General features: G+C 44.1%; 3 protein-coding genes and 1 non-coding gene across 5 annotated transcripts in view; 2 read left to right on the top strand and 2 right to left on the bottom strand.

The window, feature by feature from the left end:
* ABCD3 (ATP binding cassette subfamily D member 3) overlaps positions 1-653 on the top strand; it is a 77,343-nt gene extending 76,690 nt beyond the window's left edge. For both annotated transcript variants that reach the window (XM_040627015.1, XM_040627014.1), the window contains exon 23: positions 1-653. This exon is cut by the window's left edge and continues 941 nt beyond it. The gene's annotated coding sequence lies outside the window, so the exon portion shown is untranslated.
* Positions 654-19,465: 18,812 nt separating this feature from the next.
* LOC103669401 (ATP-binding cassette sub-family D member 3-like) lies at positions 19,466-22,546 on the top strand. The gene is made up of 3 exons (XM_008697726.2): positions 19,466-20,338; positions 21,883-21,980; positions 22,285-22,546. Exons 1-3 carry the CDS (start codon positions 20,084-20,086, stop codon positions 22,466-22,468), a joined length of 537 nt encoding a protein of 178 aa, XP_008695948.1. The 5' UTR covers positions 19,466-20,083; the 3' UTR covers positions 22,469-22,546.
* Positions 22,547-28,202: 5,656 nt separating this feature from the next.
* On the bottom strand, positions 28,203-39,455 carry F3 (coagulation factor III, tissue factor). The gene is made up of 6 exons (XM_008697725.2): positions 39,228-39,455; positions 37,986-38,097; positions 33,560-33,750; positions 31,284-31,462; positions 30,577-30,724; positions 28,203-29,197 (listed from the first exon to the last, which is right to left on the bottom strand). The coding sequence occupies exons 1-6, from the start codon at positions 39,325-39,327 to the stop codon at positions 29,061-29,063; spliced, it is 867 nt and encodes a 288-aa protein (XP_008695947.2). The 5' UTR covers positions 39,328-39,455; the 3' UTR covers positions 28,203-29,060.
* A 12,773-nt stretch (positions 39,456-52,228) lies between these two features.
* LOC121102106 lies at positions 52,229-52,335 on the bottom strand. Its single transcript, XR_005834201.1, has one exon. It is a non-coding gene; the product is annotated as a U6 spliceosomal RNA (small nuclear RNA).
* Between the last annotated feature and the right edge of the window lie 18,744 nt (positions 52,336-71,079).

Raw genomic sequence — 71,079 nt, 5'->3', positions numbered from 1 at the left:
ATGGTGTTAAACTCCAAATGAGCCATAGGAATGCACTACATGAAGTAATGCACTGAGTATGCAATGTTATCACTGTCTTTGACCATGATTTTATGTTTAAAAAATGTTATAATTACGCACATGGGTGAATTATGTTTCCTAGGTACTGGTTTATCTCTGTGAATCTTGAATAACTTTTTTATATTTGGGTTATTATGTTGAACTATCCGAAGAGAAATTGATTTCACCTCACCAAACCACCATTAATGACTTACATGTATTATTTACACAGGGAAAACTGAAACTGAATTTTATCAATAAGCTAGATATGAAATCAGTTTTATCAGACTAGGGTTCAGAAATGGGCATTTTATAATCTTGTTGCTGTATAACTGATTTTGGGTTTTTTTGCAGAATTAACTATAAGAATCACCGGCTACCAAAGTAAAACTTGATGTACTGATTCCATAATACATAACATTCAGTTTTTACCACTCTCTTTGGCAAACTTGTCTACTTACTTATTTTCTGTTCAGATTAAAGAGAATCAGATATCCTGTACAACCTTTGCTTGTTCTTTTTATTCGGATATCTAAAAACTGGGTAGGTAGTTCATGCATAGTTTGGACAGTCTTGACTTGAAAAACACAAAAATAAATTGACATTCAGAAATCCCTTTTAGCACCCTATGCTTCTTTTTCAAAAAGCTATGTCAAATGTGATTTTTAACAGAATGAATTTCTCTTTTAGATAAGTCACAGAAAACCTTCAGTGTACTGGGGCACCTGGCTGACTCAGTTGATAGAGCATGTGATTCTTGATCTTAAGGTCATGAGTTTGAGCCCCACGTCGGGTATAGAGATTACAAAAAAAAAGTTAAACCCCACAAACTTCAGTGTACCTCACAACCCTGAACCTACTAATAGCTGCCTCCTAATTCCTTCCATCATGGATTTTTATCATCAAAAAACCAGTTGGGGTTTCTTTTTTTATTTTTTTCTTCCTTTTAAAATTTAACAAACATTAAAGTGTTTCACTGTTTGAGTCGTAGAGGAATATCCTTTTCCTGGAGAATCACCATATACACTAACGTAATGATGGTTCTACGAAGACCTACAATAAGGAAATCCAGCATTTCTAAAACATGATTGACCACGAAACATCTTTTTCCTCACAGTTCCTCTTAGCATCTTCTATAGGCTGCAATGGGAAATGGCAGCTTAATCTGAAAAATAAGCTAGAGAATGAATTTCATCTGTGAGCAACATATTACATCCAAGTGTATCATTCTGTGTTCTAACACCAAGCTTCTGTTTTTCCTACAACAGAAAATAGGGGTGTGAACAATTGCAGTTGTTTGCTGTGCACCAATAGAATAAAACGTATCTAGGGTTTGCCTCTGCACGGGAGGCAAAATTTTACTTCTACCCTCTTTGGGTTTTTGTCTAGGCCTGAGAATTAAGTTGACATAAGATGGGTAAACAGGAAAAAACCATACAAGTTTATTTAATAGAAGTTTTAGGTGATATGGAAGCCCTCATAAGGAGCTGGCCCAAAGAAATGGCAAAACCTAAAGGCTTTTTATACCAGGTTGAACAAAGAGAGGCAATTGTGGAAAAGTAAGTAAACTATGTGAGGGAGCCAAACGAAGGTAAGAAATAAGTAAGGTTTGGGGCGCCTGGGTGGCACAGCGGATAAGCGTCTGCCTTCGGCTCAGGGCGTGATCCTGGCGTTCTGGGATCGAGTCCCACATCAGGCTCCTCTGCTATGAGCCTGCTTCTTCCTCTCCCACTCCCCCTGCTTGTGTTCCCTCTCTCGCTGGCTGTCTCTATCTCTGTTGAATAAATAAAATCTTAAAAAAAAAAAAGTAAGGTTTGTGTACGATTCTCTCAGTCTTGACATCCCGTGCTTGGTGATGAGAATGGTACTTTCCTTCTGGTTTAGGGAGGACATCTCCATATGGGGATGACAGGTATTAGTTTGTTTTCAGGAAGAAAAGGGGGAGAGTCAGAGTGCCCTTCTTGCACCTGTTCTTTTAAGTGTTTTTAGCTCAAGAACAGTCAACGCCAGGGGCGCCTGGGTGGCACAGTCGTTAAGCGTCTGCCTTTGGCTCAGGGCGTGATCCCCGGGTTCTGGGATCGAGCCCCGCATCAGGCTCCTCCGCTAGGAGCCTGCTTCTTCCTCTCCCACTCCCCCTGCTTGTGTTCCCTCTTTAGCTGGCTGTCTCTGTCAAATAAATAAATAAAATCTTAAAAAAGAAAAAAAAGAACAGTTAATGCCAAAGTGGCATATTCTGGGGTGGCGTATTTTGCCACCCTTTGCCTTGTTCCCCTCTCATAGTAATTAGCATTTGACTTAAAACTAGTGATACTGCAGTAGTGTCTGTCATTTCCATACGTACTTTTTAAACTTTTAAACTTGATGTTTAAAACTATGATTTGCCTAAAGGTAGAGTGACTTCTATCAGATGGACTTTAGCATTGTTAGTTGTAGGAAAGTATTTACGTTTTTACCTACATCAGTCATTTTCGCTTTGTGAATAATTGAAATGTTCTGACTTACAAACATACCATATGCATGTCACTTAAAAAATCTTATCAAAAGTTACTGAAAAGCAGTTCCCTCTTCATCCCTAGGGGCAACCATTTTAAATTGTCTTGTGATGATTGCTTTTTCCCCCCTATTTTTAAAATAATATACTATACAGCCATATCTTGATATATTAATTTTAGACATTTCCTATTTCCCATTTTGTCACTGGCCTGATCCCCTGAACTCCAGGACTGACCTCCTGAACTCAAGAAACTATTAGAAGCTTCTGCCTCAAGTTTTACCTTTTAAAAACTAACTTAACTGCTGGAACACAAAAAGGAACATTTGAGGAAGACACCTGAGCAGTTGAATCAAAAAGTGCCTCAGCCTCATCGTAATGTTAATATATTTCCTCTGAATATTCATTCCAAGCCCTTCTCAAAGGAGCCTGCCTTCTTGTGTTCAGGGAGTCACTGCTTTGGAAATTACTTCCTGGGATCTCCTTTGTACAAATAGGGTGACCTTATGAGGCAACTCCATCTGGTGCATTCTCTGTCTATAGCTCACCAAGGAGCCGTCCGACTTTGGTCCAGTAACAAATTTGGCGACCCAGAGGGGACTCGTATTCTTCGGAGGTTCCATCCTCTAGTTCCCTCCTTTCCATCCCTCCTGGATGTTGGGGTGAGGTGAGGATTCCTCGGGGGGAGACGCAGTTTAACAGTAACAGCTTCAGGCGCATGTTTTTCAGTTGGGGCCCGTTCCCTTAGTCCCTGACTGTCTTACCTGTGTTGCTGGATTGGCATCGCTGCCCCTTTGGGACACCCAGCAGCTGCACTGAGCCTTTTGTTTGGAGGATCCATTCATGGATGTGAGTGGTGCTGAGCCCACAGCGTGACCATAAGAGTTACTCTTTGAGTTGTCTCACAAAATCTGGGCAGTTTGGCCGGGTGCGGGGGGAGCAGAAGCTCGCTTAGTAAAGCCTAACTCTTTCAAGTCAAGCTGGAGGATTGAATGGTCCTTCAAACCCAGCCTAAACATCCCAAGGTGCAGGATTACAGCACCGGGCCATTTAGGGACTCAGAAGCTGCAGCCTAGCAAAGCAGGAACAATCTATTGAGGGCTTAATTGAGTGGAGCCTGGGTACCTGGTTGTTTGGTCTATTTGTCAGGGAGACATGACAGTGTTGTGTTGTTTAAAAACCCATCAGCCAGGGCGCCTGGGTGGCACAGTCGTTAAGCATCTGCCTTCGCCTCAGGGCGTGATCCCGGTGCTCTGGGATGGAACCCCACATCAGGCTCCTCCGCTGAGAGCCTGCTTCTTCCTCTCCCACTCCCCCTGCTTGTGTTCCCTCTCTCGCCGGCCGTCTCTCTCTGTCAAATAAATCTTTAAAAAAAAAAACAACAACAACCCATCAGCCTTCTCAGAAAGGCTGTGGGATTGTCTGAAAAGGCATACAAATTGGGATCCCGAGGCCCATGGTAGTCAAGTGGTCCTTAATACCTATTTCATATCTCAGAGTGCTCCAGAAATCTATAGAAAACTTCAAAAATGGGCAGTAGGTCCCAACATTAACTCTGCTCAGCTGACAGAGACATCTTTTAGGGTATTCAATCACAGATGTGACAGAGGATGAAAAAAGAAGACAAGAAAATGAAAAGACAAGCTGCTCTTCTGACAGTAGCTCCAGTCCGCAGGAGGTAACCCAGGGGAAGAAAGGAAGTCCCCATGGGTAAGTGCTCCCAGCTCCAAACCTGGGACCAAGAGACCAGAGACAAAATTGGGTTACGAGCAGTGTGCATATTGTAAGCAAGAGGGAAATTGGAAATCACTTTGCCCAAACTGCCCCGGAAAGGGAAGAGGGATGGGCAAAACCAAGTCATTCCAATTGCCCCTCATAGAAAACCAGATCCTCACCTCCCATAAGGAGCCCCTGTGGTCTTAGCAGAAGATCCAGTTGAATCTTTCCTTGAGACTGGAGCCACCTTTTTTCTATGGAATACCCAGAACGGTAACCTTTCCAATAAAAATGTAACATAAGGGAGTTTCAGGAAAAGAAGAGACCAAAAGATTTCTGGAGACTTTGACCTGTGAAATGCGCCATGATTACTAAAGCACCCCTATTCAAAACCTGGCCTTCAGCTTCCATCAGGTTACTTGTCCAGGATAGGTACAAATCATAACCATAAGGTTTTTGTTTGTGTCTGACTAGGTGGTATTTACCTCTGGATGGTATCGTTAAAAGTAATTTATGAAAAAACTTTATTTGGTTTAAAGGCAAGTGCTTGTAAAAATTGGGCATTCTGAAACTCAAAGGTAGAAACTAACCCAAATGCTTTTCAAGTTCACGTGATCTGCAATAATCTCTTGCAAGTTAAAGTCCGAATTTGTTGACTATCTGCATGTCTTTTGGAATTATCAACGTGAAATATAATACAGATAATCAACTTTTATTTTACCTGAATTCACGGTGCATCTGTTGCAATTTGTCAATAAAAATGACTTTAAATGATGGTTGATTTTATCTGGGAAATTGTTAAGAACAAGTTGGTTGAATAGATAAAAAGTCCTGTAGGTAAATTTATAAATAATAGCTTCCAAAATCTATGGTAACCCAAAAGTTCAAGGCTTTGCTGGATTAGATGATAAACTGGGTTGAATTCATTGGATATCTAAGTAGGATAAAATATGGAAACATTGATTACTAAACACAGACTTATTCACTTTGGTCCTGTTACAGAGAAACTAATAATAAATTGGGTCTGTTAGTAAACATATTTTATGCTTTATCAAAAATAGTACTACGAAAAGTACTCGTTTCTAGGAATAATGAAATGTATTCAGAAATTTGCTGATCTAAGAATTCTGGTGTAACAGTTCAAAATTGCTTTACTACTTAGTTTTTCTAGAAATTAAGGTCTGTAGGGGCTCCCACGTGGCTCAGTCAGTTAATTATTGCCTTCCCCTTAGGTTGTTATCTCAGGGTCCTGGGATCAGCCCGGCTTTGGGCTCTCTGCTCAGCAGGAAGTCTGTTTCTCCCTCTGCCCCTCCCCCCCCATTCTGTCTCTCTCTCGAATAAATCAAAATCTTTTTTAAAAAAAGAAAAAAAATTAAGGTCTCTAAGCATTAAGAATTATAATAAATGTAATTAGAACTACTGGGAATAATATGGGAAACTCTGTATGCAAGGAAAGTGAGATAAGTGTTTTTGGTAAGAGAGGTATGGGGAATAGAAATATATTTTTGTTGAGGGAAAAGAAAGTAACTTTGTCCTAAAATGAGACTGGTTGTATAGGAGGAGATAGAAAACTTAGGACAAAATCTGAATGTAAAAAGAGAGTTGTAAAAAGTCTGTGAAAAAGGAATCTCTGGAAAGGAGCCTTATCCATGATGGAGACTGAGATGGGAATAAATGAGTTTTAAGAGTACACTGGTATAGGCGCCTGGCTGGCTCAGTTGGTTAAGCATCTGCCTTCAGCTCAGGTCATGATCCCAGGGTCCTAGGATTGAGTCCCTCAACCGGCTCCTTGCTCGATAGGGAGCCTGCTTCTCCCTCTGTCTGCTGCTCCCCCTGCTTATGCTCTCTCTCTCTCTCTCTAAAGAGGAAAAAAAAAAAAAAAGTGCACTGGTATAAGGGTGCCTGGCTGTCTCAGTCAGAGGACATGTAACTCGACTTGGGATCATGAGTTCGAGCCCCACCTTGGGTGTGAAGATTACTAAAAATAAACTTTAAAAAAAAGTACACTGGTATAGGTTGGAATTTGGTTTACTCTTGATAAGAAATTGTAAACAAAGTTTTTTCTTTATCTACCCAGGAAAAATAATTTCTATGCTTTGTCTTTATTGGGTCTTTGATTACTTAAGAAAGTCCAATCTTCTTAATATTAAAAGAGTTAAGTTTGGTTAACAACTATAACTCCCTGTAGAATCTCTTACTGCCAACTTGGTTAAAAGTTTTGTAATGATCTGTGATCCCACTTAGATGTGTACTTTAAAACCTTCTGATATTTTTGACAAACTTCCCCTCCAAAAGAAGACTTTTTGACTAATTAGACTTGTTTATTTGGTATGGGAAGCATTATCAACTAAGCGATGATAAATTGTCTTAGGTTATATTGTGTGAGTAAATGTTCTGACTGTTCTAGAAATTATATAAAATACCTAAAGTTCTAGTATGTCCTAGTATAATGTCATCACTTGTAATTCTGATTATGAGGTGTTATATGTCACAAAAATACTATAGCCAGCAAGGGATATATAAGGTATCAAAAGAAAAGGCCCCAATATCTAAGGAAGCTGTAAAATACTTGGAGTTTCTTATGTCTGAGGGGTAATGAGGTCTTCCTCAAGAAAGGAAAATAGCAGTATGTCAGCTCACCCCACCAAGGACCCACAAAAAGTTGTGTGGGTTTTTGGGAATGGCCGTTTTTTTTTTTCACATCTGGATTCCTAACTTTGCCAATTGCAAAACCCCTTTACAATAAGCTTAAAGGACCTGAGACAGACCCGTTTGGGATTAAAGCATGTGACCCAGTTTACTGTAGTCACAAAGATCTCGCAAGTGAACCCCTGTTCGATGCAGAAGCAGTATGGATAAATAGGTTTCCATTTTAGATGGGGGGGCAGGCGGGCCTCACTAAAAAGATAGTACTTGAGTAAAAGTTGTAAGGAAGTGCGGGACGTGGCCATATGGACATTTGGGGGAAGAACATTTTAAGCCGAAGGAAGTGGTAAATGTGAAAACCATGAGGTGGGCTGTGCCTGGCCTGTTAGAGTGTGATGGACTGCCTCTCAGATAGCCCACAAGGGTTCTCAGCCCTGGTTGTCACACCTGTGTATCATGCACCCTCACACTGAGTTAGTGCTGGCCCGGTGTGATGAAGGAACACAACAAAATCGACCATGTGCGGGGCACCTGGGTGGCTTGGTGGTTAAGTGTCTGTCTTCGGCTCAGGTGATGATCCCAGGGTCCTGGGATAGAGCCCTGCTTGGGGGCGGGGGTTCTTGGGGTTCCCACTCAGCAGAGAGCCTGCTTCTCCCTCTGCCTCTCTCCCTATATTGTGCTCTCTCTCTTTCTCTCTCTCTCAAATAAGTAAGTAAAATCTTAAAAAAAAAAAAAAGTGACCATGTGCGACATCTGAGGCTAAGGCATCAAAGGCATTGTGTCTTCACCTTGCTGCTTGGAGGGCTCACCCTGAGGGAAACCAGCCGCTGTGCTGGTCAGGAACCGCAGGCAGCTGGAAGGAAGGTCCCAGGCAGTAGCCACGGCTGACTTGCCGGCCTGTAAGTAGCCCATCTTGAACGTGGGTCCCCCAGGTCCAGGGTAGCCTTCAGAGACGCCTGCAGCTCCAGATGGTATCTTGACTGCAGACCTCTTGAAAAACCCTGAGTGAGAAGTGCATCTTGATCCCTTTCCGAAGTCTTGACCAACGGAAAGCATGGCTTTTGTTGTTTGGAGCCTCCGGATTTGGGGATGCTTAGTGATGTGGCACTGGAGTACTAACGCCTTAGGAAACATTAAAGAGGCAGAAATAGTAAGGGAGTGAGTGTGCCCGATGTAGCAGGGGGTAAATTCAGAGAAGTAGTGAGGGCCCAAATTATGAGGTTCATGTCTAATGGGAAGTCATTGGAGACATGAACGAAGGGGTGACATGACCTGACTTGGGTTTTACGGGCTCTCGGGCTGCTGTGCTGAGGCGCGGGACCGCGGAGGGGCGGGACCGCGGAGGGGCGGGACCGCGGAGGGGCGGGACCGCGGAGGGGCGGGACCGCGGAGGGGCGGGACCGCGGAGGGGCGGGACCGCGGAGGGGCGGGACCGCGGAGGGGCGGGACCGCGGAGGGGCGGGACCGCGGAGGGGCGGGACCGCGGAGGGGCGGGACCGCGGAGGGGCGGGACCGCGGAGGGGCGGGACCGCGGAGGGGCGGGACCGCGGAGGGGCGGGACCGCGGAGGGGCGGGACCGCGGAGGGGCGGGACCGCGGAGGGGCGGGACCGGCGGTGAGCGTGGTGAGAAGACGTAGAATTCTGGATGTATTTTTAAGGTAGAACTGGTAAGATTTGGTGAAAACAGTTTAAAAGATTGGACGGAACATGGAAAGCAACGTCTTAAAAGCATTCTAGAGCCCACATAGAGCGAAGAATTACCTAGCCGAGGGCAGGGACAGGCGGAGAGCTCAGAGGGAGAAGCTGGGGGCGCTCGGTCCTAGAGCTCATTGCAGACCCTAGAGCAGGCAGCTGAGAGGTGGAGGGGACTTTGAACGGGGCTGAGGGTCAGTCGGGTGTTGCCAAGAGTGGGACCCACTGCGTGCTTCGAGCAGCTCCCCTGAAAGACAGAACGGGCTCACAGAACCGTGAAAAAGGCCCAAGAACCACAGACTCTTACCAGCAGCTCTCACGAGGATACGAGCTGCCCCCAGGGGTTAAACTAGAACTTAGCTCCTTCGAGATGAACTATGGGAGGCCCTTTCCTCCAGGCTCTCCTCCCTTCCGCCAGACGCAGAGGTTTCTCTGGCCAAGAAGCAAACAAGGAACCCTCAACAGGCGGTGGGGCGCCCCACAAGTATGCACGCGCTGGCCTCCCCTCCCTACGGAAATCAGCCTTCACCCATACGAACCGGGGGTGGGGTGTACCTCAAATCTGGGCAAGCTGGGTCGCCGCAGGACCAGTTACAGCCAGTATAGACAGGAGCCCACCTCGTACGATGAGCCACACCATCTCCGTAACGAGCGGGAGTCGTGCCCTGGGTCCACCGCTGCCGAGCGGGGAAGACACCCGGAGCAGACACTCAGGAGGAGAAGGCGCTCCCGCAGCGGAGGACGGAGGACGACAAGTACTGTGAGGCGCTGACACACCTGCCACTCCTGTGCTTCTCCCGCTCCAGGTAAGTAAAGCGCCCGGGGGAGAGGGTCTCAGCTTTGCGCTCGGGTCGCCTCAGTCTGGACGATGCTGGCTCGGCTGCTCTGGCTTCTCCAGCCTCACCGCCTGCTGCCAGGCCCCCTGAGGGGGTTAACGCGTCGGCGCCTGCTCCATCCTGAACCACGCAGGTCATTGCCGGCCCCTGGGGATGGAGCGTTTCCGGCCGGCTGTGCTTTCCCCTCGGGTTCTAGACACGGGGTATGATGGTTCCAGCCTTAAGATCTTGAAATGAACACTTTCCTGGTATTAGTCTTCGCCACAGTTGTTCTAGGAATATCTAAAACTATCAGCACACTGGAGCGCCCTTGGGAATTAAATTCCCTGGTGAACAGAAGTAAGAAATAATACGCTGGCTCTGGACTACCTGTGAGTGGGAGGGGGTCCGTGCAGGAATTACTACTTCGTGCTGTGCCTGCAGTCATACGTAAATACTAAGAACATCCTTGATCAGGCAGGTTGGCTGTCTGCCCTCGGGCTCTCCCGATGAGGCCTGGCAGGCCGGCAGAAGGGCACTAGCCAGCGCCACGTGGTTCCTCCCCTTCCTGGGGCCACTCACAATCCTTTAAGGCTTGTTACTTTTTGGGGTCTGCATACTCCATGGTTTGGTACTGTTTGTGGCCGAGCATACAGAGGCTGTAAAACCTCAGATGGTTACTAACATGAGGGTAGGAACAGCAAGGGGTAGAATCTGGTGACACACAGATCTCAGACGAGCTGGGCAAACAGTTCTGCTCCTCTCTGAATCCCTGGGACAACTCGCCATGTCTGGCAGGCAGTAGCTACAGGAGATGGGCCTTTGCCCTGGGCCCCTCCAGAACGAGGGGCAAAATAAAACTGGAGGAGGGATTTTGTCAACAGCCTGGCCTCCTGAACTTGGCAAACTCCTAGAAGCTTCTGCCTGTCAACCTTACCTTTTAGAAGCTAACTAACAAACTGCTGGAACAGAAAAAAATATTTGAGGAAAACACCTGAGCAGATGAATCAAAGTGCCAGAAAGTGTCTCAGCCTCATTATACTGTTAAGATGACCCTCTGAAAATTCATCCCAAGTCCTAATAAAAAGGAGCCTGCAGTCCCTTGTTCAGGGAGTCATGGCTTTGGGAATTATTCCCTGTGGTCTCCTTTTTTGTACAAACAAGGTGACCTTGTGCGGCAGCTCTACCTGGTAGGGTCTGTCTGTCACTCACCAAGGAGTGGACCCACTTTGGTCCCGTGGCGATATTCCTGCCGCATCCTCCACATATAGTTTAATTATTTAAAATGAATTTGAAACACTTTATTGATGTATAATACATATGCAGAAAAGTCCAAAAATCTTAAGCTCGATGAGGTTTTAGAAAGTACGCATGCACATTTCCACCCTCCAAATCAAGAAACAGAACATTGTCATCTCTCAAAGGCCACCCTCATCATCTTCTAATTGTTGGCCCCTAAAAGCCACTATTCTTAATTTTATCACATAAATTTCTTTGCCTGTTTTTGAGCTTCATATATACTAGGTACCCTTTTGTGTACGGCTTCTTTCCCTCCACCTTGTGAAACGGATCCATTGTAGATGTGGAAAGAGTTCCCTCATTTTTATTGCTGTATAATATTTCATTATATGAATAGACCATACTTTCTTCATCTTACCACTGATGGGCATTGGGTTTTCTGTTCGGAGCTATTACAAATAGTCCTTATAAACATCCTTACGCACATCTTTGGGTGCACATATGTACGCGTTTTTGGAATGGAATGTGTTCAGCTTTGTTATGTGTTGCGGGCTGTTCTCCAAAGTAGTTGTACCATTTTTACACTCCCAGCATTAAGTGTATCAGAATTCCAGTTTTCCCGTCCTTGCCAATATTTGATGTTGCTGGTGGTTTTTTCTTTCTTTCTTTCTTTTTATACGTTTTTAGCCATCAACAGCAAATCATTGTGGCTTCATTCTGCATTTCCCTGGCCAGTAATGAGGCTGAACACTTGCATGTTTATCACCCATTTGGACATCCTCTTGTTTGAAGTGGCCGTGTAAATCTCTGGGCCCCCTTTTAGAAACTGTCCTAGTGATATTACAGATTTTTATGTATTCTGGGTATGAGTCCTTTATTAGATAGACGTTCTAATATCAGACAATGTAGACTTTAGGACAATGAACATTTCTAAAACTCAAGAGGCATATTTTGTAATGAGAAAAGGGTTGAACCAACAGCAACAAAAAAACAAACAAAACCTCACATCAATAATTGAACACAATTAACCAACTTGACCTAACCTATGTACCTGGCAACTGAAGAATTCTTCCAATCCCTGAATACGATAAACCTGTCCATTTATTTAAGACTCCCTTAATGTCTGTCAGTAATGTTTGGTAGCTTTCTGTGTAGAGGTCTTACACTCTCTCATGAGCTCTATGGCTAGGCATTAGATGTTTGTTGTGTCCTGGTATAAATTGTATCCATTTAACATTTCTTTTTCTAATTGTTGCTACTGAATAGAAATGCAGTTAATTTCTGCATATTGATCTTAGTGACAGATTGTATTTTCCAGGGATGGTCTCATGAATATATATCCCATCCCTCTTGACAGTGTGGTATCAGCATCTTCCTTGGAGAAGTGAGGTCTATATTCCCTCCCTTTGAAACTGGAAACCGTTGTACTTTGTTGTGGTAAGTTGACAGATTTGAGGGTTGATCAAGGGGGAGACAGGATCAGGAGAAGCAGTAATACACAGACTTCATTTGGGTGATACTAGGACAGGATTGCCTGAGAGAGAAAGTTCCTCCCAGTAGCAGGGTCAAAACGTTAAAACTGATAGAACTAAGGAAAAATTAGTTCCAGAGATGGTGGTGTAGGACCACCCTCCACAAGGGGACTAGGACAAGGGGACTCCTGGGGGAGAGGGACTCGTGCGTGTAGGTGATGGCGTTCAGCAGCACCTGCTCTGAAGGGCAGAGCAGTTGGGGCTCTTATAGCTATAGACTTGTCTTATCTGTGCTTGGCAGATGTTTGAGGCAGTTTCATGGGGTTTGTACAGTAAGCAGGCCCTAACTGGCTAAAAATAAGGGGGGGGGAGGTTGGACTATATTTAAAACAAATGGATGTGTGAGGATTTGCGTTTGGCCCTGGTGGGCTTTGGGCTAATGGTCCTAGTCTGCTGTGAAGAAGTAAACAACACAGGCCATTATAGGCTAACTTAGAGGGGCCATCTTGGGCCCGTTTATAGAATACTTCTGCAACCAACAGAATGCAGCAAAAGTTCGAGTTAAATCTTTTTAAATCAACAATCAGTGTTTGCTTTCTGATGAATGTATAATATGGTTAATTGCAGAGTCTAGTAGAGAATGGAGTTCCTTTTTTACTGTCTTTTCTCTCTAGTCTCCGATAGCCTTCATTTTTTTAGCCTTGTTTTTTCTGCCATAATTATCATAACAGATAATCCTAAATTATTTCGAGTTGTGCCACCATATCAATGTTTTATTGCTTTCCAGAGATGTTCTTCCTGGGGTCTTTGTCTTCCTCCTTCCCCCTAGTTCTGGAGGCCTGCTGAGCTGCCAGCCTGACCCTGAGCTCTCTTGCACTGAATCCCAAGTCTTCCTCTGGTTTGGATTTATTCCTTTCTTTAGTGGAACATGTCCTCCTGTGGCTTTCTGGGCAGGGTGCACGGGAGGAAAGTGCTTTGAAGTCTTGTATGTCTGAAAATACCCTTATTCTGTTCCACTGGTGGGAAGTCCAGCTGGAATGCCTAATTTAAGCTTCAGATTATTTTCCCTTAAAAATTTTGTATACTCATTGGCCTCTTATATTTGTTTTCTTAATATCCAGTTTGCTGTTGAGACTTTTTCTCCTATCCTTTCCACCCCTTTCTCTCTCAAGATTCTCCTCTGCCTTATCTGACAAGTCCTAGAGATCTCTAGAAAGGCAAATTAATCTTCTTCCTCCTCTTTCCTCTGCACATGTAGACAGAGTATGGCTCCCTTGTCCATGTACAAACATTTTCTATGCCTTTGTCCATTATGTACTGAAATCATTGCACCATTAATTTCCTCTTGTCTTTTCTCATTGTCTATAGATTTAAATCTTTTAAGTTCACTTAGTATCGTGTTAGTGGGGTCTCCGGGAGGTGAGGAGAGACACATTTTTCATCTCTAACTGGGAAAACCATGAGGACTTTCTTATGTCCCTACATTATACATTTTTTCCCCAGAAGTTTGCTTATTTTAGCAATAAAGAGAATAATATATTTAAGAAAACTCAAAGTGAATAATTGGGCCATGGTTCTAGGATGTTCTTTACAGCACCATATTCCACAGGGATCATGTGGAGCAGATTCATGATGTTTGGTGTCATAGAACTTTCTGTTGCTGCAGGTAAAGCTCCGTTGGCTTTCCATTCTTGGAATGGAAGAGCAAACTCCATGATCTGGTCATCCTGGTTTCTCTGAAAATGCCTTTTAAAAAGTTAACAGTCATCCTAAATAAAAAATACCTATAGCCAATACTTTAAAAGTTGTCTTTTCTTAAAAAGATACATTTTTAAAGATTAATTAACTCTATTTAGCTGTTTTGCCAAATGGCTTTGACTTTGGGATGTCTGAGGCAACACAAACGCCAAACACTGCCAAACACACTTTATTTTTTGGCAGTATTTGATACCCAAGATATGATTTTAATGATGCAAGCATTCCCTCTTCCTGGAGGACTCCTCCCATTTACCCCCATCCTTTCCCCCTTTGCCTGATTAGCTCTGTGTCCTTTAGCTGCAATTTTAAATAGCCCTTCCAAGTGTAAGTTAAATGACCCCACATGAATTCCCCCAAACACCCTATACTTTCCCAATCATGTTATTATCTATTATCTATTGTTCTGTTATCATTACTTGTTTGACATTTTACCTTACAAACATGTGAGCTCTGTAAATGCTGGGGTCGTGCCCAGTGTATTTCAATCAAATCCACAGTGCCTGGCACATAGTAGGTGTTTAGTATTAGAATAAATTAGTGGAAAAGTGAGTGAATTCTAATGCATAATCATGGTTTTTTTTGAAGGCAATTATGATCTAGAAAAGGAGCCAAGACAGGTTAGGAACTATTTCGTACAACATTAAGGATCCTACCAAGGAGTGTAAGAGTGCAGTGAGGTGGTGGGGAGAGTGATGGGAATCCAGGCGAGGCAAGCGCCTGGCTGAGACCCAGGGAACATTATGAGCTGCCTTGAAGGGTGGTAGGTAGAAGCAAGGCACATGAATCAGTGCCATTGAAGCAGCAGAGCTTTTGGTCTTTAGACAGCTGCAGATGAGGCAGGAGTCCTCAAAGCCGTATCTCTGGAAAATGACAGAGTACATCTTTGGAAAGTGTAATATTTGTAATAGGATCGTGGCTCTGCTTTTCCTTTGGCTTGGATTAATAGCTTGCTGATCTGTAAGTTCAATAAATGGCATCTTCTCATCAAGGCTGTGCAATCCCATCCATCGGTGAGGTGTCTGTCTTCCTTTCCCACACCGCACCCCCTACCCTGGCTCTGTGAAGTTGGGACTAGGGGGCTGAACGGTTGGGAAAGCACATAGAACAGAGCTTCTCAGACTTCCGTGAGCGTACACATCACCTGGAAAAGGCAGATTCTGATTCAGTAGGTCTGGAGTGGGGCTTGAGAATTTCCGTCTCTCACTAGTGACGCCAAAGCGGCTGAACCCCGCGTACACTTGACGTACACTCGACGTAGCCGGAGCCCGGGTGGAGCTCTGGCTCTGGACTGGAGACCACCACGGGTGGAGCTGCAGCAGGTCGGAGAAGGTGGTCTGGGTTGCTGATTCTGGCCACCCCTCCGGCCACGTGCCTTCATTCTTAACCATTTACAGGTGTTGGGTTTTAGGACTCCTTTCTTTTATAACCCAGTCCAGAAGCATTTGGGTCAAGTTGTCGACCCACCTCAGGAACTGAAGATGGCGCCACAATCTTAGTTATAAACCGCACTCTGTCTCCGGAGGTTCCGCGAAGGAAAAGCCCGTTCCCGCCCCTCCGAATGGTACATTGCTAGTTCTCTGGCTTGATACACGCTCAGGGGACAAGAGTTACTTTACAGATGGAGCATAGTTGTTTGGTGATTTTTGAAAATCACGTCGGAGAGAGGATGTTAGGTCAAGAACCTTTTCCTTAAAGCTTTTCTCTTAGAACTCTATCTAAAAGTTTATTAAATTGTGCTTGTTCAAGATAACTTGCAATGTCTCACTTTCAAAATTCCTGGATTTTTTTTTTTTTAGTATTTTTATTTCCCCACAGGAAGAGTGTTACTTTTAATTGTTCACTATTGATGCTCTAATAACGTGGAATCATGTAGCTGAGGCTAAAAGGAGCTGAAGAGCTTTAAGCCAGTTAGTGCCCTTGACTAAAGAGAAAACAGGCTTCCCAATTTCATTTAAGTTCTCTTGAAAAAGTTTCTGTTCCTTGCAACGGGAAAAATACTGACAGACACATATGTGACAAACCTTCACCTAGGCAGGGCACAGTCTGCAGGTGGAGGATCTTATCTGTACTTCATGTATTACTTTGATTTTGGCCTCACAGCTGGCTGTATTTTGACCTCTTCAAGGGCTAGGAATGCCCCGTGTGGGTCTATAGCTACTCTTACTGTAGTAAAAAATAGATTAAGTCAGTGATTCTCAAAATTCATTGGGTATTAAAATTACTTGGAGGGCTTCTCAGTACAGCACAGATGACTGGCCCCTATCTTACACCACTCACAAAAATTAACTCAGAATGGATTAAAAACTGAAATGTAAGTCCTGAAACCATAAACCTCTCAGAAGAAAACAAAAGAACAAAGCTCCTTAGCAATGAATTTTTGGAAATCATACCTAAAGCACAAGCAACAAAATAAAAAATAAACAAGTGGGACTACATCAAAATATAACGTTTCCCCACCACAGAGAAAACCATCAACAAAATGAAAAGACAACCTACAGAATGGGAAAAAAAAAAATTCGCAAACCATGTATCTGATGAGGGATTAATATTCAATATATATATAGAACAGAACTCATACAGTCCAACAGCAAAAAAACAAAACAAAACAACAAAAACCCAAAATCAAAAAACTAAAAAATGGACAAAGATCCTGTTAAGATATTTTTCCAAAGAAGACACACAGATGGCCAACAAGTACATGAAAAGATGCTCAACATGGCTAGTCATGAGGGAAATGTAAATTAAAACCACTATGAGATATCATCTCACCCCTGTTAGAATGGCCATCATCAAAAAGACAAGAGATAACAAATGCTGGCGTCCATGTAGAGAAAAGGGAGCCCTCGTGCACCGTTGGTGGAAATGTAAATTGGTGCAGCCACTGTGGAAAGCAGTATGGAGGATTCGCAAAAGATTTTAAAAAGTAAAATACCATATGATCCAGCAATTCCACTTCTGGGAATGTATCTAAAGAACATAAAAACACTACCTTGAGAAAGATGTCTGCACTCCCACGTTCAAGCAGCATTATTTACAACAGCCAGGACATGGAAACAAAAGTGTCTGTTGACCATTGACGGATAGATAAAGAGGTTGTGGCACAATGAAATATTATTCAGACACACACACACACACACACAAAACAAGAAAATTCTACCATTTGTGACATGCATGTACCTTGAAGGCATTATGCTCAGTGGAATAAGTCAGAGACACTAATACTGTATGATCTCACGTATATGTGAAATCAAACACCACCACCGCCGCCAGTATCACAGAAAAAAAAGTCATACTTGCCATTACTTGAGGGTTGTTGGTGGGGGAGGGGAAATTGGCAGAAGGTGGTCAAAAGGCACGAACTCCCAGTGAGAAGGCAGAAGCAGCACTAGGTCCCGGTGGGTTGCACGACAGGCTGACTAGCTAGCACTCCTGTGCAACTCACAGGAACCTGTTAGGAGGGTCCGTCCTAAGAGTTCTCAGCACAAGGAGAAATTCTTTTTCTTGTCCTTTTTTCTTTTCTTTTCTTTCTTTTCTTTTTTCTTTTCTTTTCTTTTCTTTCTTTTTCTTTCTCTTTCTTTCTTTCCTTTTTTTTTTTTAGATTTTATTTATTTATTTCAGAGAGAGAGAGAGAGAGAGAAAGAGAGTGCAAACATGAGCGGTGGGGAGGGGCAGAGGGAGAAGCAGACTCCCCGTTGAGCAGGGAGCCCAGTGCAGGGCTCTACCCCAGGACCCTGGGATCACGACCTGAGCCAAAGGCAGACAGACGCTTAACAAACTGAGCCACCAAGGAACCCCACTTCCATATACTCTTAACCCATATTCATCAATTGTGAAGCAGTCGTTTTAAAGTAAATTGTTAACTTTCTCCTTGATAAATATTTTTGAGCTTCTGTGTATCTTTGATATTTGGTTAAATTTAACATTTTTAAACATTGTGAATTCATAATATGGAACAGTTTTATTTGAAAAAATAACACATTGCTCTAACCTGCTACTAAACCTACATTATAAATTGATTTTTCTGTTTTTTCCTTTTTGCTTCTTCCAAAGAGGTTTAGATTCATCTGTTTCTGCTTAAAAAAAAAAGTCTGAAAGCGACTCGTTCTGGTCCTTAATGTACATTTTAATATCCTTTACATCTTTTAGGCCTATTTGTTAGCAGTGGCTAAAGACTTTGGAGTATGGGCAAATTTTAATAGGACAGACTCCTTCTTTAAGGTAGAAACTGGAAATTCCATGATACAGAGGAGAATCCTTCATACCTTGTTGCTGCTATAATGTATTTATAAAGATATGTTTTATTTTCACCCATTTGACTAAGGCATTTTAAAATCATTTAAATATCACCAAATTATCTTTTATAAAGATCCTTACATGTTTTAGAAGTAATATGATATAAACTGTAAAATTACTCTTTACTATTATTTTTCTTTTGCAGCGGAATAATAAGCAGAAATAAGGCTTTATTCAAGAAACCATTTTTTAAGTTTATAGCTGCTACTCCAATGGTAACCATTGCTGAATGGTAGCATGTGCTTTACCAAGTTCTGTAATCCTGTGTGGTTCACAGCTTGGGCAGTACTAAAGCACTTTGGTTTTATGTGAAGTTTGGTTCAAACAATTTTAATCTAAACCTCTAAACTTTTTGTACTGTCTTCATTGCTCTTGTTTTCAATATTCTTATTTCTAGAAACAACATTTTTATGTGGTTCTATTTTAGCTTTTTTCGAGTTCAACTTAAATTAAAAAAATTGTTTAGCACTTCTAATCAAAATTGGACTATTAATTTTTTTGTCATTCTATAAAGTAGTGTTTCCCAAAGTATGTTCTGTGGAATGCCAGCTGTGACAGAGGAAATAATACATGCTGCAGAACCCTTTCAGAGAGTTTTAATGCGCAAGTTTCATGTTACATTAAGAGTTTTGAGAAGGTCTTTGATAAAGACATTTGTTAGCTTTGTTTAACCCAAGTTTCCTCAAATTTATTTGACCATGCACCTTTTTTGCTCTCAAAGAGCAGTTAACATTACGTGGCATTATTCACCTACTCCCTCATAAAAATCAGATTATTTCTGCGTCACATACTGTATCATTTTTTCGTATGTGGAGCTAGGTTTCAATCATTTAGTGCAGTGTTTTCCAAATATATTTTTTCATATGTGGAGCTAGGTTTCAATCATTTAGTGCAGTGTTTTTCCAAATACATTTTACTTACATTTGGGAATATTAATAAATATTGTTTGAAAAAAGAGTATGTGAACAAGTAAGTTATATCTTTTTAGTAGATCATAGATATATGGTACTCAGAGATCCTTTACTTATATGATATAATGGTTTTCAAAAAGCAGTAGAATTCTTACTTTAAGTTCTTTTTTTTTTTTTTTTTCAAAATTTTATTTATTTATTTATTTGTCAGAAGGGGAGAGAGGGAACAGAAGCAGGGGGAGCAGAAGGCAGAGGCAGAGGGAGAAGTAGTCTCCCCTCTGAGCAGGGAGCTCGGTGCAGGACTTGATCCCAGGACCCCGGGATCATGACCTGAGCTGAAGGCAGCCGCTTAACCGACTGAGCCACCCAGGCGTCCTTTAAAGAAGTTCTTAATGAATATTTTTAGAACAGAGAAATGTGTAAAATAAATTAAAAAATGTAAAAGAGGAGTTGGTCTAGTTGAAGTGTGTTAACAGGTCTGAAGCCTCTAGAGAACCGTTCTGAGGCTCTGAGGAACCCCGCGAGTCTGCTAGAGAGGACTTAGGATTTAGTCCTGGTGTCAGCAGATAAGGCTCCACGGGTCAAATCGCACTGCCATCCGTTTGGGAAAATTGTATTAAGATGCAGCCAGTCTCATTCTTGGCTGTTTTTCCTCTGCAATAGCAGAACTGAATAATGGGAGCTGAGACCTTCTGGCCCACAGAAGCTTAAAATATTTACCCTTGACCTTTTACAGTGAGAGTTGGCTGATCTCTCATTAGGCTATCTCTGCCCTTAGTTCACACAAATGAGAATCAGGGTATTAAAGTATTTCAAAACAAATACTAGTTTATTTCGTCCATAGTAACCCATTGCTGGCTCTGTAAAGTTGTTGGTTGTTTTGCCATCTACACCCCTTTTGTGGCAGCATAGGCTTTTTTAAATTACCATTTTTACAAAGGGAAGAGCCAAGGAAATCATCGTTACTTAATTTTGCCGTTTATAGAGTGATTTTCAAGAAGCCTCTTTAAAATGATCAAATTTCAAAAGTTGGAAACATGTTTCTACATGAAAAATGTTTTTTCAGCCTCTTTTTTTCTTATTGACTCTTTTGAGTCAATAAAAACTTCCAAGAGCAATTTTAGAGCTTTACAGGTTTTCTTGGTGTTAAATATTGCTTCTTTTGCAACTAATACATTGCATGTGGTGGTTTGCAGTGGTATCATTGGTCGTAGCAGGAAAGATTTCAAGAGATACTTATTCAACTTCATCGCTGCCATGCCTCTCGTAAGTGTAATTCTTTAAAAATCTTTACATAGGGAGAAATTTGGATCTTACTAAAATCTTCTGAGATTTTTACTCCTTAAGTTTACTTTAAAGATTTACGGTACTAAGTTCCTATTTCAAGTTTAGTTTTGTAACGTAGAGCAGAATTTTTCAATGTAAGCCTTTCTCCTAGATAGTAAAAAAGGAATTAGGTTGGGTTCTATTTCATTATCTACATATGTGGATGTGTCCCTATGTGTTGTTTTGGTCTAACCTTTAGGCCAGGGTTTCTCTGAAGTTTAGTAGCATCCTACTTGATGGCAGTAGTGCCCCTCTCCCAGTTTTAACAACCCCAAATGTCTCCAGGACATTGGCAAATGTCCCGAGGAGGCTGGGGTGTGGGTAGGTGTGGTGGCAAAATCACCCTGATTGAGAACCATTGCTTTAGGCCATAAACTTATTATCATAGTAACTTGAACCACTAATGTAGTTGAAGTGAAATTGGAATTTATTATCTGAATTTATGAAAGATAAAGGTCAGTGTTTGGTTTAAATCACAAGTGATATTCTTAGCTTGGTTCTTTATTTTACTGGCACTATAAGAATTTTAATATTGTAAATATAGGAGAAAAAAAACTTGATTGTGAAATCCAGCTAATTAGAAAATATGTCAGAGGGGCGCCTGGGTGGCACAGCGGTTAAGCGTCTGCCTTTGGCTCAGGGCGTGATCCCGGCGTTATGGGATCGAGCCCCACGTCAGGCTCCTCTGCTATGAGCCTGCTTCTTCCTCTCCCACTCCCCCTGCTTGTGTTCCCTCTCTCGCTGGCTGTCTCTATCTCTGTCGAATAAATAAATAAAATCTTTTAAAAAAAAAAGAAAGAAAATATGTCAGAGATTTAATAAAGCTTGAGGATACATGTACATGACTTTTAGACCTTTAAAAAAATTTGAGATAAGCAGTGTAGATGGTGAGTAAAAGATGGAGATTCAGTGGACAACCATTGTTTTCTTGAGGAAATGTTTATGTAAATGTGAGTTTGGAACTATGGAAGAATTAATTTTAATGAAATGATGGGAAAGAGAAGATGACTCTAGAAATAATCTGGAAATGGTACTAGTTGGTAGGAAATTTATAGTTTTTTTTTAACAAATGCAAATAGAATTCATTGTCTAGGGTTGTAGTGCTTGTAGTAGGAAACAGAAGATAGAAACATAAATGTCAGCATTTCTTTACTTTGGATCCGAAGGGGACAGATTTGGCTTTTTGTTTGTTTGCAAAAGAAGTACCAAGATGCTTCTCATAATTAATGATATTAACATATTCCAAATTGAGTTTCAAGTAGAGTTTTAATATTTCAGGATAATATAGCCAATTGCATTTGGTTTAGCATGTTCTCTCTGTATCTTTGTACACTCTGAGTAAAACAGAACCAAATTGTATCAATGTGGACTCTCAGTTATAAAAACCATGGGATTTGGGGACAGAGCCAATGCTAGAGAAATAAATGATAATTTTGTAAGTAGAAATGTAGTAAACCCAGTAACATGTGGTTTGTTTGTTTCAGATCTCTGTAGTTAATAACTTCTTGAAGTTTGGGTTAAATGAGCTCAAACTGTGCTTCCGAGTAAGACTAACTAAATACCTCTATGAGGAGTATCTCCAGTAAGTGATAACCTATGCGTTATGGGATCGAGCCCCACATCAGGCTCTTCTGCTATGAGCCTGCTTCTTCCTCTCCCACTCCCCCTGCTTGTGTTCCCTCTCTCGCTGGCTGTCTCTATCTCTGTCAAATAAATAAAATCTTTAAAAAAAATAAAATAAAAAAATAAAAGTAAGGACAACCTTTAAGGTCTCTTCCAGCTCCAGACTTTTCTGTTTCTGTGAATTTGCACTGTGCGCTAGAATGTGAATTGTTTGATGTTTAACATCATTAGTTTTAATGTTGTTTTCTTACACCTGTTTTTAGAGCTTTCACATATTATAAAATGGGAAATCTGGACAACAGAATAGCCAACCCAGACCAGCTGCTTACACAAGATGTAGAAAAGTTTTGTAACAGTGTCATTGATCTGTATTCAAATCTTAGTAAGGTAGTTTCTTTCTTTTCTTCTTCAAAATTATTTGTTTACTTGTTGAGTTTCAACTCTTAGCAAATTGATATAGAATTGATGTGATGGACATAACAGCACATAACTACTAAGTGCTTTTATAAGAAAATGAGAGTTGTTACAATAGATTTACTACAGTTATTTAATTTTCTCTATTATTTTTGTGAGGTGCTTTTGCCAAGAATGAAGAATTTAGTGTCTTATAAAGATTTTGTATGAGTTTTGCAGGCTGATTTCAGTAAAACAACAAATTTGAATTTTTGTCACTTGACCTGTGGACCTGTGGCAATTGTTAGAAATTGACTGTCAGTTTATGTTTCTAGTTCCAAATCCATAACACTAGGCTGGGACTTCTTCCTGCCTATTTCTGTGCTTCAGTATCTCTAATTCTAATAGATCATTTGAGTAATGGCCAAAAAATCTTCCCAAGATACTGGCTGATTTCAGTTTTGTAATTCCTGTTTTCCCCCACCCCAGAATATTGCCAGCGCTCTTGAGACTGAGGATAGGCCTTAACCAGGTTATTTCCTGCCAGTTTCCTCAGTTCTTATTTATCTTACTACTTAACTCACCACCCTTTACAGCTTTGGCTGTAGTTTTCTTATTAGGTCGTCTTCTTTGCCATTACCTCCTGCCTGGTCTGGAACATGTATGGGGCACCGGCAAGATCATCTACCCAGCATTTCCTCCCCTCTTCATCTTAGATGCCCTATTTCCTACTCTAATCTACATGGCTGCTCTTGGTCTAGGGTGAGAGCTTGTCTCAAAGTGGACCAATTATAGTATCTTTTTTCTGGCCGCAATTGATCCAGATCTCCAGTCTTAGACAAAAGAAGTCATACAAGGGGCTGGGTCACATTGTTAAATAGGAATGCTAATGCTGTGGATGGATGTATCCTTCAGTCTTGACCCTTCTCCCCACTTAGTCAGTCCGCAGTTCCGTGATCATTGTTCCGGGGGGATATGGTAGCTGAAAGCGGAGAAGCCTGGAGTCCCCTCTGGTTCAGGACGCCTGGACAGACGGGACTAGTGCACAGCCAGCAGATGTATAGAGGACATGGCAGCAAGCAGGAGCAAGGCTCCCCACACCTCCAGCGCAACCACCCTCCGCCTATCACAGATTTCCCAGGCTGGAGGGAGACACTAGCCGGAGTGGAAGTGGAGGGACCTGGAGGCAGGAACCGTGGCAGTGGGGGTAGCAGACTGCACACAGGGGAAAAGCGGACATTCCAGGGAATCGCCAGATCACTCGGGTTGGATTCTACCAGCCGGTGGAACGGGAGCCTAAGTTAAAATTAAAGCAAGTGTTAGAAAAGTGAAGAAAGTTACAAGTGCTGCACCCATGGGCTACGTCCCACTGTTTGTAGCACTGCAGGGGCCTGGGCTCCTGGGCGGGGAACGGCTGGGCAGCTCCCCGGTATCTGAGCTGGCCTGAGCTCAGCGGCCTTTTGGGTCTTCTGCTGTCAGGGCAGCCCCCACGTAATCGCCAAGAAGGCGGATCTCAGGGGAGACCATGGAAGGAGAGACCCTTGTCAGTCCCCACCTGCCTCTTCCTTGAGGCCTTTGTGGATCCCCACAAAAGAATGTGGCCGTTCTCTCTTTGGATTCCCAGAAAGACCTGGTAGAAAAGCCTAGGGAAAATGGTTCCCTCTGCATCTGGTGCAGGGCCCGGGGCCCCTGGGCAGCAGGGGGAGAAGTCAGGAAGAAAAGCCAGTTACAGAGTAGGGGAGGGTGAGGACTGAGGGGGAGCCATGGCACCTGGCGTCTGGCTCGCACCACCTCCAACCACACCAGCCTTCGCGCCAGCCTTCACAGCCGCTGCGGCTAAAGCGCCCCGGTCACACTGTGTGCCCATTTCCCCTTGATTAACTCTTAATCGGGAATCATCCCCAACCCCCCGCCCCCCACCACTGCAGAGTCCTCTTGGAGGGTTGAGGACAGTACCCCTAAAAACAGAATTTATATGTTTAAGAGGATAGCTATGATTGCTGTGAGGAACGTGGAATATTGGGACCGAATGTGGGAACGGGGAGGCCAGCAGCGAGGAGGCTGCTGAAATAATCCCGTGGGAGATGAGAATGGCTGGAATTAGTGGGATAGCTGAGGAGGAGGAGGTAACTTTTGGAACTGGGTTTTTTTTTTTTTTTTTTTAAAGATTTATTTATTTATTCCAGAGAGAATGAAAGCTAGCATGAGCTGGGGGGTTGGGGAGCAGAGAGAGAGGGACAAGCAGACTTCCGGCTGAGCAGGGAGCCGGAGGCAGGGCTCCATCCCAAGACCCTGAAATCATGACCTGAGCTGAATGCTTAACCCACTGAGCCACCCAGCCATCCCTGGAACTGTATTTTAGAGGTAGAGCTGACCCCTTTGCCAATGGATTGAACGCGAGAAGAAAGAGAAGTCAGTGATGACACCAAGCGTTTTGGCCTGAGCCAGTGGTGGTGCCATTTCTTGAAATGGGAAAGACTGGGGAAGAAACAGGTTTTGGGGTTGAGGGAAATTACAGATTCTCTTTGGCCATATTAAGATTGAGATGCCAATTTGACATCCAGGTAGAGATGTTGTGTAAGTAGTTGGGTCTACAGCACAACTCTGGAGTGTGGGAAAGAGGCTGGGGGCCAAGATACACATTGGGAGTCATCCACATTCAGATGATATGGGCATATAGCATGATAAAGTGAGATGATGATAGAGCGAGATGAGAGAGCCATGGGCGTGGCTATATTACCTGGAGAGGATTATTGATAGACAATAGGTTGGAGCACTAGGTGATCCAATATTTACAAGTTGAGGATGGTGTCCAAGGAGTAGGAAGTGAGGAGGAAATCCAGATGAGGGTGTCTATAAGGTCAAAGAAAGATTAGTTTTTTAAGGTAGAAAATAATACAGTATGTTTGTGTTCTGATAGGAATAATTGAATAGAAAAGGAGAACTTAATAGTGCCAGCAAGCAGAGGTTATTTCAGGGCAAAATCATCTAGTAGTGAGAGGGCATGAACGTGGACATTTACAGTATGAACATTTTCTATCATAAGCTCACACTGGGGGCCCCTCCTTCTCTCTGTTTATATCCCGTGTCAGTACTTCCACAGCCTCAGTTTGGGTACTTTTGACAGCTAGTCAAAAAAGTCAAGAAAACCTGAGCCAAAGCTTACTTAGGCAATTAGGTGGCTTATATCCTGTGAAAAGTCCATGGGTAGGGAGAACTTCAGGCAAGGTTTGATCCAGTAGCTTGGTGACTTAGTTTCTTTCCATCACCCTGCACTGCCCTCCAGTATGTTATCTCCAGCGGAGTCTGGCTCCCTTTGTGGTCTTGAGCTAACTGCCAGCAGCTCTGGGGGCCACAGGTTTCTTCATTATAGACCTCAAGAAAGAGCATCCCCACATTCCCAGAAAAGGCCCCGAGATTCACCTTTCCTAGATGAGGTTAGGTCCTATGCCTAAACCAATGTCTGCAGTGACAAAGAAGGAATGTACTGAATGGCAAAGCCAGAATCACCTAGATCCCCAGGTGAAAAACAGGGGCTATGGGAAGGGGAACAAGTGTCCACTATAAGCTTCTGAGTGAGAATCACATGGTAACAGTAACAAAGGTCAGGCAACCATTGGAGAAGAAATAACACCTGCTAAATACACATGTCCTAGAACGGGTAAGAACTGCATTTGGGAATGAGGCTATTTCCCATTTCATGGCCAGGAGTAATTGTTCCTTTGTTTATTTAAGAGAGTGGTACTCGATTATAAGCCATGAGCTGTAACTAGGGCAAAATGTCTTTGGATTTCACAAGTATTAATTTCTTATATGTAAATCAAACTTCATCAATAATTTAAGATCCTAAAGATCTATTTTCAAAGCCTGAAAGTTTGTTTACTGGCAATTAGTTTTATGATATGTCAAAGGCCAGGATAAGTAATGAAGTACAATTTGGCCCACTGGAGGGCAGCAGTTTCTGGATACCAGCCAACAATTAATAGTATGGCTTTTCTGCTCCCAGTGGTACGGACAGTGTTGATTGTAGCAGCCGCTGTTCAGTGTCAGGGATAAGGACAGGTGGGGAAACCCGAGGGGTGGTTAAAGTGCAGTTGTGAAGCCTCCCAATCACTGCAGTGTGGTCTCATTCGGATCTGGAATGAATTCCTTCCCTGTGAACAGCCAGACACCTTGTTACTACCCAGACCGGCTTTCACTCCGCCTGTGCTCTCTTTAGTGGGTGCATTCAAATTCCTTAGATTATGAGGCTGAGGAATCACATAACGCCGTAATTATTCCTGGCAGGGAAAGAGCAGCCTGATGGAAACACGCAGTCAGATGCCCTCTCTGGGACTTGTTCTCCGCCCTCCCCCATAGAGTGCACTAAGCTCTGTGTCCCGGGGAGCCTGCTTGAGCAGGAATTCAAGGTAACGGCCAAAGCACACTTACTGCAGGGCACGCCCCCCACCAAGCTCTCTCCTTGACTGGGCTGTAAAGGCTTGCCTTCTTTCTCTGGCACAACCAAACACGGCCGAGTGTCCCATTCAGCCTCTCTGGGACCGAAACAGATTGTTTGTGAAAAGCAAACCAACAAAACGACCCCCATAAACCGATGGTCTGTTTTCCTTTAGTTCTCTGAAGTTTCTACCACTTTTCTCCTTTCAGGCTACCATTTTTTGGGGGACAGCGAAGGTTTGTTTTTCCCTTCCTTCCAGAGAATGTGATGTTATATCAAACGTGATGTTTAGAGTTTTATTGATAATGCTTGGAGTTCTTTGGAGCAAAGGCACAGAGGGACTTGACATTGATGAGCAGCTGGACAGTGAACTGCTTCTTCCCTTATTTTAATGTTTGCTCAGGGTGTCCGTGGGGGGCCCTTCCAGGTGGGTGTGCCATCTGGGTTCTGGGTGTTCTTCCTAGCTTGCACGGGCCCAGCCTTTTGCAGTGGGGAGCAAACACGGTTGTAGCCCGACTGGGTGCCGGGAGTCTCACTTCCATCTCTAGTTAAAATCCTCTTTCAGTACTCTGATGAGATCAAGACTGTTCTGCTGTGTTTTATTTGTTTGAATGGTGGACTCCATATTTCTCTACTCTAGAGGGAGGTAATGCGGTTAGTTGGACTCAGCCATGACTAAGAGCCTACTGTCACTGCTGCCTTCAAGGGGCTGTGAACACGAGCCAGACCCAGTCCTATCCACAAAGAGCTCTCAATTTAGTTTACTTTTAATGAACCCTAGAGACTCCACTTCTCTCTCTCCCTATCTTATGTTGCCCTTTTATCCAATTTTCTTTCAAGATGATAGTCCAAAGAATTTTTTCTTTCTCCTCTTCAGTTTTCATCTGCAACTCAAACTAAGGCCCATGGAAAGAAGTCACCCCCTCTAAATCTGCAGTTGGCTGTATAATTTTCTCCCTTCCTGGGATACCATGCGTCCCTGCCATTGCTGTGTGACTGGTGGTGCCTCCCTATAGGCAGAGAATTGTCAGGCATGGTCAGGCATCTTGCCTGGGCCAGTGACAAGGTGGCTCAAAGCTCGAAGACATGGCGCTGTTACTACTAGCTCTTTGCTTTTCCCTCAGGCCTGACCCAAATAGAGTCTTCCCCTTTGGTTCGGGGCCTAGAATGAGAACAGAATTAAGAAGAGCTGCAGTCAAGTCGCAGCCACCAAACTAATGTAAGTGAGAATTCAAGATAATGTTGTTGTGAGCCACTGAGAATTTTTGGGTCATTTGTTCCTGCAGCAGAGCCAACTAATACAAAGACCAAATCATAAATAATAAAATGGAAGATATAATACAATAGCCACAATTCCCAATCACCTTTATTTATATAAAAGTATATTAAATAAATTATCTCAATATATACAAACAGAACAATATTACTTCTATAAATAGAATATCCCCATGTATAAAACCTTATAGAAAATTATATAAATATATACAATATTGACCATAAAAGCCTGTAGTACCTTAAGTCATCACCTCTATGTGGCCTATATAGTAGTCTTATAAAAATATAGTCAGCGGTCAAGTGCTTAATCCACAGCATTTGAGTCAGTTAAAGTGCTAAACTGCAAGGCACTTCAGGAATGTGCCCCCAAACAGAAGGCTTCTGCATTTAACACATTCACATAAAAGTTTGCCAATTGTTCTGAAACTCCAAAAGAACTCAAAAAAGAAGAACCTAATACCATATATCACAAAAGAATGTTCTATGTTAGAAAAAGTCCACCCAATTTCCATTTTACTCTCCCACATGATTTGAAGTCAGCTTCTCAAAAGTTTTCCAAAAATCTACCCAGGATTGTTTTGTAAGGCTTTTTGTTCATTTGTTTTTGATTAGACAACCTGGTTTCATCTGGGGTGCAGAATATACATTCTAACGCATGATTTGTGCAAAAGGTGCCATAGTGTTAAAATAGAAATTTTCACAACTTGGAAGTGCTTGTACCGTACATTACATTCCAAAGTGTCTAATGCTGTCATGGAAACCAGAATGCTAATCATGAGAACAGGTCAGATCAAAAGCTTTCTTTGAGCCCAAAAGTCTCCATGCTCCAAAATACTCATTTGTGTTTCCACGTATATATTCTGTTGTCTTAAAAGTCCTTGGTCGCAGTGCAACACACACTCGGGCACGGTTGGCAGCTCCCCGGGCCGCACTTTACGCAGCATGGAGTGGGGAGCTCTCCTTCCCGCTGTGCCCCGCACGCACCTTCCTGCACTTGTACAGGGTCACAGACAGGATGATGATGAGGATGACGGCCACGAGTGCCACAATGACAATGACGAGGAGCACTCCTGAAAAACAAAAGGTACTGGTCAACTTCAACCTTGAGAGCTTGAACCCCATTTATCAGTGGGCAGAATGGGGGGCATAACCCCAAATGACACCAAATTACACTTTTGCATAATTTGAAATTTCTTTCCTCCGCTCTTTCCACCGCAACAAAATTTGATTAGGAAAGAACAGGTCAAACCCTCTATGTTTTAGGGCAGTTGATGGTGGTGAACATCATTTAATGGGCTGTTTAATAAACTGGATAATGTTCAGCCTGGAAATGGTACACCTAAGTGGGAGCAGGAACAGCTGTTACAAACACGTGGCTAAAAATAATGCTGGGTTTGGTGGCTAGGATTATAATCGTAGAAGATGAACGATCAGTGCGAAGAGCGAGACAGAGTGCTAGCAGGGTTCAGGTAAAGGACAGATGATAATTGGTTGGGGCAACAGGAAGGCTTCCTGGTGGAGGTGGCATTTGAAATGTTTCCAAAGGACACATTTCAGGAGAGGGAGTAGAGGCAGGGAAGCAGTGATCTGGGTGTGTATGAAGGCAGAGAGTCAGTGGAACTCCAGCTGGGCTTGAGGGAGATGGATGTGAGGACTGGGGGTCTGATGGCGCAGAGGGGTGCAGGACCAGAGGGACGGAGAGCCCTTTTCTTCCCTGCTTCCATCGTGGTCAATCAATAGGAGAGAATTTATTAAAGGTGTTTTTAAATTTTCAAATCTCATCTTAGCAAGGAGCTATCCTATGACTCTTTTGTTCCCTGAATGTCCTCAGGGTCCTTTCCCTATAAAGCCTGGAGGGAGACTCAGGCTTTCAGCTTCATTGGATGAGCCTGAACCCGTGAAGCACTTCCAGTTAGGAATCACTCATCACGGGGGGGTCTGGGCCCCGGGTGTGCCTACACCTGCACGAGGGACTATCTGACAGACTCTGTCTCTTCCCTTCATGGGTTAGACTTTCTGTCCTGTGACAACAGCCCATAGCAGGTGCTCACAAGTGTCTAGTGGGTGCTGCTACAGCTGGTCCAGTCACTCCCCCATAATTCCCACGATCAGAATTAAACCATGAAAAAATACCCAGAGAAATCTGTGATTTGATGCTAAATTCTAAACATGCACCATGTGTCCAGAGCTTAGCAGAGAGCTTGACACATGGTAGGGGCTCAAGAAAACACTCGCTAATATAAGGGAACAACACAGAAACATTTCTAAATGCCTAAAATTGTTAAGAGTACCCCCCGAACAACACAACACAGACAAACAACAATAACAACAAGAAGGCTGTTTCTCCCTGAACAAAAGTCCATCCTGGTTCTGAGGGTGGACCAGTCCTTGGAAGGTGTCCGTGTCTCCCAGATGAATGCTGGGCAGAGCCATTCAACTCTGAACATACCTTTCTCATGGCTCGTGCATGCAATGGAACTTTCTGTACTCTTCTGGTTAGCCTTCCGTGATGGTATCACTGCTTGAACACTGAAACAGTAGTTTTCTCCTTCATCCACGTCAATCAAAAACTCATTAGTGTTTGTCTTAGCTGTTTTCTGTTAAAAGATGAAGAGTTCTGAATTCACCTGGGCTCAGAGTGAATTTTTTCCCTGTTACTAAGTCACTGGTGGAAGTAAAAGCTTGCAGGGACACACCTGATGTAGAAAGGATTAGAAGCGACTTGGCTGCTCTGTTCCCCCTGGTAACGGCTAAGGATGCTTCTTCCAAGACCAAAAATATCCAATTTACGCACATCCAACCCAATTTAGCTCCTCTAGAAGATATTTGCCATAAAGGAAAAAGGGAATGAAGCATTCATCGTTGAATGGAAAACCGATTCTGTCTCTGGGATCCCCCAGAGAGGAAGAAATGGGAGAGCTGGCAGGAGCCTAAGAGACAACCCGGTCCAGTCCTTGGCTGAGAAGTCTGCGGATCCAAGGGGCCTGGCCCGGAGTCACAGATGGAACCGTGACAGCAGACTCCCCTCCCCCTCCACCACGCTGTTCTCTCAACCACCCCATTCTGGCATTTTTGAACGGAGCGAAGAAGTGGGCTGTAAAGCCAAGGAGCCACAATTTAAAAACAAGTCATAAAAACAAATGAAAGAATCCTCACCTTTCCTGTACTTGAAGCTTTCCAGTAATAAAGTGTGTAACTTAAGTTCTTGCCAAAAACATCCCGGAGGCTTAGGAAGGTGCCGTTCCTCCTGACTAAGGTGCGTGCATCTTGTATGGTCACATTCAGCTTTGTCCCAACTTGTTTGTAACTCTGAATTGTTGGCTGTCCGAGCTTTGCTAAAACATAGAAAATGAGCTCCGTTGGAACCAAAGAATTCTATACCAAGTAGAATTCCATTTAGTTATCAGAGTTGATGATAGCCCAATCATCCCTTGTGAAACAGCTGCACAGAAGGGCTCCCCGGCAGTCGGAAGCTAAGAGGCTCCGGAGCAGAACCCCGAGACTTCCAAGGGCAGTCTGTCAGTGCAAATATAATGGAGCCACAGCCGTCATTTTAAATTTCCTTGTCATCACATCAGAAAATGTAAAAAGGAACAGCTGAAATTACCTTTAATAATACATTTTGTTTAACCCCCAATACCTAAAATATTATCATTTAAGGTGTAATCAATATAAAAATTTTTGGAGATATTTTTCAAACTCCAGTATGCATTTTAGACTTATAACATTAGTCATATTTCAAGCGCTCTGTAGCCATCTGTGGTTAGTGGCTGTTGTGTTACACAATACAGTTGTATAAGATTCCATATTTTAGATACAATAAATGAGGGGCTGTGAGAAAGACCAGGATATGTCCTTGGTACCTCAGGGGACCAGCATTAACCACTGGGTCTTTGCAGTGGCTCAGTCATTTGTTGTGCTTAGGCTGTATGACAGTAGAATAAATCTCAGTAATTCAACAGGAAGTACATGCAAGTATGTGTGTGTGTGTGTGTGTGAGCACATGCAAAATTAATATGTAAAATATTTTCTTTTTTTAAAGATTTTATTTACTTATTTGACAGAGAGGGAGAAAGAGAGCACAAGCAGGGGGAGAGGTAGGCAGAGGTGAGAGAGAAGCAGACTCCCTGCTGAGCAGCGAGCCTGACGTGGGCCTCGATGCCAGGACCCTGGGATCATGACCTGAGCTGAAGGCAGCCGCTTAACCAACTGAGCCACCCAGGTGCCCCTGTAAAATATTTTCTATCTTACACCAAGAAAGGATTTGAAGTGGTTTACAAAAAACTCAAGAACTATATAAAAGGAAATCATGAGGATGTGACCAAAGGGGAATGAGGAACACGGACCCCGCACGGTCCCTGAGGGGTGGCTGTGGCTGAGCGCCGTGAGAGACACACAAGTGAAGGCCACACAGGAGAGTGAAGACGGGCTCTGGCAAACGGGGGCTTGGGGAAGGCAGACAGACTTCCTATTTCCACCCTCAGTGTTGACAGCGGAGGGGAAAGGCGGTGGACTGCCCCTCAGCCTCTCACCATCCCTGCCGGGAGAAAGCGTTCTCCCTCACTGGGCAGTCAGAAAGTCACTACAAAAGCACCGCATAAAAAACTTAACACCCTTTCATTCTAACCTTTCATTCTAATTCTTCTTGAAAGAGCAGCTGATTTCACTCTTCTCAATGTGCTACATCTGTTTATTAAAAATACCTAGTTCAGAACCATAGTCCGGACCAAAAAAAAAAAAATTCAAATCTACTTGGCAGGAATCCTCTGCATTCTTTTTCAGGTGCTAAGGTCAGCTTACTGGGGCAAAGGCTGGGGAGGGAAGCATTCCTCATTTTCCAAGCCGGCATGAAGGAGGCAGGCTGGGAGTGGGCCAGACAAGGGCCGGCACATCATGGGACTCCGATCGTGATCAGGTTATTTAAAAAGGTCAGCAAGCCTGATTGTGGACTCAGAGGAAAATTGGACTACCCCATGGCCTACCCCACGGATTTGTGACTGTTTGTGAAAACCCTAAGCTGGGACTTCTGGTCTCATGATGGAAGAGAATATTTAGGAGATTTATGTGCATCTGTCATATATAATGTCCTAAATATCCGTGGGGGAAATGCTGACTCTCCAGCTTTGGTGGATTTCCTTACCCCCACCCCCATCCCCAGCCCCTCCGTCCCGCCAGTTGCTGGGAGGGCCTGGGGACAGACAGGTGGAGAAAGTTACATGATGACACTGTTAGCAACTGCAGGGTTTACGTTCTGTGAACCTCCTACCACACCAGGAGTGAGCCTAGAGGGCTATGGCACTTACTTGCCAATTTCTGAGAAAGAGGATATGTGTATGGAGGCATAGTTTTTATGTAATAGCCCCTAAGAGTCCCAAGCTCACAAAAATATTCAGGCCAAGACTGAAAGAATGGCTAGTACAAAGAGTACTTACTGTCCATGTAAGGTGTGAACTCTGGGGAGTTTGTAAACGGAGGCTCCCCAGAGTAATCGTTGGCATCAGCTGGGTAGGACAAGACCCGTGCCTGGTATGTCTGAGTCACGTCATTCACAATCTCATCGGTGAGGTCACACTCTGTGTCTTTGGTGTAGAAGCATTTGCTCTTCCAGTTCCCAAGTCTAGGGCTGAAGGAAGGAAGGAAGGAAGAGGAGTGAAACATCAGGATCTGCATTGGTGGCAGCTGGCTTTCTGGCGGTGGCTCAGTGTTACCCCAACAGCACCACACGCAGTCTGGGCACACACTTGCTCAGCACAGCAAAGTCCTCACAACAACCTGGGGGTGGCTCTGCAATTCCTCACTTTTCACCGACAAGGCTACGGAGGCAAGGTGCAAAGGGGTGACCGGCTCAAAGTCACACAGCAGTTTGCCTGCTGGGTCTGTGCTCATAACCATTTGATAAATATCTTTTTTTTTTTAAGAGATTTTATTTATTTGAGAGAGAGAGAGCATGAGAGGGGAGGGGGGAGGGAAGGGGAAGCACAGAGGCAGAGGGAGAAGCAGACTCCCCACTGAGCAGGGAGCCCAACCCAGAACCCCGAGGCCATGACCTGAGCCAAAGGCAGATGCTCAACTGACTGAGCCACCCAGGTGCCCCAAATCTCTTTCTCAAAATGTAGACAATTTGTTAGGGTTACGTGGGAGAGAGAACAGTTTCCCATCAAGACCCAATTATGTGTCATAGTCTACTTTTTATATCATTCTGTAACAGACTTATTTTTTTTTTAAGATTTTATTTATTTTAGAGGGAGAGAGAGCATGAGTGGGGGAAGGGGCAAAGGGAAAGGGAGAGAATCCCAAGTAGATCCCACATGGAGTGTGGAGCCCGATGCGGGGCTTAATCTCATGACCCTGAGATCATGACCTGAGCTGAAATCAAGAGTCGGACACTCCACTGACTGAGCCACCCAGGAGTCCCTATTACACACTTATTTTATCACACTTTATAGTCTATGTGGAATATAGTCAATGTAGTAATAATAGGATCCACATAACCATATATTCTATATATTACATTTGATTGGGACTATTATTGGTGTGGTTATTTATCACCAAATCTACCATATGCCAGGTATCATACAGGGCCCTTTACACAGGTTACTTCATTTGATAGAATCCTTCCAAGAAGGTATCGGAGCTTTTTTACATATAAGGACACAAGCTCAGAGCCACTAAGTACTTTGTACAAGGTCACATGGCTAATGAGGTGAGAGGTGAGTCTGTCGGTCTCATTATACTACATGCCTCCCTCACTTCTACAAGATATGAATACAGCCCATCAAAGATTATCACGTTACAATACAGGTAGGATCTAACAGTCTGAGAGACGAAGAGGCTAAGACAAATCTTTCTTTTGCAAGACATCATTGAAGAGGAAATAATTAAAGGAACGGCTGAACATGAAAAACTTCTAAAGGACCGAAACATTTGTGGATGCCTGTCCCTGCCACTGGATCCACACACTTCTGTCCCACATAAACTGACAGCCACACCGCTCTTTCCTTCAGCATCACAGACCACCACAGAGCCCTGCCCATCATTCAAGACCATGCTCCAACCCTGCTTTCCCCAGGAATCTCCAGATCTCCCTTCTCAGAATTGGCCTCTCCCTTCCCTGTACCCCAGCATCAACATCCCCACTGAAGCACTTACTGCGAACTTGGTACCAGGGCCCATGCCCTTGTGGCCCACCCACCCTTAAGGAGCAGGGCTAAATAGGGCTCATGTAGCCAGGCCTTGCTGAGTGTTGGCTGGTTTGCACTTACGGGTTGAATCGGGGAAAACGAGCTGCCATATGGGTTCAACTGTCTCAGTTCATGCATAAGAGCCATAGTACATATTTTTAAAAAAAATCTGAACTGATGTCTGGGCTAAGAGGGTATGGGCAAACACACTCTTTGTCCTAAAATTCATAAACTGAGACTGATAGAGAAATATTTCGGTTTCTTAAATTTCTCTAACTTTCTGTGATAAAAGTAGAGAGGCTGTCTTAATTCCAGAATGACCAAAATGCATTTTTAATAATTGTATCACTTCTATTCTAAAAAATGAGTGAGAACATGACGATTCTTCTCCATTGTTATGGCACACACGTTGTTCAGATTAACAGGAGAAAGCCTGCTGGGCTCTGTGGCCTCATTCCATCTGAGAGATGGGTATTCGTTTCTTCCCAGCTCATGTATAGAAATCACAGTACTCTCTGGCGAAATTTAGCACAAGCGCCTAGATCCCTGGAAGTCGTCAAGTCTTGTGAAAAGGTAATTAAGGGGTTCTGTACTAAGTTCCTCTAAATGCTATTGTCAGCAATAACACTTTAAAAGGCTTCAAGCTTCCTCTGTGTATTGCAAAACCTCCTGGTTTGGAAATAATAAATGTCCTGCTTGAATTACTAAGAAATTCCAACAGAAGCCAGATTCACCAATTTAGAAGCAGGTTGTTTTCTAGAAGCTTTGGAAGTTTAGTGTTAGAATTCAGAACATTTCCATAGAATCAATATTACAGGTGATGGCTGGGCACTAAGGCTTAGCCAATAGCACTTCCCAACGACCACTGAAAACTTCCCAAGGGGGGGAAAATGCAGTCGGAGCTCCAAGGAGGGGCTCCGGGCACTGCAGTGGTACCCTGGGAGTGGGGACAGGCTGGTAGTGAGGGTGGGTGGATAAAAAAGAGCAACAGGTTAAAATGCTTTCTCTAGGGACGGAAAGCCAGGAAGGAGGAAGGCCCACAGACAGCATGGCCTTCCTTCCTCCTGCCAGCTTTGGGACCTCACATCAGCCTGTGGCAGACCCACCTAAGCAGGTGGTGGTATGAGGTACTGGGGAGACCCTGGTTCCAGACCTGGCTGGGCACTCACTCTCGGGGCAGTCATGCGAATAAATCCCTCGCCTTCCCCGGACAAGTTTCCTCTTTTCTAACAGCACTGCCATGTTCCTTTTCGCCCAGAAACTGTATTTACCCATGCAGAGGCTGAAGAAGAGTGCGGGGGTGGGGGACTGCCCACAGGTCCTCTGGCGCAGGGGCAAGAGTGTGGGGAGGTCACTCGTGGCAGGAACTCCTCCTCCCCAGCTACAAGCACGTCCAAGCTACAGCTCTGTTAGGATGTGTTCACTGAAGTAGCAGCAGCCTTGGACAGTCCGAGAACTTAGAGCTCACAAAGGCTTATGTTTAAAAATCAAGTCGGTCGTAAATGTTTTCACATATTCACCAAACGTAAGATTGAATATATCTAGGAGTAAGCATTTCTCCTAAATCCTATTGTCATTATCCAGAAGGACGGTGGTTTACTAAGGTAAACTTCAGTTCTGTATCAGAGGAATTAATTACTAATTCTCAATTAGTGGAAGCTGAATGGACACGTTGGACCATAACCATAATTATCACCTGGGGTTCTGAAACTCCTGTCACTCTCTCTCTCTGTATACACACAGCATGTACACACACAGATTCTCTTCCCTGCTTAGCAAGACTCGTCATGAAGTTCATTTTGAAAAACAAGAACATCCACCTCAAAGACCCACTCCGCCCTTAGGAGCTGTGTTCCTAATACCATATAAAAGGCTTGACACAAGCTAAGACAAAATAGCAAAACACCTTGAATTTTTAGCCAGTGCTTCTACTGTGCCTTTATTCAATTAGCTCTCCTCTGTTTAATAAGATCTTTAGCAAGCCTCTTAGAACATTTCAGAAACCCAAAATTCAGCAAGAATTTGGTGAAAACCATCAAGGAAGATAGGTCCCACACTCAGATTGAAAATGCCGACCTACCAGCTCTTGGAGAGAGCTGTCAGAGAGGAGGGTGGCCAAGCAGAGCAGCCCTGACCACTGGGAGTACAGATACAGTATTTCTTCCGGGCTTCTGTGAGTCACGGATTTGACCTCCTCCAAGATCACGTATGCAACCAAATTTTGAATCAGTGTCCAAAGATGAGTGAATCAAACACTGCTTTAGGGCAACATATACATTTGTACTCCTCCCGGCTTCCTCTACAACATGTTAGATCCGGCTCACAGTCTAGACAGCGAGGAAAAAGACATGTGTGCTTAGATGAGATTAGCATCTATTCACAACAACATCTTCCCATGCTGCCGCAGCCTGCTCAAGAAAGTTCTCCTACCCCCAGCTTAGACTCCACTTAGGAATTTTCCCATGGTGTCCAAAAACAAGTGAAACATTCTATCAGTTGAAGCGGTGGCAATGTTGCATGCTTCATGGAGTATGGCTCTGGCCTGCAAATGACCAGGAATGCCCTTTGTCCTCTGTTAAATTCTCTCATCCATTCATCGGTTTTAAAGACATTTGTATTCACAGGGAAGTGGAAACATCAAAAATTTAATTTTCTTTTTCTTTTGTACCTAGCTTACCTTATCTGAACAGTGTAGACATGATTGATGGGTTTGGGTTCCCACTCCAAAATGGTCTTGAAATTAGTTGATTTCCAAGTTAAGTTATATGCTACCACTACCTCTGAGGTGCCTTTAAACAATAGAGAAACAGCTATTATTACATGAACTCAGCACATGATTTCACGTTGATGGTATAAAGCATCTTCCCATTCCCCCAACATCACCATTAGCCTCATATTAATTTTTTTCCAACCACAAAAGCTTCATTATTGAGTTATCAAGACAAAAAAGATTTTCAGGTTTTTCTTAATTTTCTTAATTAGGGTCTCTGAATTTCCTCATGGCAAAATCAACCTTGTAATCTAAGAAAATAGGCATGGATCTCAAAATTCTTGTTTGAAATTATACACAGTGGAGAGGGGGGTGTTGGGAAGCCCTGAGATAACTTGACCTAGAAACACAGCTCAGGAGCCCTCAGCCTCCTGCGATGTCTAAGGCCCAGCGCCAGGAAGGGCAGGACTCAGAGGTTCAACTCACCAGGGAAGGCCAGGTAAGAAAAGTTGTGGTAAGTTATGGAAAAGGGCAGATCCCACACGTGCAAGAGAAGTTAGGGCTGCATACCGTAAGAAAGCCAAATCTTCACTTTTTCCCTTTTAATCTAACATGTCTCTATATAGAAACTTCTGGACAGTCCGGCAGAGGTGTGGCCTGTCACACCATCGGATGTATTCCATTATGATGCGTTATTACTAAGGTCTGCTTTGCCAGTACTCAGCAGGTCACAGTCTCTGCCCTGCCTGCTCCAATCCAAGCGACTTTTTGCAACAGGATTGCCTCTAACTCAATCTAAAACAAAGACGTCCAAGAGAAGACCACAAGGGCCGCTCTTTATCAAGGAAAAGTGCACGTGCAATGAAGAACAATATCCAAACACAGCACGCTGACCAGTGCAGGTGCGGATCCACGTCCACCACCTTCAAGGTAGCGGATCACTGGGAAATACTTTGCCTAAACTTAAGGCGGGAGCCACAAATCCATGTATGCCATAACGACGGACTCCGGAGAAAGCTTCTCCAGCAGAAGGGGCCGCGAACTACTACCCTCCATCTCCCGCCTGCGCGCCTCGGGGGCTGGGTCAGTTCGGACTCCGCTGCGTGGGAGCGGCCACGTTAGGCGGGTGCGGGGGCACCTCCGGGCAGCAGGGAGAGCCCCCTCCTCCCGGCCGCGCGCCGCTGGGTTTTGGGGGCGGGTGCCACTCACCTGAGGCTCCGGCCACCTGCAGGAGGAACCAGCCGAGCACGAGCGTCCGAGCGAAGGCGGGCTCGGGGCAGGGCACCCGGGGCCAGGTGGGAATCTCCATGTCTACGAGCTGGCGGCGAGGTCGGGAGGATTCTGTTGCGCCCCGAAGACTAGGGAGGTGGCGCTGGAGACGCGGGTGGGCAGCGTGCGAGAGCGGGAAGGGGTGCGGGGAACCCCAAGTCTGGGGGAGTCCGCGTCGGGGCGCGCTTTAAAGAGCCGCGCGGCCGCCCGCGCCTCGGCTGGCCCCAGGCCCGCCCCCGCCGCTCCTCCCTACTCCCGCCCCCGGTCCGGTCACTGGCTGTCGCGGTGGGCGGCCGCCGGCCAGTCCCCACCCCTGTCCCGCCTCCTCCGGGGAGGAAACTCCGCTGGGTGATTCACCCGTGATTCAACCGCGCCGCCGAGCGCGATGCTTCCCTTCGGCCCCGGCGGTTCCAGGTGCGGCGGGGAACCGAATCTTCGGCCTCCCGGGCCACCGAGGCCGGCGACCCCGACGTCCAGCCTGAGTGGGCAGGTCTGTGGGGAAGAAAGTGGGGACGCTTTGGAAGGAATTCTCGAGGTGGAGGCAAGGATTCTCCCCTACCGTTCGGTTAGGGTGCTGTCCCGGCCGGAGGGAGCGGCAACGCGTGCAAGTTAACTGCACGTAGCGGCTCCGGGCTAGCGGGGGCCGGGAGAGCATTGCCCCGGCGCTGCGACCACGCGGGGCCGAGCCTCGGAATCTGCCGCGAAGTAGCGTCTCATGGCTCTCTCCCACCTGCGGGTCGTCCTCGGCGCCAAAGGCAATGGCACCTGGCCTTCCCACCTCACCCGGACCTTAGCGTGGGCCGCGTCCTAGAAAGGTGGTGCGAATGCAGGTGTCTGCCGGCAGGTCCGGAGGTCAGTCAGCCCAGGTTCAGCCCAGCCCAGCCCAGCCCAGCTCGCGGTAGTGACTGAGGAAGAGCTGCCCCAGTCTGGCGGTTTGCCCTTGGGAGACTTCCAGCATGACATCTGCAGCCCTGTGGTTCCAGAAAGGATGGTTCTCACACTGAAGAAGACATTCGTGGGACTGAGTTAGTTCCGCCTAAGTGTAGAGAAACCAAAAATGAAATTAAAAAACATTATCAGACTTTTTTTTTTTTTTCCCTAATCTTAAGCACTGGGTTTTTTGGAATGTATTTCTGGCTTCCTCTTCTGGGCTTTCCTGTAAAATTGTCAGGCAAAAGAATGTTAACTCTTATTCTAAGAGGCATTGTACAAGGTCTTGTCAAAGTACCTGCCGTCATTCCGTTATTATTACTCTGTAGTTGCCTCCACGACAGACTGGAGGAGTTTTAGAGAGTAGAGTCTCCCACTTTTTTCCTAGGGAAGTCAGCCTTGCCTTTTAGTACATACTGCAGACACATTTCCATATAGCCTGTTGAGCCACAGCAATGTACTCATTTTAAAAGAAATAAAACCCTGCAAAATATTTTTCTCCCTGTGCCTAAACGGAAATAGCACACCCAGGGTTAGCTCTTGTCCATCTTTCCTGGAAGCTGAAAGCTGCACTTGCTGGTGTCCTCTTTGAGCTCTCTTCCAGCTCTAAAACCCACAGAATTCTATTTGCAAAATGAGACCATGCAAGCCTCTTCTTTGTAGTCTCTGGGCCTGAGTTTTTTTTCCCCTCAGATCTTTAGCCCAGTCTGGGATGTGATGCTTTGCACTGGAGTTGAAGGTACTTGGAAGAAAGTGTTACATTTGCTTTCGAAGATGCAGGGAGTTGTTGCTTTGTCTACAGAGTAATTAGTTCCATTTGGAGCCACTGACTGTCCTGAAATCATAAAGGGCTTTTAAGTGATGTCAAGATCAGCAATTAGGCAAGAAAAATATTTTAATGTTATAAAGTGCCTTAAGTGCCTTAAAGTTTGATAAATTAGATATTATTTTGCATATTTACTAAAATCATCAGGGAAGAGAGGAATTCGTTGGGTTTCTACAGAGATTTTTGAGTAAATATAGAATTACATTCTTCAGAGTTTGAAAAATGCTAAAAAAATTGTTACCATTTTCAAGAAAAAGAGGAAGCAGACTGGCTATAGTAAATAATATCTCTGTGATATCACCGTCAATCAGACTGTGGCCAGACGATTTCTAGATCACTGCTGCTTGGCACTGTTAAGAATACATTCCTAAAGTTTTACTGTTGATATTTATCACACAGAAACAAATTGATTGTTAAAATTGTTCCCCACTCTTCCTTTTTTTCTTCTTTTTTTTAACCTCCTTTGCTAACTTGAGCTTAGTGGTTACTAAAGGCTCCCTCTTACATGACGTATCTTGAAGATTCTGAGAAGTGTGAAACATTCCTAAACTATAACGATAACCAGGCTGGCCTGACCAGTCCCTTTATGATTAGATCTTACAGTATCAGAGGGCTGGAGGGGACCTCACAGATATCCTTCTGGGGATGAGGAGCCTACGGCCAGCCTCACAATGCGGATCTGGTCTTCTGACCTCAGAGACTTTCTTTCCACAACCATGCTTTCTTCTACTCCCAATACATGGAAGTAAGATTGGGTCATAAACCCAGGCTTACTTGATTAATTTACTCATCCATAGGCACTCAGCAATGCTCTGCAGTAGGTGTAGAAAATGCTTGCAGTTTGGGGAACGCACTGTTCTCCAGAGGAAATATCCCGATGGTTATTCCTTGAGGCATGCAAGCACGGAGCCACGTAGGAGATGTCCCATTGCTTTTGCATAAGCAGTGATGCACTGTGGTTGATGAGGAGCCTGGAAATAACTGGGTGGCTTTGCAGCCCTTCCTCGGTACCCCCACTAACTGCACTGACTTGGTTTCATCCAGTACTTCATTTGATTTCAACTGTGTGTTTGTCTCTTTCTTCCCACGTAGAGCTCCTAGGGGCAACAAGGACTGGATTCTTTTTCTTTACATCTCTCTACCCTTTGCACAATGACGAGCACATGGTAGGCTTTTGATACATCTACATCAATGAACACTTTTTTGGGAACTGTGCCTGCAGCCAAATATTTTAATCGGCATTCAGGAGGCGAAATTTGTCATTGAAAGTTTTCTGTCTAATGCTGGGCAGTGAGTGTTCCATAATGCTCAGATTGGTAAGAAAATGCAAATCCATCGTGGGTTGCATGGTATTACTTGAGAGCAAGCTCCAGCTGTCTAAGTAGTGATTAATGATTCTTGCTACAGCCAGAAAATGTAAGCAGGAGGAGAGGTAGCCAAACAGCAGGAAACAAATGTGGAAGTTTGGGAACTGGTTAGCATTTTTCTAACAGCCTGGATTCTAGGGTGATTCAGAAGATTTGCAGTCATATGATGAGGCTGTTCTTGCATGGAAAGACTTCCTGACTTTTTAGAATGAATTGTACAAAATGTATATATCTCCCTAGGAAGGGGTTAGGTTAAGTTTTAGCATAGGTGAACTTGAGAGTAATTTACATAAAACTATTATATTCATATAAAAATGGTAAAAAGAGCAGTGAATTCATTTTACCCCAAATTCAGGTAAAAGGCAAACTATGAAAAAAGGCCAGCGGGACTTAGGAGTGGGAACACAGAGTTCTGGAAAAAGAAAATATGACTTAGCAGAACTTAAAAACCATCTGGCAGGGTATAGTTAGTCATGGAAAAATTGGCAGTCATGATTGTGCATTTTATGAAAATAATTATGTACTAGTCCAACAGTTAACATTTAGACCGAAATTAAATAGTGGAAAGCCTGTACAATGAAATCTATTATCTTCATCATTCAAAATTACTTCTATTAGGTGTCTAAAATAGTTTACAGGAAGTTTACCAAATAAGTTATCACAAAGCACTGGTATTTTACAAAGCAAAATTTTAGAGAAAAAGCTTCCATTTCAAACCTTAGACAGGATTAGTATTTTCAGCACAAAACTCTCTTTATAAACCTAAGGCTTATTAAACAGTTTGTTCACTTCCATTTTGATGGGCAGCAAATATTATTCCTATTCTGTACATACAATGTTGACAAAATAGGTAAATCATAAATGTAAGTTGTGGATATTGTTTTAGTAACAAAAAGTCATTTAAAATGAAAACTTTTAATGTATGATCTTATGAATATAACACGTATAATTTTAAAGTTTTAATATGGTATCATTTTATGTAAGCATCCCTTAATCCCCAATTTCTATAGCTCCTTATACTTGACATATACACTCACTTGATGAACAGAAACCCATTCATTCAGTAAATACTTGAATTATCTACTTGATGCTGAGTTCTCTCTAGACTTTGGTATGCAGAATAAAACAAGGAGTCCCTTTCCTATTAAATATATCAGCATTCCTACTTACCGTCCTGATTTTAATTGTTTGAATGATTTCCTGTCAGCATTTTGGATTGGATATGAAACAGTGTTATTTATTAAAAAATGTTCTTCCATGCCAAAAAAAGCAAAAACAAAAACAAAAAAATGAAACCCAAAAAACAAGGTTAGACGTGTCATGGTCAGGCCATCAAACAGGTATCTTCAACTCAGAAAATTAGGCTTGAGATACATACACGTTATCAGTTTGAAAGTATGGGTGAATTTTCAAAGTTTAGCACATGGAAAACAAACGAATCCCAGTGTAGAAAGACAACTCTAGAAAAAGGCAAAAGATAGGTAAGTGTGGGATGCCTCAGATGAAGAGTTAAATAAAAACAAAAGTTAGTGAAATAACTAGTTTAAAAGTACTTGCACCTGGAGGCTTTATTCTTTTTTAGAGAATTCACTTGTTGACATTCTATAAACCAGCACGGTTCACAGATGCTCTAACATCTCAGCCTGTAACCCGTCCTACCACCTGCTGCTTTTAATGGCCGGTGTTCCATCCTGTGGCACCGACGCCTCTTTCAAACAGAGCTTGCCGCTGGGAAGTCATCGCTGAATAAGCGAAGTTGTGTCCGCACCAGAGGCGTTTTTGTAATGTCTGGCTAGTGGTGATCGCCACCCTAAACCACTACCCCTTGTTTCTGTATGGCAGCAACTCACGGGTCTAAATCAGCTACAAACTGACCACGACAGGCCTCCTATTCCCTGACAGAGGAGCGCGACAGGACGTATGCTATAGAGGGAGCTTGTGGCACTGTGACAGGGACTGGGTTTTCAGAATTTGGCAAACTTCATGGACAGCTGTTAGAATGACCAAATTGAATGGGTCTCAATTTTAAGAACAGTACTTGTCTTACATCTCCTTTAGGGATTTGTCAACCACGGTCGTGCCTTCTACAGGTTACTCACCGAGCAATTGCCATGTGTAGGGCACTGTACCAGGAACTGTCTTAACGCGTCCTTTTGCTAAAATATCTTGCAAGCTGGTCAGAGAGCCAAGGCAAACATGTAAGCTTCCAGGAGAAGGCGGGATAAGTGAAGTGGGACGTGTTGCCATGCCTCTCACTAGTAGATGGAGTGTTCTGTGCCAGCAGGGGCTGCTTTATCTTTACTAATATCCCCAGTGCCCGGCATGCAGCGTGTTCTCCACATCCATAAAGCTTTTTTTAAAGAGAGAGAAGGGATTTGGGACCTCCAAAGAGAGAATTTACTTTTCACTGGGGTGATGAGAAAAGGTTCCCCGGGGGAAAGCACTGTCTGAGCTGGACCACAGGGGGAATGGCTGACGGGAGAAAGGACGAGCCAAGGGCTGAGGCCTGTGTGAGCAGAGCAGGGACCACACATCCTGGGTTTAGGGATCCTGCAGGCGCAAGTGTTGTTGGAAGCTAGAATGTTAGCTCATGGGCAGCTCTGTGGGCTCCACCAAGGCTGGACATGATTCAGTAGATGGTACCTTAGGAAACTCACTCTTCTGGTCATGGTTTGTCAGAATTGAGTCAGGGGGTGCAGCAGGAAGCTAGGCCCCTAACCCGCATGGCAGCCGAGGAATAGAAAGGAAGGACAGCTGCAGGGAACAGCATGAAGGAAGCAGCTGTGGGACTCAGTTACTGTGGCTGGGGGCAGGAAGGAGACAGAGGGGTAAGGTCTTGTGGCAGGGAAAGGTGGCAGCTCAGGTCAGCGTAGAGCCTGGAAGAGAAGGTTGGCAGCTCAGAAACTGTTAATTTTACACATGTTGAGGGTGAGGGGGCAGTGGACCACTAAGGAAAATGTCCAGCACAAAGAGTTGGAAACGGGGCACCAGGGCTTGCGAATTAAGGCTAGATTGAGGCTAGAGCTAGAAACTGGAAGACATATGCCTAGAGGTTTGGTCGAAGATGTAAAAGTAGACAAGGTCTCCAAAGGAGGGTTAATAGCGACTGCAAATCCGTCTAGGCACCAGCAAGCTGCTCAGCCTGGCTCCGATCCGAGGGGCATGGGTAAGTTGACGAGTCTGGGAAGCTCGTAGTGGAAGCACTACAGAAACCAGGGCCTCTGAGTCTGGCTCTCTCTTCCCTTGCCTGCTCTTTCTCCCATGTCTCATCGAAGCTGGTCTCCATTTGTGCCTGCACGTGGACCCTGTGTGGTAGGGCGTGGTTACTGCCAACAGCACAGAGTGACATTCTCTCAGCTCCATCACACCAAGGTCCAGCCGTCAGGCCAGGGAAGGACTTTGACTATCCCTATTTGGGGCACTTGCCCACCCTTTGGCCAGTCACCATTGCCGGAGGAATACCTGGCCTGGCCACGTGTCTGCTCCTGGGGCTGGGGAGTGGGTCTGCTCCTGGAAGGAGCACATTGAGAAAGTTAGCAGTCAGACAGAAACAGGAGCTACCAGTGGGCCTAGGACTGAGACTAGGGGAGAGATACCCTAGGTTTGCTCAGTCATTCAGATCAATTCTGCAAGCATTTGTTGCAGCCCCCCTGCCCCCACTCAATGAGTGAGGCATGAGGTTAGGTGTTGGGGACACAAAAATATAGGAGATGTATCTTTGCTCTGACGATTATGAGATGAAGGGTAACACGAGACAAACAATAAAGCACGGTACGTGCTGTGTCCATTAAATCCCAGGAACATTTATGGAGCACCTACTGGGTACTTGACTTGTGCTGGGTATCTGGGGGTGTAGCCTTTCACCTGGTCAGTGGCCAGAATCCCATACTTATCTTCCTACCACAGTCATTGCCCCGTATTGAAGTGAATCGTGAGGTCATTGTCTTCTGCTCTAGTCTAAGCATCATGTGGGCGGGACTGTGTCTGCCTTGGTCCTGCACTGAAGGCCAGTACCTCTAATGCTTAGATGCTACTGTCAGATATTTGCCAAATGAGGGAAGAACAAACTATACATAGCCCTGACATGAGGCCATTTTCTGAGAATCCAGGAAATTTACAAAATAACATGTTCTCTCTACATTTAGCCTTTTATTTCTTCTTAGCTGATGTCACGCTGCCAGTGGAAAAGTGAATGATCATTAGGAAGCGTTCAACAGCTTTCAGGAGCTGTCTGCTTCTATTATTTGCAGCCGGTAAAAATAACCAGAACATACTAGTTTAGCATCCTCTAGGTATTAACTTAGTTAATCCTCACCACAATCCTGTGAGAGGTAGGTAGAATTTGATGCACATGAGTTAACCCAGAGCACAGAGAGGTTAATTCCCTCACCCAGCATTGCACAGCTGGGAGGTAGCAGAGCTGGGATTTGAACACAGGCAGTTAGCTCCAGCACGCACCTCCACAACCACCATACCACCATGCCACCTCTCACAGTGGTAGAATTAAGGTGTGCACATTTCCCATTGCACGGAATTAAGCCCCCCTTTCTCCCCCCAGTATTTGCTGCCTTGTGAACCTGGCCCTCTCTGGGGTTCCTGGCTTTGAAACAAGGGGAATTTCCAATAGAAAGCCGAGCCAAAACCAGCCCTTAGTTGAGAAGAAAGGGCTCCTTCTTTTGCTTTGTTTCCAACTCATTTAGTTCTTAATGTTTTTTGACAACCACATTTTTTTTTCTTTCCAGAGCAGAAAAAAAAAAGGAGACCCTAGCCTAAAAATGCCTTATTTCCCCCCGACATGAAACAAATGCTCCTCTGCATTTCTGTTTTTCATTAAGAAATAAGGGACATGATTACAATGAATAAACTAGAGTTTAGGGTAGAAGAGCCCTTCTGACTCACTTCTTGCTTATGCCACAATTAAACTGATGGGCTAGTTTAATCTAGAATCACTTCCACTGATCTATCAACTTTCCACATGCCTTTCTCACGTGTGAATTCACATCCTATTTGTCATCGTGATACACATGTCCAAGCTCAAGACAGGACTTGTCAGAGAATCACTTACCTTTCCACTGCTCTGTGTGTACGATGATCCTTGGGAGCCCAGAAGGGATGCTCGGGCAGTTACGCTCCCTCCTACGGGATACAGGGGCTGTCTCCACCACTGACCTGACTCCTCTGTGGTCCCTCACTTCCCCAAACCTACTGCACGTTGCCTCGTGCTAACCTGCGAGCCTGCCTCTGGAAGCAGGACAGGTGGCATCAGTGTCTGGGTAACTGGGGCCTTTCTTAGCTGAATAGCTACTAGCTTTGTGCCTTTCCTGTGCGGTCATTTCCATGTCACCTTTAAAGCATCTTGGAAAAATTTGTATGGTATCTGAGAACCCATAATGGAAGCTGATCCCAGGAAAAATCACTGTGGACTCTTCTCCTTCTCATTGGACACATTTGTATCATTTGGCAGTCAGGTTCTAATAATGATTATGGGCGTCCACAAGACAGAAACACCAGGGAGGATTTGAGTGAGACAGCGTGTGCGATGTTGGGGAATTTTGCGGGAAGATAGGGAGAGCTCTGTGTTTTGTAATAGAGAGGGGTCTGGATCTGACCATGTGACATGAACCCCAGGTTCCCTGCAGCCTCCTCGGAACACTCCAAGACGTACTTCGGGGTGTGTGAGCACTTTGTCCCATACCCCAGGAAGTCACTGTGCCTCTTTCTACATGGGGCAGAAAGGTTGTCTTATAACTGGCGATATGACTCTAATGCTACCAGGCAGTCTTCACAGACTCTGGTTTGCAGTTGCTGTTTAGCCCAGCGGGGTAGGGATGGTTATCACACCATCAGGCAGGGATGGGCACCAAGAACACCAGGTGTGGGAAAGATGCCCTTTCTGAGGGTCTCCCACGGAGAGTTGCGCCCATGCTGAATTACCCCAGAGAGCGGCTTCCTGCAGCAGAGCCTCAGCTCAGGCCACCACGCTCTCTCCTGATGGTATCTGGTGCCTCTCCAGATAGCCTCCACTTATCTCTGCCTCTGCTTTGGTCTCTAACCGTGTATGCTGGATCTGACCTAGGCTCCACGAAAATCTGGTCCCGGATCTCTGACTAGGAACTTTGTGGCGCTAAAGAAGGGAGCATGCGTGCTCCTTGCTTCCTTCTGTGCCTGTGACATGTTGGGCAAGGCACTAATTCTTTAAGTCAGCATTTCAAAAAGAAGATTAAGAACAAGTTCAGCCTTTAGTTCAAATAGTTCAGTTAATCCAAGAGCAAAGTGCACTGGGTTTCAAGGCCATGTGAAATAGCCAAGTCTTAAAATCAAAAGTGGTCGTGAAAAAGGGGCACCTACTCCTTTCACTAAGAGGGAGAAGTTTATGTGGAGTGCGTGTGTGTGTGTGTGTGTGTGTGTGTGCACAAGCCATTTGATTTCTCAGGGTTTTCATTTTCCTAGCTGTAACATGGGCACAATGAATCAGTGGTCCAGATCTCAGATTCTTTGTTTTGCTATCTTAGAGACAGACACGTGTACCAGAGCTTATTTTCATGGCTGCTCTAGGCTTGTTGTATCAAATAGTTACTATTACCAATTTTTAAAAGAGTTTTAAATGGACATTTATCTTCTTCTAAGGATAATAGTTTATAGTGTCTATGAACATACCTCCTAAACTGATTTGGTTCAAAGCATCCAATGGTTCCAGACCTAAACTGGTTGTGGGAGTTTGAGAGCAAATTCAGACCCACCATTTCTTTGTCCCCGGCAATCACTCAGATATTAAGGACCGTGTACTTGTGGGTCTGCTTGTTTTATTTTAGCACTGACATATGCAATATTATGGTTATCACAGTCTTAGACATGCAGCTGGTGTACAATGGATGCACAACTCTTGGAGCAAAATAAGTTAACCAGGTACACCTGTAGGGCACATCACCCATAGGGGACTGGATGAGTGATGCCCTAGAGGAAGGCTTGGTGGCAGCTGATTGCATGACAAGCTCTGTACCTGCTTGGCAGTGTCCGTCTCTTCCAAGGTCAGCGGGGAGTTGCTGTTCTGAGAAGAGCTTTCAGGGGAAGAGAACTTGAGAGTGCAGCACAGAACAATTTTCTAAGATTCTCCTACTTGTCTGGAAGACTCTTCTGGGTAAACTCACTGGATTCTTCCTTCAATTAAGAGCTCCCGAGACCTCAAGTCTTCAAAGCCTTCTTGATGACACTGGACAAATTGGTGGTTTCTCCCCAACACCCACCTCCAAACACTCCCATCTTCACTAAGGGCCATCCGAAAAGTAGGTTTTCTTTTGCCTGAACACTTCCTAAATAAGAAATTGTTTTACTAGCATTGATGAACTTTTCTGTCTAGATCATCATGATTTAGTCACAGTAACCATGTACTAGGATGATTTTCATTTTCTTCTGATGAAAATCCTGGAACACAGGTACTATAATTTCCCCTCTTGAGAAAAGGGAGGCATGGCAAGGCTAAAGTAACTTGGTTAGGAGCACATACTGGGATGGGGCAGAGCTGGGGCTCAAACCCCCTTGTTTAGTTCCAGAGCTTGGACCCTTAACCATGACCCAGTCAGCTGGCACCCCATCCCAAGCACTCACTGTGTGCCAGCTTGGGGTACTAGGAAGGTCAAGATGTTCCCCCTGCTCTCAAGGGGGCCTAGGGAGGTGAAGGCTATAAGATAGGAGACACGCTGCTGGGTCCCTGACCCAGGAAGAGCAAAAAGTGCTGCAGGGACTGAGAAATGAGTCATTGGTTCTCCGTGGGGAACTATTTTATCTTTTCGATCTCACCTGGCTAACTTGAATTTTTGTGTATTAAAACGATGACTCAGACTTTGAAAACTAGGAAAAGTACCTTTACTCAAAAACAGAAAAAAAAAAAAAAGATTTTATGGCTTTAAATAAAATTTTTCCTTATTTGCATCCCCTGGTGAATGACAGGCAGTTTTGGATGCCCTTCTGTTTATTTATTTTTATTTTTATTTTTTGCTTTTTTCTTGTGTTATCGATTCTGCCCAGGGATGAATTCAGCTTCCTTCCACAGCTAACTTCACTGCTTCCCAAGGCATTAACCTTGGTATAAAATTTTCTGATTAATGCCGAGGAGGAAGGGCAAGCCCGGAAGCGGTTCCTGCCCTCCCACACCTGTGAAACTACTCCATCAGGCAACCAGAGAAGCAAACAAACAGAAAATCCACCCAGCCTTCACGTTCATCCCAGAACACTTGCTGGATTAATTATAATGTAGACTTGGTTGCTCTAGCCAATGACAGCAGTGACACTGTGCTGAGCTTGTAGACAAGGCCCACGCTTCAGTGATGTCTCCAGGCGTCGAAAGGAGCAAAACCCCTTAGTAGAGCGTCATGATTAAAATGCTACTTAGAAACGGGTTTGAGCGATGAACTTTCTTTCCTAGACAAATTCACCGAGAATGAGGCAGCAGGAAGCCACGGGCGGGGTGGGGGAGCAGGTCTGCCCTGGGTCAGAACAGAGGAGAGGTGCTTCGTGGGCAATCCGGCTGAGCCCCAGCCTGCAAGTGCTGCGTGAGGGTGGGGGTAGGGAAGCCCCCTCCCCCCAGCAGGCCTCCAGCAGCCCTCATCCTTTCTGGAAAACACAAACAGATTGAGGGCGCAGTGCAAATTGCTACATGATATCCAGCATCCTGTGGCTGAGGACACGGACGCGGCTAGCGTGATTATGGTTAAGAAGGTAACTTCTCAAGGCGAACAGATACTGAGGGAAGCAGAGATTCCACACCAAGATGTCCAGGTTTGGACATGACTCATTCTCTTTCTCTTTTTTTCTTTTTTAAGATTTTATTTATTCATTTGAGAGAGAGAGAGAGTGCGTGTGCTTGAGCAGGGGGGAGGGGCAGAGGGAGAAGGAGAAGCAGAAAACCTGCTGAGCAGGGAGCCCGATGTGGGACTTGATCCCAGGACCCTGGGATCATGACCTGAGCCGAAGACAGATGCTTAACCAACCCAGGTGCCTGACTTACTCTCTCTTACGAAATAGAAACTTTTAAGATAACAGCAGTACTGTCAGAAGAGACAGGAACCTTAAATAAGGAATGGACTCCTTGTTTTTCCTTAGCGGAGGAACACATTAAAAAAAATCAGAAGAACTCATTAAAAAAAAAAAAAAAGATTTGCAATGTAAGAAATCTTGTTCAGAGGTATTTTTCCTCCTAATTATTAATAAATCAAAAAGTAAGTTATAGTAGACTAGCTAAATTACTTAGGTGTATTTTTTGCCAGCATTAATACAAAAGGAGGAGATTAGACTCAGATACCCTGGTCTCCACTCCTTGCCCCCCTCCAGATGGGAAGAGAAGGGCTCTGAGGCTCTCCCGGCCCCTTGGGCCTGTTGGAACTTCCTCTGCCCGGCAGAGCAGCTCAGGGGCCTGTCTCATGTGGGTCTGGTTGGTCCAGGGAGTTTACTCAGCTGCTTTACGGCCTGAACTTCTTTGTTCTTGTTAGTCATTAAAAAAAAATTAAGACTTTATTTTTTTTTAAGAGCAGTTTTAGGTTCACAGCAAAATTGAGCAGAAGGTGCATTGATTTCCCGAATACACACAGGCACAGCCTCCTCCATCATCCACACCCCCCACCACAGTGGGACCTTTCTTACAATAGGCGGAGCTCCACTGACACATCATTACCATCCCAAGTCCAGAGTTGATGTTGCGGTCCACTTCTGGTGGTGTATGTTCTACGGGTTTAGACAAATGTGTCATGGCACGTATCCAATATCATGGTTTCATACCTTAAAATTTCATTACCTTAAATCTCCTCTGTGTTCAACCTAGTCACAAAAACGGGAGATGCTTCATGAATGTGCGTGTCATCCTTGCCCAGGGGCCGTGCTGATCTCCTCTGAGTGCTTGCAGCTTCAGTTTGTGTGCTGCCGAGGAGAGCCCTGTACATCTCAAGAGGTGAAATCCAAAAGCCTCTCCCTTGTGGAAAATCAGCCCTCCGTCACGGGAGGGCTGCAGAGCTGGTTTGGGTTGGCTTTGCATTGCCCTGATCGGCATCGCCACCACTTTGCACTGGTGGGGAAACTGATCCCCACCCTCTGCATGAATCTGTGCAGGACTCCGGTCTCTGGCAGCAATTTCTGCATTGGACATTGGACGGATGTGCCAATCTTACTCTACGGAGGGCGGGGGCAGTGCTTTTCTAACAAAATGTTTATCTCTGTGGCTCCCGTTCGGAGCAGAGGATAGGCGGCACCCCATAAATGTTTGTTGTGTTGAACTGAACAAACCAGAACCCGGGGGGGCAATCTCATTGCTCTTTATAGTAAGAGCTTTATTGATGAAACAGATGTGTCCCCTACTGCGTGTGTAACTGCCGTCAATCTGTCCGGCGGATCCAGGAATAACAGAGGAAGTAGGAGTTTCGGATTCTCTCTGACCATGTCCTGCCAAGACACCCCCCCACTTCTCTTTCCTCCATAGGTGGCGGATGGTATTGCTCTAGCTGACGGGAAGGGTTGGGGTGTTCCTATTTGTCTGCTTTTTCACTGCGGTGTGGAGAATAGTGCCTGGTACACTGCAGGTGTTCGGTGAGTTTCTGTGGAATGAAGGAATAAATCACGGTTCCTCCCCCCGGGGAAGTGAGGACCTTGCCTCTGCAATCCTGGACGGAGACACATGGGAGTCCAGACATACAGCTGTCCACCCTCTGCTAGAGCTGGGTCTGATTCTCTCCTATCGTGGCTCCTTAGTCAGCTGCTGCTTTCAATCTCTATCCTTCGAGACCAGCTTTATTATAATGAGCTGTGTCTACAGGAAGTTAGTTCTGTGCTGCTTCTAAATCTTCTATTTTGTAACACAAACATGCATTATTCTTTAATACTCCCTTGGATTTCACGCTTTTCCTGTATTTCAGCCTGCTCTTATGGCCCCCTTCCTCACTTTCCTGAAAATGCTTAAGATACTGGATAATCAAGCTTGCCAGGAATGGGTAGGGAAAAGTCCTTGTGTGCTACCTAATCCTCTTCAATCAGTGGCCTGCAGTGATACTTTCCATCTCTCCTTCCCCACCCCATCCCACCGATTGCCATATCTGCAGCCTCTTCACCACCTCATTGTTGATCTCTGCGTAGTGCGCACTCGCCGTTAGATTCAGAATTGGGCCTTCTCTGTCCAGCCCTGCATGGTAGGGAAGTACATTTCCCGAACTCCCTTCTAGCTTCTTAGCTCAGTCATCGGGAGGAGCTGGTAGCAGACCAGAGGGTGAGAGAAAGGGAAGAGCCAGGGTGTTTCTCTCCATCCCTAGCCCCCACTTTGGTCAGCGTGCCCCCTGTTGGCTGCACCTCCTCCCTGGACCCAGCAAGGCAGTCCTACCCCTGGGATCTGGTAGCACTACTATTGACTCTCTATCCTGAGGCATAGTAGCAGATGTCTGCTCTTGTTTCTCTGGAGATTGCTTCCCTATGTCTTTTTTGGTTTCTCAGCTCTTCCCTGATCTTTGTAACCAATTCCCTGTATTAAATCTTCTCTGTTTGAGAAACCTAGAGTGGTTTCTGGTTTTTGACTAGACTTGAATAAACACAGCATGCAAATACTATTGTCGACTTCCTGTGGGCTCCTCACTTTTCTTCTGACTGTTCTGTGGAATGAAGCACTTACCTCACAAGATAGTGTCACGATAAATTGTTTGAGGAAGAACTGTGAGATCCCGGAGTGGCTGGTAAGTTATAAGTAAGCACAATATGTCATGAATTAGCGTTCATCCAAATACTCTCTGCTTGCTAAAGAAAGTTTCATTCCTGTCCCTACTGGAGTAACTATTTGAAAGGTCCCCAGTTGAAGAGGCGGGAACACTCCCTTGGCCATGGTTTTGCTTGGCTTCTACGCCTGGAGGCAGCTGTGGTACCTGACTTGTTACTCACTCAGTGCTGGGTCACCTTGTACTTGTCCCAAAGCCATTTATCCTCTCAGCTTTGCATGCTAGTGGGCAGCCAAACCTATATTTAGGGAGACTATCCCAAGGTATCTGGCAAATGACTCAGGGCTATGGGTTTGGGTTGAGCATGGATTTTGGGGCCAATTACACCTGGATTTGAATCCCAGCTTTGTATCTCCTGAGCTGTCTAAGTTTGGAAAAACTTTTCTAAAGCTTTTTTTTTTTTCTAATGTCAGATAAAGAGAAGAAAGTTTTACATCAGGTTTTACATTACATGGTTGCCTCAAAGAAAAAGATCTGTCTTAAGGTCCCAACCAGAGTTTACAAATCTTGAGACTTGGCTACTGAGAGCTGGCTCTTCTCCTTTCCCATCAATGCAGTATGTAAAGTAATACATGTTTTGTAGGGTCTATCAAGAACCCAATGCCTGCTCCTATCCATATCCAGATAGGCTCAGAAGTAGTCTAGAACCTAAGCCTTTTTAAAGAATATAAGAATGCTGTTTCTATGAAAACATCAGCCTCCTTAATTTATTTCTTTTCTGTTTATTCGCCTTGCCTATTTATTAAACACATTTGATTGCTTATTCTTTGCAAGTAGGATATGAAAAGGAAGAGATAAGGAATGTTTAACTTTGTATAGCTCTGATATCGGACCTGGTAAATATTGGATGGTGTTGACAGGAATCCATGTCCCGAACATCTGACCTTGAAGGACTAGACAGGACTCTTGTGTTATGAGACGTATTCTGAGTTCTGGCTTGACCAAACTCTAAGTTGGAGGGCGTCATATAAGGGTTATGTTTTTGTTTAAGCTGTCTTGAAAGGAAGCAATTTCTGCTCTTTGGGGAAATGGGCAAAATACACCGCTAACTTAATTTTATTTAATAACTCTGTCAGGTGTTGTTAGCTAGTGCTTTCCGTATTAAAAAGGGAAAATGTAAGCCAGTCAACCCACATTATGATCTAAAGAGCAAACCCAGGGAGAGGAATGGGAATGTGGAGGAGGAGGAATCCCATGGAGCAAACCGCCCTTCTGAGTGAGTGTGGATTTGCATAGATTTGAAAGGCCTGGCTGGGAAAGAATCTGGGGCACAGTGTTCAGAGAGGCATCACAGATCTAAGGACTGAGATGTTTTCAGATTAAGAGGCACAGAACTTCAACCCTTGTCAATGAGGGAATTTTGCCATGGGAGGTGGTCAAGGGATTTTTGGGGCAGTTGAAAGAAGCCTCTCCCCTTCTTGCCCTTTGAGAAGGGGAGGAGGGAGAAAGGTGGGCCAGGGGCGTGTGAGGAGGTGCTGGTTTGTGGGAATGCATATTGGTGAACAGCAGAGTACTGCTGCCTCTGAAACAGTCATTCAACAAGCACACAGTTGGGGATGGGTCCTAAAGAAGCTCCTTATGAGAACACAGTGAAAGCCCAGGTGAAAGTGCCCTTATATAGGATAGATGTGACGAATGTACTTAGCTTCTCTTTTCAGCTTTCTTCCTCAGGCTGCAGGTTTTGCAAATGAGTCTTTGAAGAACATGTGTGGTCATGTGTTCACTCTCATGGGCCTAAACCAGACAGCACTTGATGGAGCCTTTTTAGTTCTGCAGTCTGTCCACCAGGCACTCTGGATTCTCCTTCCCTGATTCTACTGTTATTTTTAAAAATTTAAATAACACGTATCTCTGTCCAAAATACTGCATATATTTTTAATTTTGTTAACTGATTGTCTCCTTCCTGCCCACCCTCCTGGACTATAATTTCCTTGAGAATAGATATCTTCGTGTGTTTTATTTGCTAACATATGTCCCCAGCACTTAGAACAGGGCTTGAAACATAACACATCTTCAATAAATATTTGTTGGTTGCATGAGTGAATAAACCACAATCCTGGTTTTATATTTTTAATATATCAAAAGGCTAATAACAGAGACTTACACTTAAAAAATATTCAAGAGCTGTCTTTGGGTAAGTAAAAATTCAGCTCAGTATCTGTTCCCTCTCTGTTCCATAGGTTTTATGGTCTATACAGCTGTCCATAATGTGGGGCTATGGTCGGCAGCTTGGACCTGTAGATTCCAAGTTGGACATCTTAGCCAGATTGGAACATGATTCTTTGTGCTCACTGCTTAAGATTGTACTGGAAGGCAGTGGAATTCAGGAACACAGAGGGCTGTCAATAGGAGGGATACGCTAGCTGGACTTGGTGAATTTACCACTTGGTTAAGTCTTACAGCTTGGGAAACACAATTCATTTATGTGCTTCATTACATAAATGAACTCCATGCTTAAAAATTCATAAGAGATAGCTATCTCCAATCATAAATTCAATTAACTTACCAGGCTGGAAAAACATAACTCAGGCAGACAAGATAATCAAGCCAAGCTCAATAGCCTGGTCTCTCCTATTGAAAAGCTGCCCAGGAAGACAATGATCAGCTTAGTGATGCTGGATTCAGAACCAGGCAACTTAGTTCTAGGACTCAGATGTTGGGATAGCCCACACTTGGACAGCCAGTATGTCTTTCTCCATTCCACCGCCAGTCAGGAACCCCCCCGGCCTCTTGGGTTGGTGTGGATGGGCCAGCCAAATTTGTTTCTGTACTTCCGTGGGTGATTAACACACTCCTCCATGAAAGTTTTGTTCTGGCCTGGGAATCTTTCTGTCTCACTAACTCCTAGATTAAACAGGCATGCAGATCATAAATATTTTTTGAGTTTCACTCCAAGCTAACCGTTAGTCCAGATGGCTCTTCTCTGAACCATTGGGTGATTTGACTTTATAGTTTAATTCTTCAGAGAGTATCGACGCCTGTCATTTCCAAATGTTTGGGATATCCTTCTATCTCCCCTATTCACTGTCTGTGCCTATCAAGTAAGCTCCAAATACTGACAGATTTGTCCTCCTGAGCAGACTCTCCCACAGAGAGCAAAGCAAAGTGACTCTCTGACCCAAATGTTTTGATCCCTGATGATTAACTTCTTCTATAAATCAGTTAGTTGTCTTTTTATTTTTTATTTATTTTTTAAGATTTATTTATTTATTTTAGAGAGACAGAGACAGAGTAGAGGGGCAGAGGGAGAGGGAGAGAGAGTCTTAGCAGACTCTGCACTGAGTGCAGAGCCCAATATGGGGCTCGATCTCTCAACCCTGAAATCACCACCTGAGCCAAAAGCAAGGGTCGGATGCCTAACCAACTGTGTCCCCCAGATGCCGCCGGTAAGTTGTCTTTTGAGTGTGTATGGCCACCTCCAGTGAGATGGACTCCCCTCGGGTGAGTTCAGCTTGTTCCTCTAGAGCTGGATCATTTCTGGAACATTGGAAAGTCACCATAGGATTGAGAGAGATGTGGCCTGAGGGTAGTTCACATTAGTGGCTGTCTCTGTGTGGGTTCTCCACCCCATTCCCACACCACAAACTCTCTTGTGTAAATCCACCCTCCTTAAGAACCTCTAAGCCCCTGTGCGGTGCGTGGATCCACCCAATAGTTTTCGTTGCCCTGCCTGAGTTTGGGGCCCAACCCATGACATATATACCTTTGGGAGGTGAAAAGCTGAATTAGTAAGATGACAGATAGAATGATCCAGAAAAGCTTGTCCTTCTGGGAAGTCACAGTTCTCACACCAACTCTTTTTTTTTTTTTAAGAGTTATTTATTTATTTATTTATTTATTTATTTATTTATTTATTTGACACAGAGAGAGAGACAGCCAGCAAGAGAGGGAACATAAGCAGGGGGAGTGGGAGAGGAAGAAGCAGGCTCCCAGCGGAGCAGGGAGCCCGATGCAGGGCTCGATCCCAGGACCCGGGGATCATGCCTTGAGCCGAGGGCAGACACCCAACAACTGAGCCACTCAGGCGCCCCTCACACCAACTCTTGAGAAATATATCCCTATGATCTCAGCCAAGAAACCTATCAAGTTCATGCTCTGAACCCCATGCCAGGGGCCTCTCCAAGGGCAAAGCCAATGTGGGAGAGCCATTTTTACCATCTTCACAACACTGGGACCACTGAGTAATGTTTAGAATAAAGCTTTGATGATGCAGGATAACTGATACACTCACCACATTAATGAAAGTAAATTTAATCACATTAGTTATACTTTGCATGATTTTGTTTATTAAAACTAGGAAACGGACAGTACATTTGGAAACATTTCCATCAAGTCTTGAAATAATGAAGGATTTGTTTGGATAATTCAGTTTACCATACCAGGGCTGTGCAATAGAAATATGCAAGCCACAAATGTGATTTAAGATTTTCTAGTAGCCACATTAAAAAAAAAAAGGTAAAAAAAATTCCCTACCTATTTCTGTTATATGTTGTAGTAAAAGATAAAATATGAAAAAAGTAAAAAGAAACATGAAGGTGAAGTTAATTTCAAGACTATGTTTTTCCAGTCCTGAGCAGAACTTTCCTCTTCCGTGTTGTGGAGATAAACCTGAGTCTTAATATCTGGATTCCATGGGCCCGAAGGCAGGTCTTGTCTACATTCATCACCAACAGCAGGGGAAATTCAGGACTGAATCCTGGCACAAGGAGTGATCAGCAGGCCATGGGGACCAGAGGTAGCAGAAGAAAAAGAGCCTGTAATCAAAACTTCTGACTCCATTTGGAAAATGTGCTCCTAAGAGTGAGATTACTTCCCTTTATCATTGGTTTGCCAAATTAACTCCTTTGAGAAGAGAAGCCACATTATTCTTTTCATTGCAACTTGTCTAGAGGTTGCTGTGGGAATGACCATACATAGTAAGACAAACTGGATCCTGAGAATTCTAAGAGCAGCTTGCCAACAGCTTGGCATTCATGGCCTTCCTTTTGTTACAAGATCAAACATTTACAAAGCACACGTTGTATGATTAACAGGGTGTACTGGGCCCTGAAATGTCTAAAGAAAAAGACAGGCCCTTGTCATTTTGCTGAAGTTAGGCTTTTATCAAAAAACAATAGGCACCTGGATGGGTCAGTGGGTTAAGCATCTGCCTTCATTTCACGTCATGATCTGGAGTCCCGAGATCAAGCCCGGCATGGAGCCCCACATGGAGTCCTGCATCTGGCTCCCCACTCAGCGGGGAGTCTGCTTCTCCCTCTGCCCCTCCCCCTGCTCATGCTCTCTCTCTCTCTCTCACTCTCTCTCTCAAGAAAATAAAATCTTTAAAAAAGGAAACTAGAATATCTAATAAAATGCTAATTATGTGACATACACACTATATATAATAAGAGTTTTGAGGAGAGAAAAAAAGTATGTTTTATTTAACTCGATATAACCAAAACATTATCATTTCAATATGTAGTCATATAAAAATTATTTATGAGATATCTTACATTCTGATTTTTAGGGTTTTTTTATACCAGGTCTTCAAAACTCAGTGTAATTTATGCTTCTAGAATGTCTTCATTCGGACCAGCTGCATTGCAAGTTCTCCATAGTCACATGAGGCTGGTGGGTACTACATGGAACAGTGTAGTGATAAGACTACTCCCTCCCACAAACTTTCTGATTCATCGAAATTCCACGGTTTTGAATTCCAGCCCAAGGAAGGCATCATTAACTCACCTTGACCGGGGCTTCCCGGTATGGGTGATGACGCTCATGTTAATAACGTGCTAATGATCGACCACCCTAGCGTCGTCCCTGGAGTATTTCTGCTTCTCCTCTATGTTGCAGACACAGCCAGAGTGATCCCTGTAAAGTCTAAGTTAGATACCGTCACTCCTCTGCTCGAAACCTTTCCACGGCTTCCCATCTCAGTCTTTTCATGGCCTACTAGGCCCCACATAGTCTGGCCCCTGCCTCCATCTCTGTCTCATTTCCTACCATTCTGTCCCTCATCCGCACAGCCACACAACTTTGGTGCCAAGCACACTCCTGCCCCTGAGACTTTGCACTTGTTTCTCCCCTTCTGCCTGGAATGCGTTCCACCCCCCCCACTTTCCCAGGGTTCACCATGCACTTTCTGCAAAAATGGCACTTAGCGGAGGAGACTTCCTCGACCATTCTATATAATAGCCCTTAAGGAGGGGTTCTCTTGAGGCCCCTTCTTATCACTCTGCATCCTCGCCCATTCTTACTTGCCTTACTGCTTTTCATAGCACTTGATTGTTTATTAGTTCGTCTTCTGTCTTCCCCAGTCCCACCCTGCTAGACTTCCTCTGTTTGCTTTGGAGGCTCTGAGGTCCCAGCAGCACAATATCTGGCACATAGTAGGTGTTTGAATATACTGGTGAATGAATAAAAGAAGGAATCCAACGTGGTAAGAAATGCTTGTGGGAATTATAGGTTCTCATAACAATGATAGATTTATATTTAAGATCCTTATTTGAGTTTAGTCTTGGAACTAAACAAGTGTTTCCCCCAGTGGTAAATAAGTCCTCTGAACAGAAAGAGGACGGCCTCTCCTCCAAGGTCACTCCGCCCCCCTCGGGCTCTCTCTCTCTGACTCCCTTATTGCTCTTCTTATCACTTCTCAGCTGTTGCAGGCCTAGATTAGACACCCTGTGTTTTTATTTGATGAACCACAAATCGACAGTCACTGAACAGTCTTAGATGTGCTGCTTTGCCAGTGAGCCTGCTCCTAGCAGGCTTAAAACCGGATCAATAATCTCGGCCAAAGAATTCCTGTTTGGTGGCTGATTGTCCTTCTCTTTATTAATTAGTATTTACACACATTCCCTTCAGGAATGCAGGGCTGGGGAATGGGAGAGGCTCCACAGTTGTTTTTTAGGTCTCTGGAATTCCCACTTGTTTTCCTGTCTGGGTCGGGCCTACGCAGACACGGCCATCAGCCGCTCCTTCATGCCTCTCCAGCGCCGGCATTTCCTTGGTCCGGCATCTGAGCAGATTGGGGGAGCTGCTTCAGAATGAACCATGTCGCTGGATTTATAAAAGCCCTCTGGGATTAACTCTGCCAGGCTGTGTGTATCTACCCTAATTAGTCTACACTCTGGCAGGGCCTCTCCCAGGGCCCGCAGCACAGAGCTGTGAAATCGCTGGTCAGGGCTGGAACAAGACCCGTGGCCCTGGGACTGACAAGGTCACAGGATCCAACCTGAACGTGCCCCAGACATCATGTTCTCAGCAGGTGAACTGCATAACCTAAGGGGTTGATGTGCCGGGTGTGGGATTGGACCAGCGTGAGATCACAGAGGTCTGCGTGCTTGCAACTACTCCGAGGGATCGCTGTCATTAGGAAACACACCGCAAGTGCTGCTGCTCAGCCCGGCTGCACTCAGTGATAAAGCGCGGGCTCCCGGCAGGCGAAGAGGAGAGCGTCCTCTCCTTGGTAAGCGCTCTTACTTTCCACTGACAGTATTCAGTAAACACAGCGAATTCTCACTAGTGTAGGGCAAACCTCAAAAATCTTTTTTTATAAGGACATAGAAAAGTTTAATGGCCATAGGACATTGGAAACCGCCTGTCAGAATTAAGCAAATTATTTAGAATTTATTGGAAGCTATATGATTTTTCGTACAGCTGAGTCATGGTTTAAATGTCAGGCATTCTGTGACCACACTATGCAAAATTCTCCCTGTTCTTCTCTACCCTGTATGCTATTTGTTTCTTGAATAGTAGTAGTTATACATTCATTTGTTTTTTTTTCTTACCTGTATCCCTGACAAGACTATAAAGTCCATAACGGCAACAGAACATATGTATTTTATTCACCCGTGTATACTCAGGAACAAGTACTACACCTAGCATGTAGAAACATGTAAAGTAATATTGATTATTAATATTATTAATTGGATGAATAGATCAGTGACAGTCTTTCAACATCTTTAAACAAAACTAAATCAAGATAAAATGTTGATTGGTATCAATTTCAAAAGCTTAAATTATTTTTGAAAGAGATAATCAACTAATTCAATCCAGGAGTTAAACCACGTTAATTCTTGAGAAGAAAATGATTCTAACCAGGCAAACAATTTGTGTTCCAGAATTTTATATTCATGTAATGCAGTTATCCTCTGCTATTAGAAAGTAGAGTGTTCCTATGAAACTCTCATAAGCCCAAATGGCATAAAGCCAAGCATAATCTCCACTAATATAGGTCTTCCCTAAAAACAGAGCGGTGCAAAGCAAACTTTCAGAAGGTAGGGGATACCTGTGTTGATTTATTAAAGTTCGCAAACTTTGTCAGGTTTTACCCAGAGAGAACCAGGGCGTAAGGACACTGGCTTAACAAGATCCAGGAATGTGAGTGAAGGTTGGATTTATGCTCAGTAATGGATGGCTTTACCTGCCATGTTAGCACCCTAAGCTCCATTTACTTCACGTCTGCAGATATTTATCAGGGACGTGCGGTGCTCCAGGTAGCATAATATGAATTAGCTATGGTTCTTATATTCAACGAACCCATAGCCTATCAGAGGGAGACAAACTTGACTATGTTGACAAGCACACAATAGAAATATGGTTGCTGTGCTTTAGTCACTCAGAGGAGAGTGGCTTGTTTCTGTGGTATGCTGGGGACACTTCCCACAGGAGGTGCCCTAACCCTTCCCCCCCAAGGGCCCCTATTAGAGCCTTGGCACCTGCTATTCCCATTCCCAGAACAGACCCTGGCTCCAGATTTTTCAGACAACCTCAGACCACCTCAGACCACCTCAGATTACTCCCTTGGTCACTATTTCTCTGTTTTTTTTCTTGGCACTTAACATTATCTGAAATTATCTTGATGTTTATTGGTGTACTTATTTGGTGTCTGTCTTATCCTTCAAGTACATGAGCTCTGTGAGAGCAGGAACCTGGTTTTCATTTGCGCATTAATGTATGCACGGTGGCTAGAAAAGTGTCTGAGATATAGTAGGAAACCAGTAACTCCTTGTGGAAGAACTGAAGGGCTTAGCACTAAGAAGCCATGGCAACTCCTTGACTATGAGATGACATGATGAAATTGTTCTGGAAAAACCATTCTGGCAGTGGGTTTAGGATGAGTTCTGTGGGACACATACTCGGGGCAAGAACAATGAGAAGATTCCCGAAGTAGGTTAGATGTGAGTGCCACGGGTCAGGATAGGAGTTGTGGCAAGAGGCGTGGAAGGGCACGTTGAATCTAAGGTTTATATTGAGAGAAGAGACTCCACTGACGCTCCCTACTCATCTCGCCCGCCCAGCTCGTTTCCTCCTCAGCTCTGCAGTTGTCCTCGCTTTCTGCAACTCTCCTTCCCCAGATCTTTGCATTTTATTTAGGTTTCTGTTCGTCTGTCAGAAGTTCTTTATTTAGGGAGTTCTTTCCTGACCCCCTTATCTAAAAGCATCCCCACCCTATACCCTGGTTTTGTTTTTCTTTCTAGCACACTCACCCCTGCCATTACCTTCTATATACTACATGATAATACACATTACACGTAAATCCCCTGAGGCCAGGAGGGCAAAACTCCGTCCGCCTCGTTTACCACTGCGTCTCCAACGGATGACACATAACAGGAGCTGAGCACGTATTTGCTGAGTGAATAAATAGATTAGATTGAGTATGATGGTGATTAACAAAAGCTGATCAAGGGAGACCTGAGTCATTAGGAAATTAAAATAACAAAAATAAAGAGCTTTTCATTAAGACAGACTCCACTAAGCCTCTATTTTGCAGCATCAAAGAGAACCTGACACATAATAGGCCCACACAGTAGACTGATTTAAAGTGAATGAAAGGACACTTTGTTTGCTCTTCTAGTCACTGTGTGTTGAGAAATCAATAAAAATGACGTCCTCAGTGAAGAACTTCCTTTCTTCAGAGGTTTTACTAATTCATACTGGTTCTAGCACTGTTTTATATATACCAGTAAAGCTTTGCTGGATTTAACTAAACCATCTGTACCATGGGTTCTTTCAAGTTATTTTCTTAATGGTTGCCCTGGGAATTATAATTGATATCTTATAATATTCTAGTGGGAATGAAAAACAACTTACTTTTAGAAGTATATAAAAATTTTGCTCCTTTATAGCTTCATTTTCTCCCCACTCCTTCACTATTATTGTCATAAAAATTACATATTTATACATTGTATGCCTATCAACACAGATTTATAGTTATTGTTTTATACAGTTGTCTTTTAAATCAAATAGGAGAAGAGGCACCTGGGTGGCTCAGTCAGTTAAGCATCCAACTCTTAGTTTTGGCTCAGGTCGTGTTCTCAGGGTTGTGACATCGAGTCCTGTGTTGGGCTCAGTGGGGAGTCTGCTTGGGATTCTCTCTTTCCCTCTCCTGCTGCCCCTGCCTCCTCCCCACACACACTCTCTCTCACTCTCTCTCAAATAAATAATCTTAAAAAAAAAATCAAATAGGAGAAAACGAGTTACAAACAAAAAAATACACATATTCTGTCTTTCATATTTAAAATGCAGTTATCGATACAGGTTAAGATGGCGGAGGAGTAGGGGACCCCTTTTCCAGCCAGTCCCCTGAGTCGAGTTGAATAGGTACCAGACCAGCCTGAACATCCATGGAATCAGCCTGAGACGCAGGAAGATACATCTGGATCTCTACAAATGAACATCTCCAGCGCTGAGTATTGAGGTACGAAGCGGGGAGCTGTGAAACCACGCACAGATATCGGAAGATAAATGGAAGGGGAAGGGAGTCGCCACGTTCGGGCGCCGGGAAGCGGTAGCCACCTGCACGGGGGAGCAGGTGGGCTCGCGGACAGGCACCCGTGAAACAGCAGACTTGAGACCGTGAGCCAGGGAACGCACGACCAGACTGAAACGGAGCTCCGGTGCACTCGCTGGAACCAGACTGAGACCGGGAGCTCCGGGAGCGCGCGGGGGCGGCTGGCGGCTGGCGGGGTTAGAAACACAAAGGACAGAGACGCGCTGGCCCTGGAAGTGAGGGCTGGGACGCCGGGTGTGGGGCGCACATCCCGGGTTGCTGCAGGGTTGAGCAGCACCAACGGAAACAGAGTTAAAGTGGCCAGAACACCAGTGGAGAACAGTCCGCGATCCCTCTGTTCTGAGACAGAGGCTGAGATTCGGCCACTGCTGCTCTGACTCTCAGAAGAGGCACAGCAAACCGCCAGGGAAAGCCGCCAGAGAACAAAAGCCTGGAAATACCGGCTCACAGTGTGCCCACCCCCATCCCCCCTCGCAGGAGACGCAGAGACTGTACCCAAACAGGGTTGCCTGATTATCAGCACGGCAGGCCCCTCCCCTAGAAGGCAGGCTGAAAAATCAAGAAGCCCACATCCCTAAGATCCCTATAAAACAAGGGCACATGGCCTGGGTCCCGGTCAATAATTTGGGCTCTGGACAACCCCACAAACTCATCAGAATGACGAGAAGGAGAAATCCCCCCCAGCAAAGAAAAGACAATGAGTCTGTGGCCTCTGCCACAGTACTAATGGATATGGATATAACTAAATTATCAGAAATGGAATTCAGAGTAACAATGGTCAAGATGATGTGTAGACTTGAAAAAAGTATTAACGAAAATGTTAATGAGAATATAGAATCTCTAAGGGTGGAAATGAGAGCGAATCTGGCAGAAATTAAAAATTCTATGAGCCAAATGCAGTCAAAACTAGAGGCTCTGACGGCCAGGGTGAATGAGGCAGAAGAACGTATCAGCAAATTGGAGGATGGGTTAGTAGAAGAGAAAACTAAAACAGAATCTGGACTTAAAAAAATCCACGCTCATGAATGTAGGTTACGGGAGATTACTGACTCAATGAAATGTTCCAATGTCAGAATCATCGGCATCCCCGAAGGGGTAGAGAAAAACAGAGGTCTAGAAGAGATATTTGAACAAATTGTAGCTGAAAACTTCCCTAATCTAGCAAGGGAAACAAACATCCGTGTCCAAGAGGCAGAGAGGACCCCTCCCAAGCTCAACCACGACAAACCTACGCCATGTCACGTCATAGTGCAATTCACAAATATTAGATCCAAGGATACAGTATTGAAAGCAGCCAGGGCAAAGAAATTTCTCATGTACCAAGGCAAAGGTATCAGAATTACGTCAGACCTGTCTACACAGACCTGGAATGAGAGAAAGGGTTGGGGGGGCATTTGTAAAGCTCTTTCAGAGAAGAACATGCAGCCAAGGATCTTTTATCCAGCAAGGCTGTCATTCAGACTTGATGGAGAAATAAAGACCTTCCAGAATCGCCAGTCATTGACCAATTTCTTAACCACGAAACCAGCCCTACAGGAGATATTAAGGGGGGTTCTATAAAGGTAAAAAGGCCCCAAGAGTGATACAGAACAGAAAGTCACTATCAATAGAAACAAAGACTGTACTGGCAACATGGCATCATTAAAATCATATCTCTCAATATTCAGTCTCAATGTAAATGGCCTAAATGCTCCCATAAAGCCACAGGGTTGCAGATTGGATAAAAAGACATGACCCATCCATTTGCTGTCTACAAGAGACTCATTTTGAACCTAAAGATACACTCAGACTGAAAGTAAAGGGATGGAATACCATCTTTCATGCCAATGGACCTCAAAAGAAAGCTGGGGTAGCAATTCTCATATCAGACAGATTGGATTTTAAACTAAAGACTATAGTTAGAGACACAGAAGGGCATTATATTATTCTTAAAGGATGTATCCAACAAGTGGATATGACAATTATAAATATATATGCTAACAGGGAGCAGCAAGATACACAAGCCAACTCTTAACCAGAATAAAGAGACATATAGATAAAAATACATTAATAGTAGGGGACCTCAACACTCCACTATCAGAAATAGACAGAACACCCATGCCAAAAATTGTCAAAGAAACAAGGGCTTTGAATGCCATACTCAACAAGTTGGACCTCATAGATATATATAGAACACTACACCCCAGAACCAAAGAATACTCATTCTATTCTAATGCTCATGGAATATTTTCAAGAATAGACCCTGAAGAAGAAAAAAGAATATTCTCTTTTCTATGGCCTCACGCATACAGACCCTTTTTACAATGTACAATATGTGGAGTTCACAGCTTCTCCTATTCTGTAACCAGAGCCTATAAGTCAATGAAAGAGTTAGTCTAGAGGCCCAGGTCTGTCAGTTCATTTCCTAGTGGTCACTTCATGAAATAACCTCCCTTGGAAAGACCTAGAAGAAGAGAGAAGGGGGGAAAAGACCACATCAGAATCAGGCAACCATCCAATAAAACAGTGCAAACATTTGTAAATGTCATCAAATTCAATTTGGATTCATCAAGGCCCTTATACAAATGTGTGAACCCTCAAGTTGTATTTAAATTGGACCCACCCCAGTTAGGGGGATTCAGTAGCTACCCTGTGCCTACAGCTGTTGTTTCAAAACTTTTATCATGTATTGCTGGTAATAAAGAGCTCGGTGTGGTATGACTAATAATGATTTTTGGGCTTGTACATCAGGTGTGATAAATAATGTTCTAATGTAATTAGAGCAAATGGAAAGAGTTTCATCCAGAACCCAACTCTCGGTAAAAAGGAAAATATGGCTCATTTCATAAGACAGATTTTTGAGTTAGGTAAAGCTTATTTGTTGACTTTTTTGTGTGTGTGATTAGATTTATCTATTAATGGATTTGGCAAGCACACTGAGGAGTTTTACTACAAGGTTTTTTTCCGTTATCGAATGATGAAGAATGTTTTCACCAACACACAATTCAACATCATTTTCTGATCAAATCCAGTGTAACTTTCACAAAGCAATATAGTGATTTTATATAGTGCAGTATATAATGCCACCTTGCCATTGTCACTGATGTAAGTTATAAAGGGTATAAAAATTGCTTACGTGAGGAGATCCACACATTCCTCACCTACGTAGGATATGCACTCCATCCTAGAAGGTTAAATGGCAGGTCATAATACGAGTTTTTCTTTTAATTAAGCTTGACACTTCCATTTCAAAAATCTATTAAGGTTTGCTTGACAAAAGAAGTATACCATTTCCCTTTTGGTGAGCTGTCTGCTTTCCAAATAAAAGATTTAGTGTCCAGTAAATTCTAGGGCTCAAGCCACATCCATCTAGCGTGTAAATATAAGAAAACAAGATATAAGGCGTACTAAGAAAAGCGAGGACTCAGGACTAGAGACAGCAGCAATAGAATCGGATGGCCTTGTGCCCACGGTCATCGTACAAAGTGATAAAATAGAATCATGTTCACACTTCAAAATAAATTAAAAAGAAAACCATTAATTGCATGCATGCACGTGCACACACACATGCACATATTTCCCATTAAAGATTTCAAACTTTTAGCTTGCGTAGACAGGTTGTTTTTTTTCCTTGTAAAGATGTTGTGGCATGCTCTCACATCATTGGTCTGCGAGTGGCTCTCATTTATTTATTTATTCATTATTTATTTTGCTTCACTTTTTACCAAGCGTTAAGCTCTCATTTTTTTGTTTTGGCAGCTAGTTGCATTATTTTAAAAAATAATAACAACCAATCATCGAACATGAAAGTCAGGACCCCAGCCATAACTGACTGTGTTTATAGACGAGGCAGTGTACATCCAGCCCTAATTCCTACCTGTTCAGAGAAGCTGTAACCAACCCAAGAGTAGACTCACGTGTACGTGCCGAGGAAAATGTGAGGCCAGACTTGCCTTAAGACAGTGGTTTTCGGGAGCCTGGGTGGCTCAGTTGGTGAAACATCTGCCTTCAGCTCAGGTCATGATTCCAGGATCCTGCGATCGAGTCCCATATCGGGCTTCCAGTGGAGAGCCTGCTTCTCCCTCTTCCTCTACCCCTCCCTCCCTGCTTCCCCCTGCTTGTATGCTCTCTCTCTCTCTCTCTATCAAATACATAAATAAAATCTTAAAAATAAAAAAGATAGTGGTTGTCAAGCATTTAGCCACGGTACATGGATGCATGGCCATACATTCCGGAGTGGGCTGGAAGTGGCTTCTTACTATTAATAAAGTCTGCAAATGCATCTGAAAAGGAATTATAATTGGCTCAAGGGTGGTTCTCAAACAAGGCCTAAGAGGCATATGTGCCTATAGGTGCTAGCCAGGTAATAGTAGTTAGTTAACCAGGGTCACCTGTTAAAGCCTAGGCACCCAGTGATGAGGCTGGAAACCTGACGCGACAGGGTTCCATCAGCCAACATTGGGTCCCAGACTACTGTGGCCTTGCAGCATTAGGGAGCCAGTGTGGCCCAGTTCTGTTTTATCTGTTGTTGTTGTTGTTGTTTGGGGAAAATCCAGAAACACAGAGGCTTGTATGAATTCTCCAAATTTTGGATATTTATAACCCATTGTATTTGCATTAAAAGAAAAGGGTATTTCCATCCATGAAATACCAGTTTACAAGTCTGACCTAAAGTTACATTATTCTCATAGATTTGCATCCTTGTGCTCATCCTCTGGTGGTAGAAAAAGCAGTGGAGTTAGAGCTTGTTTGAAGTTCATTGCACTTAACCTGCAGACTGTCTTACTTTTCCACTGAGAATACTGTGGGTGCAGCAACAGATCTCAACTGTCCTCGATTGGGGACATGCCACGGTTGCAAAAAGGGGTCAACCACTGACTAGAGTGGAATTAATTGATTGAACTTCTGTAGATTCCAACCTGGGGGTCACAAGGTGATGTGGAAGCAAAATTTAGGGACTGGAAGGAGGCAGTATCAAGTCAGGAGAACCCACCAGTTGGTGCTAATAGATACGAGAAGCTTGTACATTTAGGATAAAGAATGTTACAAACTGGCTGCCAGATCAGAATGGCCTCTTCCCTCTGCTTCCATGTTCCACACCCACACATGCAGATTCTTGGTTTCTTTGTCCCCTCATCTGGATCCTCCTCCAGACTGATAAACCCTAAAGGTTTTTCACCCCTCTACTCCCCACCATTCACTTCCCCAATGAGACATTTCTTCTCTCTTTCATATTTCAGGCTGATAAAGCACTCCATCCATTGAAAAGAGCCCCAAGATTGTAAGCCAGAAAATCTCCCCCAAACATAAGAACTAGGAAGATCGGTAGGGGAAGAAAGGGATAAAGAAAGGGGGGGTAATCAGAAGGGGGAATGAAGCATGAGAGACTATGGACTCTGAGAAACAAACTGAGGGCTTCAGAGGGGAGGGGGCTGGGGGAATGGGATAGGCTGGTGATGGGTAGTAGGGAGGGCACGTATTGCATGGTGCACTGGGTGTTATACGCAACTAATGAATCATCGAACTTTACATCAGAAACCAGGGATGTACTGTATGGTGACTAACATAATATAATAAAAAAAAACATTTAAAAATAATAAAATAAAATAAAATAAAATGCAGTTATCTTTACTAGTGCTTTTTATTTCTCCGTATGAAGTCAAGCTATTTTCTAGAGTCCTTTCATCCAAGCCTGTAGAAAGGAATATGTTTTGTAGGTCAGGTTTACTAGTCACAGATTCTCTCAGTTTTTATCTGGGGATGTTCTAATTTCTTTAAGGATAGTGTTGCTCGACATAGAATTCTTGTGACGGTCTTTCTCTTGGTACTCTGAATATGTCATCCCTGAATAAGGCATCCCTCACTGCCTTCTGGTCTCCACGGTCGTGGATGAGAAATCAGCTGTTAATCTTATCAAGACACCCTTGCACATGATGCGTCCCTTCTCTCTTGCTGCCTTCAAGATTCTCTCTTTGTCTTTAGAGTTTAGCAGTTTGATTGTGATCTAAGTGTTAATCTTTTTCAGCTTATTCTACTTGGATGATTTTTCTTTCTTTTCTTTTTTTTTCTCTTTCTTTCTTTCTTTCTTTCTTTCTTTCTTTCTTTCTTTCTTCTTTCTTTCTTCTTGGATATGTAGATTATGTTTTTCATGAAATTTGGAAAGTTTTCAGTT

The sequence above is a fragment of the Ursus maritimus genome, unplaced genomic scaffold, assembly GCF_017311325.1.
Source record: "Ursus maritimus isolate PB19 unplaced genomic scaffold, ASM1731132v1 scaffold_12, whole genome shotgun sequence".
Taxonomy (NCBI): Eukaryota; Metazoa; Chordata; class Mammalia; order Carnivora; family Ursidae; genus Ursus; species Ursus maritimus.
Note: the sequence above shows the minus strand (reverse complement) of the source record. Positions and strands in the feature narration are given on the sequence as shown.

Bases quoted from the DNA above. Each gene is read 5' to 3' on its own strand.
- F3 (XM_008697725.2), bottom strand. From the start codon at position 39,327: ATGGAGATTCCCACCTGGCCCCGGGTGCCCTGCCCCGAGCCCGCCTTC. The intron at 33,751-37,985 runs GTAAGCTAGGTA...TCCTTCCTTCAG, and splicing joins GTCTACACTGTTCAGATAAG to CCCTAGACTTGGGAACTGGA. The intron at 29,198-30,576 runs GTATGTTCAGAG...TTTGTTTTTCAG, and splicing joins ATGCACGAGCCATGAGAAAG to GAGTGCTCCTCGTCATTGTC.
- LOC103669401 (XM_008697726.2), top strand. From the start codon at position 20,084: ATGATCAAATTTCAAAAGTTGGAAACATGTTTCTACATGAAAAATGTT. The intron at 20,339-21,882 runs GTAAGTGTAATT...TGTTTGTTTCAG, and splicing joins TCATCGCTGCCATGCCTCTC to ATCTCTGTAGTTAATAACTT. The intron at 21,981-22,284 runs GTAAGTGATAAC...ACCTGTTTTTAG, and splicing joins CTCTATGAGGAGTATCTCCA to AGCTTTCACATATTATAAAA.